At 45.6% G+C, this 72,089-nt stretch overlaps 1 protein-coding gene and 1 long non-coding RNA gene across 3 annotated transcripts; both read right to left on the bottom strand.

The window, feature by feature from the left end:
* Positions 1–29,965: 29,965 nt before the first annotated feature.
* LOC144115252 (heterogeneous nuclear ribonucleoprotein F-like) lies at positions 29,966–70,578 on the bottom strand. Of its 2 annotated transcripts, none has more exons than XM_077649550.1 (11): positions 70,440–70,578; positions 67,816–67,921; positions 65,182–65,337; positions 61,954–62,097; positions 61,128–61,266; positions 47,573–47,748; positions 44,316–44,348; positions 42,762–42,856; positions 42,348–42,483; positions 37,662–37,853; positions 29,966–31,040 (listed from the first exon to the last, which is right to left on the bottom strand). In XM_077649550.1, the coding sequence occupies exons 2-11, from the start codon at positions 67,913–67,915 to the stop codon at positions 30,976–30,978; spliced, it is 1,236 nt and encodes a 411-aa protein (XP_077505676.1). In that variant the 5' UTR covers positions 67,916–67,921; positions 70,440–70,578; the 3' UTR covers positions 29,966–30,975. The 2 variants fall into 2 exon arrangements, with proteins under 2 accessions (XP_077505676.1, XP_077505677.1); XM_077649551.1 differs by lacking the exon at positions 70,440–70,578 and adding an exon at positions 69,979–70,128.
* LOC144115254 (uncharacterized) lies at positions 40,891–41,258 on the bottom strand. The gene is made up of 2 exons (XR_013311322.1): positions 41,120–41,258; positions 40,891–41,046 (listed from the first exon to the last, which is right to left on the bottom strand). It is a non-coding gene; the product is annotated as an uncharacterized LOC144115254 (long non-coding RNA).
* Positions 70,579–72,089: the final 1,511 nt, after the last annotated feature.

Here is a 72,089-nt window from a genome sequence, read left to right as displayed (position 1 = left end):
GCTTAGAGAAACATGTGGAATTTTTCTTCTTATGTAAAGCGCAGCACTTCCTGCTGGAAATGACATTATGCTGCAGTTTTTATGGGCGACATATCCAGTCAAACGTCTCCCGCTTGGCAGGCCAGCTTCTGACAGGGCCAATACTGGAACACAAATCTCTTTCAAGAATAGTTTTAGTTCAGCTAACCGACTTAAAATCCCAGCGCAGTTCCACTGCAATATAAACGGCACTTTTCGGTGCATATGAGATCCACGAGGTTTAGCCCCATCCATTTTAGTTCGCAAGGAAGTTTGCTGCGAAGGTAGAAATTAGGGACTCAAAAGAAAGCACCAGCTGTAGGAAGTTCTTCAGGTTACCAGGCGCCATCGCTGGAACATGTGAACGCAGGGCCCCAAACAAAACATGAAGAAGGTCAGACATACCTTGATTTTTGAGCTCCTTATTTTGCGCAACGCACTCACTTACAACATCGACAAAAGATGCCGACCCGGACACACTCTTGGCCGCAGTAGCTGGTTTTTTTTGTCACTTGTGCATATGAGGGTCCCCCTTGCTGTGGAGTCCGGCTGTGATCCGGCCGCTCAGGAACATGGACACTTTTTGCTGGCGATCGAACAGTCGACACGCGCGCACTGGGCCTTGGCGTCCTTGCCTTGCCTGGACTCAGGTCTCTTAGGGACATTGTTGGGCAACGCAACAACATCAGACTCCAATACTGGGAACTCGTCTAATCCTGGGATAGGCGTCTCAGTCGGTGGGGTTTTTGTACCAGCAATAAAGGACATCCGACGGTGCAGAGCGCTCACACGGAAGGGGCAGCCTCCGAAACTCGCTGGATGATCGCCACCGCAATTGGCGCAAGCAAAATCTGCCCTGCAGGTTTTAAAGTCGTGGTCGCCTCCGCACCGTTTACAGCGTCGATCCTTTGTGCAAACTTTGGCCACATGCCCAAACCGTTGGCATATAAAACACCGTGGAGGAGCTTCAGTGAAATCTGCAACTGCGTGTTTTGTGAATCCCATATCAATTTTTTCGGGGCGCTCTGAGTTGGGAGCGAATGTCAACACGATAGAGTTGGTAGGTTTCGCAGCCCATTCTTTTCCTGGAGACTCCACACGACGCACAAGTCGTTTCACGTGCAGCACACCTTGTGGTTTCAGATAATCAAGTAGGTCGCGTTCTGAATACCACTTTGGTACACCCTTAATAACACAGGTGTTCTTCATGTAGGATTGGGGACACCGCACGTTAACTTTGATGCCAAAAATCTGAGAGCTCTGCAGGAGCTTGTCAACCTGCTCTTCCGTCGAGACATCCAGCTTAAGAGCCCCGTGCATGGTGAACCGACTTCGAATCGGAGCTGATACCAGCAGTGATTGAATGGCCGCGAAAAGTAAGATGGGATTCTTCTCTCTTAAATCAACCCCCTTTTCTGTGGGCTCAACCACTACCGGGATCCCTACCGTTCGTTGCTTGCGATGACTCACCAACTTGAAGCCCTTGTTGTCCACGTCAGCCATATCGGCCACTGACTCGTCACCGTCCACGATCGTTGACTCAGCCCCACTAAGCGATGAGGTCTCGCTGGACGGGTGGTCGAGTCCATGTTCTGGTCGCTCCACAGTCTGGGAAGCCATGGCCGCCTCTTCCGAGCCAGCCTCCTTTGAATGGCGTGGTCCCTTTAGGCTTGCCGGCGCCGGAGCAGCCGTACTCTTCCCGTAGGGACAGTACCGCCTTGAAGATGCTGCCGTCCTCGAATATTGAAATAAAACTAGGTAAATTAGGAAAAAATTAGCTAAATAAACAGAGCTGAGGCGACAGACGATCGAACAACGTCTTCGTCTTCCTCTTCCCTAGGGTGCACAGTCTGCGCGCCTCTGTGTGTGTACACGAATCCCCAGTGCTGCCGTCCGACCTCAGGGTACTGGGCAAGCCTCTAAGGGCGCCTCGCCGCTCGCGTCCTTTTCTTTGGAGCTGTTGCAGCTTCGACGTCTCAACAGATTTCGCTTCTTCTGCGCCTTGCTGCTAACCAAGGCGGAGGTGACTCTGGTGGTGGCTCGCGCTTACTGGACTGGACGCAACGACTCTTATCTCTCCGCTGCACCAGGCTGAGGCCGCCAGCCAACCGCAGCAGTCCCCACAGGGTGTAGACATGGGGGTCCCTCTGCTCATGTGTGTGTCGTATGGACTTATCTGCCACCGCACTTACCGTCGCTCATTGTTGTAGTCCTGTGCAAGCTGCAGTCTGCAGTGCCCACTGTGGCATTCGACCCATACCTCCCATGTGCCCCTGTATTACCACACTTAGGAACCTCATTCCTTCCTGCCCCGATCGGCCCTTTCCACGTCCTCCTCTGCCCCTGTACCCTTGCGCACCATTTCGCAGTATTGATAACTCTTATCCTTAAGTGTATAAATATCGTAAATACGCGTCATCAGGGCAGAGCTTCGAAGAATTGATCCCTACTATATCAGGGCCATCGGCGTAAGATAACGTAAACACATAACGTCCATGATAAGGGTGAAAAGGATTCAGTGTGAGCGGTCTTTTCTGCGATTGTTCTGAGAACTATCAACAATGGAGAGTGACATTCACAGCTACGTGTTCTGTTTCGAAGGGCATGCCTGTCAGGTTCTTTCGAGGCTCCGAAACACATTTTATCGACGTTGGAAGATATGCGAACACACACACACACACACACACACACACACACACACACACACACACACACACACACACACACACACACACACACACACACACACACACACACACACACACACACACACACACACACACACACACACACACACACACACACGCACGCACGCACGCACACACCTGTTAGTGTGCATGGGAGTGAAGGTAAATATGCGCGCGTGGAGAATTGCAGATCTACCGCAGTTACGGCTCAGATGTCCTTTGCTCAACTAAAAGTTTCAGGGTTCCTTCAGAAGAGTGCATATTGCAACCGCGCAAAACGACGAGGGACGAAGAGAAGAAAGCACAGTACAAAACGCGGACTTCAACTGAGGTTTACTGCAAGGAAAACCACATTTATACAATATTCGTAATCCCACCTGATAGAGAGCAGACACCATCACCTCACACTGGCACGCGGGCGCGCGTGGCACAAGTTAACATCTAGATAGTTGAATTCCTGCTTGGATAAGGATACTGAAGTGGTGCTTATGCAATGGTTATTTTCTTTTTTATGCAGTAGGCTTCAAAAATTTCCCTCCTAAGCTGTGTCGGTAATTTTTTCAGGACAATTGTGTCGCGGAACCTGGGAGTGCAGTGACGGCAATGACGACAATGTTTCGCCAGTTCACCACCCCCCGCATTTTGTACTGTTTTCTTCTCTTAATGCGTCCCTCGTCGTTTTTTGCTCGGTTGCAATATGCACTCCATTGTTAACCACCAACTAGCCCGCCTTTGGCCGTTACATGTTCCTTCAGAGAAGTCCAGCAAAGCTATTGTTATCTGATATTTCTTGACCATTAACAATGACTGCACTTCACTGAGTGGCGATGTGGCCCGAGACCGGCCCCTACAGCGACCTCACATGGGTGTCGTCGAAGTTTACAGCCTGTGGCGGGCCTCGTCGTTCTGGTGCGCACTCCCCGCCAGGTTTTTCTGCGCCGAATCTGAACGTGCGCCCCGTGGTACCTGCTACGCAGCAACAAGACTCGCAGAAACAAATGAAATAAAACTATCGAGATTGCGCGAACGCTTCTCAAGGCTTGCGTATTATCAACGCCTAAACTGGCCGCGTTACCGTTGAATGGCATGGATAATTTGGCCGAAGTAAATAAGCAGACAAAAAGAAAGCGTCAAATAAAACCATAATCACTGCCCCCAGCTTTAATCAGTGTCCCGTAGATTGCAGTCATTCTTATCTTCTTACCCATTGTTTAAAACGGCTCGCCGCCTGAAGGACTAGCTATACGCCGACCTATAGTTAGTGTACAGGCTTCACCGATGACTTCTGCACCTTGTAGCTAACTGCAGAAAACTGCCTATGGTAGTCGAAAACGTCTGAGGAAGAAATGTATTTGCCGAGCACATGTTGAAATGGTAAAGCATACGTTACATCGATTCTTCTCCCATCTCGATCGTTTGCACCACAGTTACCGCTAGGCTCGACAGCAAGAAATGTTAGCCATTAGTCCTAGTTTGAAAGGCGCGGCAGGCCAATGACAAAAAGACAAAAAGAATGCGTCGGGATTAGAATCTCCACAATGTACGGTCTTATGGTGCTTCCAGTATGGGCTGCATCACGCAATGAGCGAGTGAACGCGACACTCCAAAGTAGAGCTGTGAAGCCCCTTCACTGAGAACAGGAACAAACAACATAAACGCCAAAGGAAAATCCTCTTGGCTTATATAGTTAGAGCTCGCGTCAGGATATGTGAGGGATCAAGATAATGGTGGTTGGGTGGTAATCGATGTGAAATATTTACTATCCCCACTCAATAGTGACGGCTAGAAAAGCTCTTGATTCGGACACGCATCGTGTAACCAGGAGCGCACTCACGGCCAAAGCCTCGTCCAGAATGTCATCACATACAATTCACGAACAAACAAACAAACAAATCTATGCTTCATACTTCATAAAATTCCAGAGCCCTTCACTGCGGCGTCTCTCATAGCCTGAGTTGCTTTGGGACGTTAGACCCCGTTAAACTAAACTAAACTAAACTAAGCCATACTTCTTAAAAATGCTCCAGTGCAGCGCGTTGACGAGGTAAAATACCTAGGCGTCACATTCACTGCGACATTGGACTGGACATCCCACATCGAGTTAACAAGTGCTAAAGCTTATCGCCTTTTACAACTATTCCAGGGAAGCTTCAAGTCAGCACCCAAAGCTTTAAAAGAAACTTTGCACCTTGCTAATACTATGCCAGTGTTAGAATACGCGCGCGTAGCGTGGGACTCGTTCACAAATGTTCTTGAAGACAAGCTAGAGCGCTTAAGAAAAAAAAAAGGCTGCAAGATTCGTTACAGGCGTCTACAACTATGGCATCAGAGGTTCGAAAATCAGAGAAAGTCTAGGGTGGAAGCTGCTTGGCGCACGCAGAATGATGTTTAGATTTAACACAGGAATCGACAAAAAACATTATTTAAAACAACCTCATTATCAGTCCAAGAGACGAGACAATACCGAAACAATCAGGACATAAATTAATGTCGAATAAATATATTTAAGTTTTCATGCTTTCCACGAACAATAGAAGAATGGAATTCGCTCCTGGATGAAAAGTATCTGCATCCAATTTTTCATCTGCCACAGAAAGCATCACATCAATCTGATCTATTTCATACTTCCAGCGTTCTGCTTTTTAGTTGTGTAACAGCTTTGTAATTGGAAACTTTACTCCCTGCTAAATATATTGTCTTCCGCTTTTAGTTAATAGTTGTATTTTTGATACAGAACTGATTTGTTGCTTTTGTTCGTGCTCTTCTTTTTACCTTTGTGTTCGCAAGTAACCCCCAACGATAGCGCCCAACGGGCGCGGCAGGTATTTGCAATAAATAAATAAATAAATAAATAAATAAATAAATAAATAAATAAATAAATAAATAAATAAATAATAAATAAATAAATAAATAAATAAATAAATAAATAAATGTCAAAAATGCTCGAATAGTCTTTCGCGCAGCGCCAGGAGTCATGCAGTGCGCATATAGCCCCTTTCCGTTAGGAGAGCCATGTGTTATTAAGGCCGGATAGAGCTGTGGCAATGAAAGACTGTTCGCCGGAAGGCCGCAGTGGATGTTTGCAAGCAGTCTGGATGTATTCAGGTAGACGGCAAATCATCCCTTGATGACGGCTTCTAGATAAAAATGACAGGAAGTGCAAATAAGATTGGTGGCATGGTCTCCATTGCCTTCCAGCAGGACAATGAAGACAAGACAGCCGTGAGTCTGCCGGTCGCGCGCAAGACCTGATGGCGCTTGCTATCTTCGGCAGGAGCCGAAAAACCGTTAAGAAACGCCACTGTGGCTATTTCATAGATTAGACGAGAGGGCCACCGGCGCGCTTCGAAGGACAGAATAAAGCAAGCCGTACCACGACGCAGGAGCTGGGAAGTCACTGTTGTGCAGCAACCTCCTCTCTTACTATCTCCACTTTTGCATAACCATCAGTATTCATCAGTGACTACAGGAACACATAACCAAGTGCTCTCAGTATGGTCCCTCCGGAAATGGCCAGTTTTCCCTACGTCGCGCAACTCACAGATTCCCCTTTTCAGGAAGCTGTACGCCTATCATACATTATCGCATTGCCGGCCATAAGAAATAGATCAGTCGCAGTGTGCGCCATTGAATAAGGGGCGCAGACTTCGAAGCAGCTGCGCGTCCTTAAATATACATGCAGGAACTCATACTTGTCCCTCCCCTTCATCATTCAGACAGAGCCAGCAGGAGCTAACGTTCAGCATATCTGCCTTTTCGACAAGAGCGTATGCGACGCACGGCGTTAATTGGCTGATTCAAGTTTCCTGGCCTCATCGACACGGCGAACGCCGCAAAAATCTCTGCTGAGGAAAGTATCACGCAAGTGGGGCAGTTTGCATAAGCACACATGAGCACTAGACCCGGCTCGGCTGTGCCACCATCCGCAAGACAATCAACGGGCTAATGCAGCTTCGCGGGAGGCTCAAGAATTTAGTCCCGCTCATGACACCAATTTTGGTTCAACCGTCCTCTGTCCATGCATGCCCACAAAATTCTGGACAAAGCTTTTAGTGTGCGCGGCTGCCACCACATGCCATATAAACACTCAAAATTACCGCGAGAATTTGGAATCTTCGGCTACAGCACTTTGATTTCATATGGCCATCGAGACTGGTTGCGAGCGCAGACGCCATTTAATAAGTCATTTTGCAGAGCGTAGGAAGAATCAGCCATGCTTATCAGCATGTCCGACCAGCATGCTACCAGCATTCTTTAGTTTACAAATGAGAATATCCCCATTCAGTCTATCCTAAAAAGTTATAACCCCAGAAGTTAGCGAAAAGATATTGGAAGATTTGTGGCCCAAAAGCAGGGAGGTGACGTAAGGTAATAAGTGCAGGATTTCAATTCTATTTAAAGAAAATGGCAAACTTATAGACCAATTTATTACCCCGATTATAAAGCCTAACGTGGTGGCAACTGCCAACACCCCGCCCGTCCGTCCGTCCGTCCGTCCGTCCGTCCGTCCGTCCGTTCCGTCCGTCCGTCCATCCATCCATCCATCCATCCATCCATCCATCCATCCATCCATCCATCCATCCATCCATCCATCCATCCATCCATCCATCCATCCATCCCTCCGTCCATCCATCCATCCATCCATCCATCCATCCATCCATCCATCCATCCATCCACCCACCCATCCATTCACCCACCCACCCATCCACCCATCCGCCCACCCACCCATCCATCCATCCATCCATCCATCCATCCATCCATCCATCCATCCATCCATCCATCCATCCATCCATCCATCCATCCATCCATCCATCCATCCATCCATCCATCCATCCACCCATCCATCCATCCATCCATCCATCCATCCATCCATCCATCCATCCATCCATCCATCCATCCATCCATCCATGGAAGCTGCAGTGTACTTGTCCAGGTCGGACGCAGAATTCGACTGCCAAGAATCCAACTATCTATAAAAAAGCACTGAACACTGGAAACTACGACGCCTCCTCTCGGAGGGCTAGGACCCTACCAGCAGTGGTACGGGCGCTGGGCAAGCACAAGCCTAAGGAGAATAGTAAATTGTTAATTGTTAGGTTTAAAGTACCGAACCGACACAAGAGCTGTAAGGCACGTCGTAGTAGAGGGCTCTGAACAGGAAAATCGTTTCGAGGATAGACGTTTTCCACAAAATATCCTGCAGTAAGAGCATCACCCTTACAGTACGAGAGAAATAAACTGACACTAATGATAAAAAGAAAAGTGTTGCGGTTAAGTGCAATGCCGCTGAGTATAAATATGAACCAATGAATACCTTCCAAATGTTGCACAGAGTAGCCTGAGATTCCTTCGACAAGCCGCAAATTCTTGACATCTTTCTGCTAGTCTAACTTTCCCTGAACTCTACGGGATCGAAGAAGCGCATCACGTTATGCGAAAACTCCACGCCTAGTCCAAACCCAAGACAAAGAAAGCAGCTTGAGTTCGGCACACGCATATGAAGACGACCCAAACTCCTTAGGGGAACAGAGTTCTCCAAACTAAACCAATATCACTCAGAAACAGATGTGAATTCAAATGTACTGTAATTGTTTTTGGATTTGAAAAAAGCATTTGACACTGTTGATAGAGATCTGCTAGAGTATAAGCTAGAAAAGTGGGATCTCGAGAGTCATTTGCGTCTGCGCTGAAAAACTAATTTGAGAGTCATGAACAAGCCGGCAAAATTGGCTACAGTTATAGCGATCTAAGGGTAACAAAATATTGAGTGCCACAATGTTCTTCACTGGGCTTTTTATTGTTTAATTTATATGTGAATGACCTTCATTTATGCCACATGTCATCTGCAGACTGACATTTACAAAATTATGAGCTGGCTTGAGAAAAACTTCACATCTGTCCGCGAGTCAGAAACGAAGCTTCCAGAATCCCCACAGGAGGAGGAGGAGGAGAAAAAACTTTATTTATATTTGATATTAAAATGTGTTATTAGCGGTGTTATTAGGAAGCTGGATGTCCCAAGATCAATGATCCGGCACACTGAAACATCTACAAACTGCATGTGCATCCCTATTCCATACAGCACCCGAGAAAAATATCTGAGAATTGAGTTTGGCGATGTGCTGTCTGGGAATAAGTAGGTCGAGACCATATGTCGAAAGCTAACCAGCACAGTTATACCACATTAGAAGCTGCACAACCCTTAAGTTAAGAAAATTAGTGTTTAATTCCCTTGGTGAGAATGCATTGCGTTATGAAATTTGGATTGTGTTGGGACACCTTGAAGAATCAAATGAATCAAACAATTTTAAAAGGTGTGAGAAATATTGCATGTATATGGTGTTTCAACGGATGGCATGAATAAAAATGACATAACCAATGATCCATAACAGCGCGACAGACGGGACAGAGAAGAGAGGACACAACACAGAGCGCTGACTCACAACTAAAACGTTTATTGGCCGCCAGCCAGTATAAATACTGCCCTGCCCTGGACAGCCAGTATAAATACAACCAGTATAAATGCTGGCTGGCGGCCAATAAATACTGCCCTGCCCTGGACAGCCAGTATAAATACAGCCAGTATAAATGCTGGCTGGCGGCCAATAAACGTTTTAGTTGTGAGTCAGCGCTCTGTGTTCTGTCCTCTCTTCTCTGTTCCGTCTGTCGAGCTGTTATGGATCATCGTAAGCACCAACTCGCCCAACAAATGGTATTGACATAACCGAGCTTGCAGACGTCTTACCTATAGATGAGTTACGTGATATATACAGAACAATATTTCCATCCTGCGTTTAAAACTAAAACGTGAAAGTACAGGCTCCCACAGACTTCGTACATACGCCGGAAAGGGTGCACGCTGGGACTGCCGCCAGCGCCACGGAGCGATAGCCGTCGGGTGCGAGGTAATGCTCCCGGTAGGTTTACGGCCGCTGACGATAACTGACGGGCAGCACGCATTGCCCGCTTTTTCGCCTGTGGCCGATCGCCGCGTAGAGGGCGCGCTCATTACGGGGGGCGTTTCTCGATGGTGGACCCGGCGTACGCAGACATCCTAAATCACTACAGAGGCTGCAGGTTCAAGTACCCCCCGCCCCACAAACTCCTCACACAGCAAGAAGCGGTCAGCTGGAGGAGGCTGCAGACTGGCACCTTCTTTAACTTACACGTCCTAAGCAAAATGTTCCCACCCAGTACAGCGACAGCTGCCCCTGGTGCGGGGACGTCCCGACACTTTACCACGTCACATGGGAGTGTAAACACAATTACACCTTCCACAAACAGACTAACCCGAGTGCGGAGCAATGGGAGGGCCTGCTCACCAGCAGCGAGCTCACCGCCCAAAGGGCATTGGTGCAGCACGCGTGCGAGGTGGCCAGGACCAGTGGAGCCCTGGAATGAGGGACCACCCTTGCTAAGGAGCCCCCGACGGCGGCGGCGGCTGCGGCAAGCGCCAAGACGCAGCTGCAAGGAGACTCTCCGGAACTGACCAAAAGAATTCAATAAAGTTTTTCATTCATTCATTCATTCCCTTTCTGCTCGCGGATGCGGCCTCGCGCGCCCCGGTAACGCGTTGCAGTTTTCTTATCGCGGGAACCCGAAATTGCGCGCCAAGCTGCCTCAGCCCGCGTGCCTTGCGAGTTTGGCCCGAAAGCTGTCAATTTAACAAAATAAATTTTATTGGCTGTGCAGTGCGCTTCGAAGCTAACCCGTATATGCCGAAACTTCAGGCAATGGTAAAATTGAGATATTTGCGACAGAAAATGTTTATTACGCATTATAACTCAGAGTCACCTTTCAATGAGGGAAATATTTTTGTCAACGTCGCGTTTTTGAGCCTTTCTCCCCGAATGACTACATGGCCATTGCACTACAGGCCATTGCTGTAGTGCGCGGCAATGCCTCAAGCATTTACCCTGGACGTCAATGTCGAATTTCTGACAACTGTCTGTAGTTTTCTCATCAAAATATCCGCACCCTGTCTGGCCCTTTTTCGGAATCACGATGCGGTCTATGTAGCCGATTCTACTTCCGCCTTCCAGAAAAGCCTGGGGAAAGCTAGACGCAGAACCACGCAGCGAAAACCAAACGCACGCAATTCAAGGCTTACATGGGAAAATTTAAGACCTTATTTATTCGAAAACAGCTTAACCGGTGGCTCTTTACAGAAACAGAGTCAATAGCAAAGGAAGTAAAGTGCGGCATATGGCCGACATCAAACCAAAGAGTCAGGTAGTCTGTTGAGATTAGGAAATTTAAGGGAATAAGTTCGGCCGCAGCTGGCACAGGACAGGGTTAATTTGCTGAGCATGGGAGTGTCCTGGAGTGTACGTGGTAAAGGTGTTGTTGATGAAAGAAATGCGACTTCCAGACATGCAGAATTTCTCATCGACTTTGACTAAAAAGCTAAGCAGAATATTCCAGTCTGCAATAGCAGATAGCATAGGGCAGCTGGATCCTTCGGCATTTACCTCTCGACACTTTCCATCGATAACAACAGTGTTCCTAGTTAGCTTAAACAGCATGTTTATTTTTTTGCCATAAGTTAGCGCTTTTAGCTTTATTCTTCATTCAGTTTTTACCCCTCTTAGCCCGAAGGCGCTACAGCAGGGGGGATACAAAGATGAAAAAACCACATCTTCATTCATACAGCACATTTGCTGACCTGAAAGCGATTCCATTCACTGATAGAACGTACAAAAAATGAATTTGCATACATATTAGTTCTGGTACGGTATTCCAAAATCTTAAAGCAGTGATCAATACGAGAAGGGACATAATGGGGCCTGTGTAAATATTTTTCCTTTTGAATGCCGGTTTTATCATGAAATATGTGATACAGCAGTTAAAGGCGCAATTTTCTTCTTCGAGCAGAAAGACTTTCCCACTCTAATTAGTTTTTCATGTAGGTATAGCTATCATCTCTGGGGTATCGACGTAGGACGAACCTTGCAGCCCTGTTCTGGATTTTTTCAAGCTTATTGCTCAGTGTTGTTCGCCATGGATCCCACACCACACGTGCGTATTCGAGCATGGGTCGAACGCATGTTACAAAAGCAGTTGGTTTTAGGCGAAGCGGCGCATGACCCAGATTTCGTTCTAAAAAGTTTAGGGTCTTTGCCGCCTTCGTAACCACCGTGTCAGTATGAGTAATCCAAGAACAATCGGCCGAGAATGTCACACCCAAAAATTTATACTGTGATTTTTGCGTCAGTGTATTGTTGCTGATGGTGTACTCAGATATGAACTTCGTTTTTTTTTTACGTGTGAAGGTAACATGGACACACTTTTTGGCGTTTAACTTCATTCTCCATCTCAAGCACCATTCGAGAACACATGATAAATCACTTTGTGACTCGGCAACATCACATTCATTTCTACTTCTTCCGTATAAAACACCATCATCGGCAAACAACCGTATATTAGAACCTATCCCTGAACAGATGTCATTTATGTAAACTAAAAACAGAAGTGGCCCCAGAACTGAGCCCTGTGGGACACCCGATGTAACGTCTACAAAACTGGATTGCTTGCCATTCAATAACACGCACTGTCGGCGAGACGATATATAGTTTTCGATCCCGCAAAGACTGTACGGTCAATATTTAGTGCGACAAGTTTACTTAAAAGCAAAGAGTGGGAAACAGTATCAAACGCTTTGCGAAAGTCCAGGAAAAGGCAATCTATTTGTCCGCCGTTGTCCATATCAGATGCGAGGTCGTGATAAAATTCAATCAGTTGTGTTGTGCAAGACAAACCCTTACGGAAACCGTGTTGTTGTGAAGCTAGCAAGTTGTTTGTTACTGAGTGTGTAATTATCTTTTTGTATATAATGTGTTCCAAAATTTTACACGGTATGGACGTAAGCGAAATTGGTCTATAGTTAACTACATCCTTTTTTGAATAACCTTTAAGAATGGGAACAACGTGCAGATTTCCACTCGTCTGGAAGGGTACCGGAACAGAGAGACTTGGTGTAGATTACATAGAGATAAAGGAAAATCGGTTCAGCACCTCTCTTTAGAAATGTAGGGAAAATGCCGTCAGGTCTAACTGCCTTACCCTCACTAATTGCGTTTAGTAATGCTCTGATTCTATTCACATTTAGCTCTACTGAATTCATAGTCGGGACTGAAGTTACCTATGATAATGGACTATTGCTTTGTTTTGGTAAATATACTGAACGAAAGTAGTTATTTATACAAGTAGGCTTTTCAGTGTCGTCTAATAATGACTCATTATTAAATACAATTTCGGTGATGCCAGCTGGCTCAGCTCCGCAGCCTTTCATATATTGCCAGAACACCTTAGCATTCGTTTTTATTTTACTGCAGAGTTTTTCAAAATAGCGCCCCTTAGGTTCCTTTATATTTTACTTGTATACGCGGATTATAGCACGCAGATTATCAAAGTGACAATTACTCTTAGTTCTCTGGTATTTCAAAAATATATGCCTTCTTTTCCGAACTATTCTTAAAATAAGCGCTGTCATCTACAGTTTGTTACACTTTTTAAGTTTACTGTGCTCGATGCTAGGAATGTAGGCATTAGTAAGCTCCCTGAGTTTTTCTTTAAAATTATTCCACAATTCCTGAACGTTAAAATCATCAGAAAGGTATTCAAAAACTGGCAGATGATCGAAAAGTTTCGTTGATATGCCGGCATAATCCCCTCGCTCATATAGGTACATTTTTCTGGTTTCTTTTTTTCCTTGGCCTGCTACTTCTTGCTTTAATACTTGCGACCACAGCATGATGGTCGCTTATTCCTGGAATGACACGTACAAAATTCACTAAATTTGGTGAGTTACAAAAAAAACAACAAATCTAATATGATAGTTTCACGAGTTGGTTCAACGATATACTGCGTTAGTCCAAAAGATTCAGTAGTACTTTTCATCTCCAAGTTTAAGCTTCCACCAGCTGTGTGCTCACAAGTGCCGTCGCGCCACTTTAGGTCAGGCAATTTAAAGTCACCCGCCAGTAAAAAAGTATGAAAGGAGGCCTCGGAGACGATATCATGTAAAATCTGAATCGTGTCGACGGTCGAGTTTGGTGGCCGATAAAAGGCACCCGCTGCAAATGAAGAACTGTCTGGCAAGGTAAATTTGCACCATACTGATTCCACAGCGTCATGACTTATATCTAGTTCACAGGAGTTTAAACAGCGGCGAACTAGAAGAAAGACGCCGCCACCCACACGTGATCTGTCTTTCCGATCCGCAATGAAGTCATCGGGAAACACTTCGCTATCGCTAATGGAAGGGTCCAGCCAAGATTCAGTACCAAATACTATATCGGCCTTCATAGAGTCGATAAGAGCAGCAAGGTACTCAACTTTATTAACGACGCTTCTGCAATTCACTGTTACTGTAGCCAGATCAAAATTTTCGCACCCTTTTTTCCCATGGGCCATTTATTTTTCAATTTCAACGACTACTTCTTTTTCTTTGTCCCACCTAAACGTCTTGCCGTTAACAACCACTTTATCAATGATTAGTTCGACTCGAGTTTTTCCATCCACCTTAACCTTCGCATACTCCCACAGTCGTTTAGGAATATTTCTTGTTTCAGGTGAGTAATCTTGGTCGATGCTGTATGAAGTTCCCTTTAACTTCTTGGCATTAGAGAGAACGTTCGATTTTTCTTTGTAGGAAGCAAAATTGACGATGATCGGCCGTTTGTTCATTTCGTCATTGCGACCTATACGGTGCGCTCTTTCCACTGACTGCAAGTCAGTGCCTAAGTTATTTTTACAAATGTTTTTGAGCAATTGTTCAGACTGCTCACACGTTTCCGATTCGCTATCCTTGACGCCATAAAACACTAGGTTATTTCTGCGGCTTCGGTTTTCTGAGTCAACACTCATGTCGTCCAGTTCCTTAACCGTTCTGGTTATGCTCCTAATCGTGCTGTCTTGCTCATTTACTGTATCATTGAGCACTGCAATCTGTCCTTCTTTCACGCATAGTTTGGAATTAATTTCTGCCATCATTGCTTCATGCCTTACTAGTCTAGTGTCGATGGCTTCTAATTTGCTCAAAATTGCAGTTTGGCCTTGTAAGCTTTGAAGTAATTCAAGCTCATCGGTATTCAACGGTCCGGGGTTCAATTCAACACCGCCCGAAAGCAGTAATAAGAGAACAAGGTACAAAACCCTATGCGCAAAAAAATGAAAACGTTTGTTACATAGCTCAGTCGACATCTGCCTTCGGCAGACAGGTGCAGCACTTGTGGGATATGCTGCCGGCAGGGTACACAGTAATCTACAAACCAGAATTGGATAATTATGACTAACCTTCAGCAACAGAAGAGGCGTAAGTTGCATGTCGGCAAGCGTGCCGGCTTCAAATCCCACGTAGCACATGTGTTGTTCGCTTATATATGATCGGTCAGGGTCACGTGGCTCTCGATGGATCTTGTTGATTGGACGACGAGATCGCATACTTAGTTAAAATCAACTGCATCCAAATGTTTTCGTGCTCAGACAAGGGGCAACCCTTCTGCCACGCCTCGTCAGAATGCATGTACATGAGCTCCAGAGCAGCGTAGAAGATGACGGACGCCGAGATAATGTTCTGCAAAAGCGAACCGACGCCCAATGCCGAAGAGTGAGGAAGTGAGGACGAGCGTCACATAATTTCGCGTGGAACATTTTTTTTTTGCCATCAGACCTTACGGGCTGCACTACTTCGTTTTTGCCCCGCCTGCTTGGTTCTTTTTTCCTTCGTTGCGTACGACACAAAACCTATGACCTCCAGGGGAATATAACTTGGGAGCGCACCACACACTGCCCATAATATTTATTTTGTTAGTTCGGCGGTCTTTGGACTAAACTTGCAAGGCGCGAGAGCTGAGGCAGCTTGAAAATTTTTGGGGGGGAAAGGAATGGCGCAGTATCTCTCTCACATATCGGCTGACACCTGAACCGCACCGTAAGGGAAGGATAAAGGAAGGACTAAGAGAAGAAAGGAAGAAGGAGTGCCGTAGTGGAGAGCTCCGGAATAATTTAGACCACCTGGGGATCCTTAACGTGCACTGACATCGCACAGCACACGGGCGCCTTAGCGTTTCGCCTCCATCGAAACACAGCCGCCGCGGTGAAAACTGGTTTTAACGCGACAGCGTTAAGGAGCTCGTGACGCAGAAAAGCCGATGTCGTCGGTGCCTTTGGGAGTGAGGAAAAATGGCGCATCTCGGTGGACACCTGAACCGCGCCGTAAGGGAAGGGATTTTCCTTTCCTTACGGCGCGGGTGTGCAGCGAGAATTGTGAGACAGGCGTCATTTCCTTCTTGGGGAAAGGAAATGGCGCAGTATGTCTCACATATCGGCGGACACCTGAACTGCGCCGTAATAGAAGGGATAAAGGAGGGAGTGAAAGAAGAAAAGAGGCGCCGTAGTGGAGAGCTCCGGAATAATTTCGACCACCTGAGGATCGTTAACGTGCACTGATATCGCACAGCACACGGGCGCCTTAACATTTCGCCTCCATCGAAACGCTGCCGCCACGGTGAAAACTAGTTTTTGGTGGAAGGAAATGGCGAAGTATCTGTCTCACATATCGTCGGACACCTGAACTGCGCCGTAATGGAAGGAATAAAGGAGGGACTAAGAGAAGAAAGGAAGAAGGACGTGCGTAGTGGATGGCTCCGGAATAATTTCGACCCCCCGGGGATCTTTAACGTGTACTGACATCGCACAGCACACGGGCGCCTTAGCGTTTCGCCTCCATTGAAACGCAGCCGCCGTGGTGAAAACTGGTTTTTGGGGGAAGTAAATGACGCAGTATCTGTCTCACATATCGGCGGACACCTGAACCGCGCCGTAATGGAAGGGATAAAGTAGGGAGTGAAAGATGAAAGGAAGAGGTGCCGTAGTGGATGGCTCCGGAATAATTTCGACCACCTGGGGATCTTTAACGTGCACTGACATCGCACAGCACACAGGCGCCTTAGGGTTTCGCCTCCATCGAAACGCGGCCGCCGCGGTTGGGTTCGAACCCGGGTACTCCAACTTAGCGCACAATTTCGGGTTTCCACGGTAAGAAAACTGCAACGCGTTACCAGGGCATGCGAGGCCGCATCCGCGAGCAAAAAATTGGCTGATGTTCAACCCGGCTGAACCAAGTAGATGAGCGAAAGCAGAGCCGGTGGCATTTATAGTGAAGAATGGTGTGACGTCATTGCTACGTCATCGCATGACGTCATATCGGGTGATTCGAATCTCAGCTATAAAGATAAAGTAACCACTGGTCATCGTTCACTAGTCATTAGCTACGACCACACGATACAGGCATATCATGGCTATGCGTAGCAAGACACATTGCCATACATTGTTAGTCTTGGGAGTGTGTGCTTGGTTGGACCTTGGTCGGGTTTCAAGGTCAAACGTGCAAAGCTAAAGGAAACTGAGTTGTACCTAGAGTAATAGCTTTCGCTCTAAAAAGCGGAGAAATGCCCCGTAGGGAGTGCGCTGTCTACACGGCGAACGGGCAGATGGGAAAAAGCGGTCAAAGCGAGCTGCGCGCCAGCTGTCGTTAACCGCTGCCGTAAACATCGAACATTATATCGCACCCGATGACTGTCGCTTCGTGACGCTGGCGGCAGTCCAAGCCACGCTTTCCATCATTCGTGTTAAGTTTGTGGGTGCCTGTAACTTCAACCTACGGAAAACTGATTTTTACGCTTCACAAATGGCCCCGCCGCGGTGGCTCAGTGGTTGGGGCGCCCGACTACTGATCCGGAGTTCCCGCGTTCGAACCCGACCGCGGCGGCTGCGTTTTTATGGAGGAAAAACGCTAAGGCGCCCGTGTGCTGTGCGATGTCAGTGCACGTTAAAGATCCCCAGGTGGTCGAAATTATTCCGGCGCCCTCCACTACGGCACCTCTCTCTTCCTTTCTCCTTTCACTCCCTCTTTACCCTTCCCTTACGGCGCGGTTCAGGTGTCCAACGATATATGAGACAGATACTGCGCCATTTCCTTTCCCCAAAAAAACCAATTATTATTATTATTATTCACAAATGTATACACCTGATATGGAAAAAGGACGCTCGAAACTATTTCCCATGTTCATCATCTGAGCAGGAATTATGCTTTAGTTCGGATACAAGTGCGAAGCGAGCACTAAGGAACACCTGTTTTTTACGATTGTTGTAAATTCTGTTCGTGACAAAGTTGACGTCATTGCAACAATTTTTGTACATATTTTTGTATGATGCGTGTGAAAATATTGGAACTTGCAGTATTACGTGTGTCCATAGCTGTGTGATTCCGTGCTGTTGAAGAGGTATTATGAGCGTTGCATACGCACATTTTGTTCCACTTCCGTTTCATAGTCATCTCTGAATCGCGCGTCGAGGAAAATTTTCTACTGCACGGATACTATTTTCACCATTAACAACGACTAGATGACGTCAGCAGATTGCTAATAGGCTTTCGCAAGAATATCCCGGCCTCCTTGGTTGATGTTCCGCCTCACAGTGACAAGGAATACGTGTGCGCCGTAATAGTAATTGGCGGACAAGAGTGCACTCTGATTGGAGTATACCTCGAGCCAGGCAGGCCATTCGACGCTCCAAGGCTGGAAAACTTGGCAGCAAGGACGCCCTCTCCGCATATTATTTGTGGAGACTTCAATGCTCACAATGAAATTTGGGGCAGCTCACATACATGTGCCCGAGGTGCCGAGCTTGCAGAACTTCTCTCAACACATTCAATTGAGCCGCTAAATGATGGCAGTATAACTTACCTCCGAGGCCTGACGATTGCCAGCAGCATCGACGTGACCTTTGTGACAAGTTCAGCTGCCCACAACTTTGGCTGGTGCACCTATTTGGAAACACGTGCAAGTGACCATTACCCAGCCCTCATATCAGCTGTCCGTGCGCAGACGGCGCCAAAAAAATTACTTATAAAATCTACAGACTGGGATGCGTACAAGGACGCTGCAAGCAGAGGAATTACTGCCGCCACCCGGAATGAGGAATTAGTATCGACAATGACTCATCCCTGAAAGAAAGTACATGAATTACAGCTAAAAATTATAGGCAGCCTTCAAATGATGAGGCATTTCAAAGGTTATGCGCTATTCGCAGGCGAGCTGAAAGGAAAGCTCTGCGCACAAAAAACCTTGAAGACCTTCGTGCCTGCCGACGGGCACAACGTCACATTCGGCGCTACCTGGATAAACTCAGTCGGCAAAGATGGCGTGATTTCTGTTCCACGCTGGATGTACGCCAACCAGTAACCAAAATTTGGCGGATCATGAGAGGTATGTGCACTCCACTCCAACAGCTTCACCTCTTCGCTGCACTCTTTCTGCATGAACGAAAACCCCTAAAAGAAGTATCAGAAGACTACTGTCAGCGCGGTCAGGGGCTTCGACACTCTCCGCAGATGGTCAATCAGGTGGCAGTGCCAGTGTTGGACCTGCCTTTCACAGCTGAAAAGCTATCCGCAGCTATCGCGGAATCAAACAGACGCACGTATCCGGGCCACGATGAAGTGACCTAAGACGCCATCGCAAAGCTACCTCAGAACTCCCGTCTTCGACTCCTGGAATATTACAATTGTTCCAGGATGACTGGGGTCCCCACGGAATGGAAGCTGGCGAAAATTGTGCCTGTTCTGAAACCTTGTAACGAGCCAACCAGCTACGCATCATTCCGGCTCATCGCCCTACTGAGCTGCGTAGGTAAGCTTATTGAGCGAATATCTACAAGCGCATCATTTGGTTGCTCGAAAGCCGCAATGAGTACCCCCAAGAAATGGACGGGTTCCGTCAAAATAGGTCTGCGACCGATAATCTCATAGCCCTCGTCTTATCACTTAAAGAATACATTTATACTGGGCGCATCCCAATAGTTGTTTTCTTTGACATCAAGGCCGCTTTTGACTGTTTTTCACCATGAAATTCTCGCAGCCATGGCCAGTCTAGGCCTCGGAGGAAAGCTGTACAAGTGGATTGGACACTATTTAAAAGAACGGACAATTTTTACGAGCACGCCAAACGGTCCAACAAACTTTCACGCAGTGGAGATGGACGTACCTCAGGGAGCGGTGCGCAGCCCTCTCCTGTTCAATATTACACTTATACACATAACAAGAAACCTTCCGCGTGGAATACACATGATTTATGCAGACGATATCTGCTTCTGGAATGCGTCACGTTCGCCCTGTATTACTCAGCAACGTATTCAGATAGCGTTAGTGCACATCTAGATGTATGTACCTGGCTCCGCGAGGTCTTCGTCTCTCGCCAGAAAAGTGTTGCCATGGCTTTTACAAGAAAAACGATGACTCGATATCCGCTCATCCTAGGTGGACGATCACAACCTTATGTACGATCTCAGCGATTCCTAGGTGTTGTCATAGACAGTAATCTCTCGTGGTCGCATCAGATTAAAAAAAAAAAAATACGCGGGAGGATCACTGCAGCATTGCAAGTTTTCAGATTCATGGCGAGAACACGGTGGGGCAGCAACTGCCGTCCGGTCATTAGTTCTGCTTAAAAAAGCCTACTTTCAAGGAACCTAGCGCTACTGTCTACCGGTGGTTCAAAGATTGTTTAACGGCGCAAAAAACAGACGAAACACATGTGGTTTTTCTTCAGCTATCTTATCAATTATCTTTAAAAATAATTGCCCTATTAAGCGCCCATTACCACAAACTGTTTCAAAAATATACATCCCTTCTCCTCCTCGGTTTCGGTGGCTGTTGGCTTCCATCACGCAATCCTTGGGATAGGTATTCGATTACTTTCGTGGTTGACGAAACAGATGGGTCACAGACACACGGAGCATTGTGCATCATGATGTGATAAACTTCTATAATCTCCCTTGTGCGGAAATACGTGGAGGGGGAACTGCCCCCCCCCCCGCGCACTCCCACTCCGCGGATGCAGCGTTCCGGCTCGCTAACCGCGGATGGGGTTCGTGCTTCGAGGGAAACAAAGGGACGGGACGACAAAGCGTTAACACTCATATGCTATTTATTACACTTGCAATTAATAGACAAAGCGGGCCAGCTAGCTACAAAACATCAACGAAGCATTCCCCGGAAATAGAAGGCTACTAAGGACTTCCGACTTAAAGAGACTATTCAATGAACAAATAGTCGCTTGTAAATGTTTTCGATGCTTAGGAATGATGCTAAGAAAGATTCACATCAAGCATGAGTCTTCGGAACTGAGCCGGCAATTTATTATGAATTTTAAAAACCGTGTTTTATAAAATTCGCGGGCCGATTGGTGTGCTTGTAGTGACCGATTTTGAAACTAAAACCGTGAAAAAAGACGTCACTGTACCCATGACGCCGCCAGGCCACCACGCGCCGTCGTTCGCTGGAGCCACGACGTCACGGGCACACTTCCGGTAGCCGTGAAAATCGTCTGCTCGTGCCGCCACGCGACCCTCTCGGGCAAGCGCGAGCCAGGGCATTGCCTTCGCGCATATGATTTCAATTTTCCTCTGCCGCCTCCTTCTGTCGGGAGTTCCGGAGCCACTCGCCGAGTCGCTACTGTCGTCGCTGGCGTTCAGCCGGTACGGCGTGAACGCATAGGGCTCGATGCCCATCGCGAGCAGTCGCGCCTCGAGGTCCGGGTCCATTACTGCTAACTACAACAGACAATCAAAGAAGCGCGACGCGCGCCGCAACCACGCCGCCGACGCTGCTGCTGGGGTGCTAGGAGCGACAACCGGAAGTTGCAAAAGGAACGTCAGCGGATGACGAATTCATGGGCGGGGCCCAGTCCCAGAGCTGTTTTCTTTATTTTGTCTGGTGCCCCACGTGTACGAGTGGAGGGGGGAGGAGGAGCGTAATTTTTAATCTATCTTCGTTATTTATGTCAGCTTAAAAATTCTTGCGTTGGGGTGACGAGTGATGAAATGCCTATATCTCGTCTGCTTTAGTAATCTCAATTAATTTATTGCATAGTCCCTTTAACGGCTGGGGCAGGGTCGCGACTTCGGAAGTATCGGCGGCGAACATTTGTATGCGCCGACAATGGCGGCCGGGTTTGATATTCCCTCCTCCAGACAAAGCCTTTAATAAGGAGCAGGAGACCACTTGGAGGCGACTCCAGACGCGATCCTTCATGACGCCTTACCTGTTGTCAAAATTCTACCCAGGTGAATACGACCCTGCATGTACATTATGTGGTGATTTAGCCACTTATGATCACCTATTGTGGAATTGTAAAGAGGAGCCGCCCCCGAAATCTCTAATACAGGTTCCTACTCTCGAGCAGTGGGAGGCCGTGTTGGTCAGCTCAGACTTGGGAGTTCAAACCCGGGTCATTGAGTGGGCTACCCAGGTCGCTGTCAGCCGTGGACTGATAGCCACCTAGCACGGATGGTCTGCATTCTGCCTTTTCTGACGAATTAAATGTTTTCTAATCCCGTGCGCGCCGCATTCTTGGGGCAAAGCCATTCCCTAGCATTTGCTGGGGAAGGCGACCAGAGCACGCGTTTGCTGCGCTCGCTTCGCTGCCTGGAACTACAAGTACAGCGGCAAGGCACAACGGATCCCCGTGCGCCTGCCGTGGAAGGCGACGAGAGCGTGCGACTGCAACCGCTCACAACGCTGATCGGATCTCGAAGAGACCCTCTCCGGTTCCGCAGAATTCCGCGTCACCTACGAGGTGGCGTTCACGTCGCTGTTTCCGCTTCCCCCATGAGGGAGACTTCCCTCCTCGCCCAACCGGTGCTGTCCTGACGGCCGACGATGAAGATGGGCCGCGGGGAAATGGAGGGGGGAATCGGGTTTCCACACTTGTTAGCCAAGATCTGCCTTTGGCCAAAATTTGGCAGGCTCCGTATCTCGGCCGAAATTTTCCTTTGCTGAAGGCTCGACACTGGCCCAAGGAAGGGACCGAAAGGTCAGAGTGGTAGCTGAGGGTTCTCGCACAGCTGCTGCAGGAAGTACACAGACGGATTCTCGAGCTAGTGTGAGAAGCACCTTGGTGGCTTTCCTATTGAGGACGGTTGGGGCCAAGGTCCCAGAACGTTGGCCTCCTTTAAGGGAGATGAATCCAAGCAGTGCAGTGTTTTCGGGGGCACTCATCAGGTCGGAGCACATGTAGACAATCTGGCAAACCATGCCTTTAGTGAACATCTAGAAGCTCTGGATCGAGCACGTCCAGCATCTGGAGTACGCATCGAGCACTTGAAAATTGCAGTCTGCATTAATGTACGACTGGCGTCCACCACCTCTTTTCAGCATCATGAGGGCTAGTCGGTCTTACTCTGAAAGCCAATCCATAACGCAGCTCGAATTTGATGATGAGAGTTCACAATGCGATTCCTCAGCAGTACGTAGTTTTAAGTGCTGGCCATGCTTCTCCCCACGACAAGTTCTGATCGGCCTTTTACACTGAGCATGGAGTCGGACATGGCGGCAAGGGAGGAGGTATTGAAGGGGGAACCCGCATGGTTGATGTTTGCAGTAACCTTCCTCGACAAACTTCTGCAGCGAGAGTGCCGTCTACGAACTGTTGCAGTGGCTTCGCGGTGCGAATTGTACCTGACCATTTGCCTAGGAACAGCGCGCTGTTTTTATCCATGTGCAATCTTTCGACAAGGCATCACAATGCTGGGAATAACAGCGCTGAGACAAAGAAAGAAGACACCAGGATTGGCGCTGTCTACTAACAACTGAACGTTTATTAGAAAAAACATGCAAAATATATAGGAGAGCAGAAAGTTGGGCTAGTTGGTTGATATGCATACTGAAGTTGGCGCGGAACAACGAGGACAAGCGAGACAAAGACGAGCGCTACTCACAACTGAAGGTTTATTCCAGACAATGCTCGAATAAATAGTGAAACCAACAAGAACAAAAACAAACAAACGTCATGAACACCACAAGTTACCCCGTGAACCCCAATGATTTGGTTAAGAACAGATACTCCCTATCAGAGAAGCGGACGGAAGTCTGACTAATGCACTTATCGCCACTGATGCGCATATGAAAGGCTTCCAAAGGCTTCCCCCTAGCTTATCCGCACAAAGTACTCGCAACCCGGCAGATGTCAAGAAGTCGACAACCCCAGCAGTGCTCGAACGGTTTTCTTTCTTCTTCTCATGGGTTCTTGCCACCACGTCGGCGCATTCCTCGGAACATCTTGCCTAGACTTCACTGCGTGATAGCCGCGAAATTGTCCGGGCAACTGCTATCTTTTCAACAGGTTTTAGCACCAAAGGCAAGCCGAACTTCGGACCAAGCTTGAGGACTTCCAGGTGCTGGGCAGGACTTGTACTATTCAATGCCAAATAACGAGATGATAAAGTGTCCAGGAACGCATTACGGAGCACAACGACGAGGCCGCATTCGTGTCCCGATGTGGTGTATCTGTTGGGTCTTTTTTGGAGATACGTTTTATCTCAAATCAACAGTTTTAGGGTGGAAGGGAAATTTTTCGTACAGCGAAATGGTGTTTGTATCGGGTCTCACGTAGCCCCCATCCTTAGCAACATTTTTCTGGCTAATGTCGACAGAGCCATAGAAAAGAAATCAGGAGGGATAATTTGGAAGGCATGTAGGTATGTTGACGACTACTTAGTGTTCTCTTCTGAACCCAACCAGCAACACACCATCGTCAATGTGCTAAAACCTTTTAAGGAGTGCGGCCCTGGTCTCAATTTCACAGTAGAAGTACCAAGAGATTGAAGGCTCCAGTTCCTAGATCTGTCTTTGCATTTTCGCCCCAAGCATGTTTGTTGAGCATACCACCCTAGGGCCAAAAAAGCGTTGCTTGATTATTCATCCGGTCATTCCAAAGTCAAAGAATGGGATAGTCACTTCCTGTCTGAAAGCGGCCATCACCAAGTCTTGCTCACATGCTATCAAGGAAAGCATCGAGTCCCTGGTGAAGAGGCTGAAAGAAAGCGGGTACCCTCAGCATATAATAGTGGAAGCTTGTGGAAGAATGGTAAGGTGGATCAAGGATGGGTCGCGACCTAAACTCCGGGAAACAGAGCGTCGAAATTTTGCAGTCATACCATATGTGCACAGATTGGCGCATGGACTGAAAAATGTTGCTGGGCGTTATCAAATTCCGATTGTGTTTTCCGCCCCTCGGCAGTTGGGAGCAATCTGTTCACAGGTGCACAACCGGATGGAAGAAGGAGGCGAAAGAACGGTACGAAAAACAAGAAATGAATACAGCATCAAACACAAAGCCCCGTTCGTTACCTGTGCTAGGGGGGTTGTGTACAGATTGCCGTTGTCGTGTGGCGCACTATACATCGGCAAAACTGGACGATGTGTCAACGAGAGATTAGGAGAACACCGAAGATTGCTCGGGGGAGATTCTTTTGATAACCTCTTAAAACATTGCCGCACGTGGAGTACAAATGACAAGGAAAAATCCAGTGTAAACCGCTTTTTGAGAAAACGACCATCCTATTCAGGCACAGTGAGCAACTCACGCGTGAGCTCATGGAAGCCTTTCATATGCGCATCAGTGGCGATAAGTGCATTAGTCAGACTTCCGTCCGCTTCTCTGATAGGGAGTATGTTTTTAACCAAATCATTGGGATTCACGGGGTAACTTGTGGTGTTCATGACGTTTGTTTGTTTTTGTTCTTGTTGGTTTCACTATTTATTCGAGCATTGTCTGGAATAAACTTTCAGTTGTGAGTAGCGCTCGTCTTTGTCTCGCTTGTCCTCGTTGTTCCGCGCAAACTTCTTCAGTATGCAAAATATACTCCTTTGACAACCACGGGCGCGTGCGGAACACCAAAAGCCACAGTGATAAATCAATCACTTGAATCCAGATACATTAGTTCACAGTCATGACCTGTTACAGAGGGGATGCTCACGCATGAGTCAATGTTTTTATGAAACGCTTCACTGATTTCCCTTGTTAGTTTATCTTTGTGTTTGTACAGGAATCGTTTTATTAAAAATGGGTGTACATGATTTTTCAGAAGAATCAGGTTGGTTATTCCGGGGACAGTTCCTGTAATGTAAAGCCAGATTTGAGGACGGGGCCCCTTTCAAAGAAGTGTTGTGGTCTCGTAGGCGGGTATTCAAGCACCTTCCTGTTTGACCTATATAGGTCTTCCTGCACGTGAATGGCACTTCATACACAACCCCTTCAGCACAAGGGACAAACCTCAGGCACCCTCTTTTAGTTTTTCTTCGTTTCTTTTCCTCTTCCCTGGCCTTTCTATCTACAATGGCACATAATTTGCCGAGCTTTTTTGGTGCAGAAAATAAAACATCATATCTGCAGCCCACTTGCTTCAAACGGTGTGACATTTGGTGAATGTACGGTAGAACAGCAATTTTATTTTTATCTTTTTGTGAAGGTTCCCGAAATACCCCCCTTTTGACCTTTTTAACTATCTTACTGCAAGCAAGTACTAAAACATCGTCTGGAAAGCCGGCAATTGTTAGCCTCTGAACCTGATGATTAAAGCTTGTGCTGATACCATGCACGCATGACTTGGCAATGGCAGCGCAGCACCAAGGCAAGAAACTGCTATGCCACATTTCACTACCTTCGAATGCGCCGAACGAAAACTGAGCAAAGGCTTTTCTGATTTCTGTAGGAAGGACCAGCACACGTGATCTGGCTTGGTTGCCAATCTAATATCTAAAAATTGTAGCTCATTCCCTTGAGGTTTTTCAAAGGTGAAAGTTAGGCTATGTCAGCTTTCGTCAAAAATCTTTTAACACCTTATCGACCTGCCTATTGAAGTCATCGTATTCCAGAAAAACAAGATAATCATCCACATATCTGAAGATGCGTTTTGTATTGACACCCAAGTTACTCTTATAGCTTTGTCTACACAACTTCTTCCTTCTTTGTCCCTCGTCTCAGCGCTGTTATTCCCAGCAGTATGTACCAACTCACTCAACTCTCCGTTTTATTGAAGGCATCATAAGTTGCGTGGCAGTTGGAACGTTTGAGCCCCCTTGCATTGCAGACTGTGCAGCTGTGAGGCTCGCCACACAGACTGTCGCGTTGCCGCAGACAGCACCCATGTAGAACATTTCATTGATTTGTGGCACTGCAGAGTCGTAATTCCGTTCTCTCAACAGTACAGTACTCTACAGCTCGCAGCTCACCTCACAGCATTTTAAACGGTGAATTTAACTACAAAGGATCAAGGATTGCAACCTAAAAGGTAACACACCCACGGAAGATGCTAAATCGTTTACCCGCTCTTTTTTTTAATAAAAAGGTAAGAAATTACTCCCAATGTGATTTGAACTGCTGTCTTTCGTATGAAAAATGTGGTGCTAATCTATTGTGGCATACACAACCTTTTTTTCTCATTTTTACTTCACAAAACAAAATACACACTGGACAAATCGGCCACGGGAGTCAGTTTACAGGCAACTGGCAAAAAATTGGTGCGGACATTTAAGCTCCGCCTTAAGAGCATGACGCGATGTGTAGTTGGTTAGGCTCCCGTTTTGAGCAGTTTGGCACCTTTGTTTGAACACATTCATTTTTTGTTTAACATAATTGATCAATTACACACTAAGCTTTCTCGAAGAGCATCAAGCACTGGAATTTGATTCTGAGCATTATTACACCTTTGAACCTTCATTTTTCCAGTTCTTTAATTAATCAGTTAATTATGATTTCATTAACTCTCCAGCACCTATCACACACCAATCAATCATCCCTAGAACCACAAATTACCATGATAAGATTTTTTACGCAGCACCCTATTATTTCTGACACGTGGTGCAGACTACTACTACGCAGACGGCTTTTCGACCAAACGAGCTGTGTACGCCATCGCCTAAAATGGTTCAAGTTTGTCACTTTCCGCGGTACACTAATACACCCAGGTACACAAGGTTCAGTTTTCAAAACACCTATGATTTGGCGAATAGAATCATCAAAATACTCGTGAATATCTCCAACATGAACATCAGCATTGAAAACATCCATTCGGGGTTCCCACGTTATGTAAACCAAACAGTATTAGCATAAAATATAGAACATCACTTTCAAATGCCAAAAACCGAATACCATGGAAATCTAAGGGAAAATCATTCTGCAAAGTTCGCTGCAAAACGTCTAAAAAAAACCCCATCCCAACAGTCCATACATAAATGTTCAACAGTCTCTGGCTTTCTGCATACAACACAATTAACATCCCACGGTACAAAAATTTTTTTACCCCATTCATGCATTTACGGGTAGAACCTCAACATGTAGGTTAAAGAAGAATGTTTTCACAGGAGGCTGTACAGGCATTCGTTTTACGCGTTTCAATACATTTTTTCCGGTCCAAAAGAGAATAATGACTGGTACGCGGGAACGGGCGAGGCTACTTCAACAAAACCTCTGTAAAGCGTTGTCTCATGAAAGTGGTTAATTATTTCACTGAGAATCAGGCACATAAAAAATGGGTTGCTTGGACAACTTCACGAAAATATCCATACAACAGCTCGGCTGCGGGCTCCCTGGTTGGTGGCTGACTCGCATGGCGTAGCCCTCGCTTCAGGCTTCAAAAAAAGGTGATGTAAGGGCCTAGCTCTGCTAAATTACTTTCCATCAACATTGCAATCCTTAAAGTTATGTGTACATATGTCTAGATGGCCGGCGCCGCAACGCTATAGCAGCAAGGACCTTGCGCAACCTTCAGCTCACAAGTTGTTTGCAGCACCGTGAAAGGTTGAGCTCTCTCGTCCAACCAGGGCCAAGGAAAATCACAAATAGTCCCTCAAATATCTGACCAGTGTAGTGGCTACTTTTCGAACAATTATTGCAATAACTGAACAGTTAGTTCAGCACGGTGTAGTGAAAGTACAGCGAGCGTTTCATTCACTGATTAAATTAGCAGAGAAAGCATGCACGAACACAGCATTGCAGAGGGTTGCTGTAGGGTGCCTCGATGGGCGGGCATCCAGCCACCCTAGCTTGCTGGGAAGTGGTGCACCACCATTCGCTAACATGGCGTCCACCGAGTTGGCCGAATCTCCTGCGCGCAGCTGCTCAGCACTGGTGCTATTTTCTTTTCAGGGATCGGCAGCGGAAGAACGTTTTGCAGCGCACGGAATTCTGATGGGCTCAGATCGCCGCAGCGGTGCAAACAACTTGCGAAAACAAAACGAACGCACCGCTGCGCTTGTCCCGTGTTGTGGTTTGGTCCCAAAGCAACTCGGGCTATGAGGGACGCCGTAGTGAAGGGCTCCGGATAATTTCAACCACGTGGGGTTCTTTAACGTGCACTAACATCGCACAGTACACGGGCCTCTAGAATTTCGCCTCTATCGAAATTCGACCACTGCAGCCGGGATCGAACCTATGTCTTCGGGTCGGCAGCCGAGCGTCATAACCACCGAGCCACCGCGGCAGCTCGTCCAGTGTTGTTTAGTTTGCACAGATCATGGCTTTAAAAAAAAAATCCTTTTGGAAGGCATCTAGGTTGTTGTGTAGTTCGAATTTCACATGACGGTCATTACAGACGCATGCAAGCAGTTTTCTTCTTACACTAGAACACCTCAACCTCTAACGGGAACAAGACAGAAGACAGGAAAAGGCAGGGCGGTTAACCATGCAGGAAATGCCCAGTTGACTACTCTAAGCATGAGGAGGGGAAAAGGGAACAGAAGAGAGAAGAAAGTTCAGTCCGCTGTGTGAATGGAGTGTGTCCGAGATACATAAAACCAAAGGACGCTCACAGTCTGGCGCACAAGCCAGTGGCTCTTAAATATTTAAGGAGTTTCTTGATGGCATTCCTGCCACGGTCCCAGAATTTTGGCCTCCGTTAGGGGACGAGAGTGCAAGTGGGGGAGTGCTGCCTTCTTTCTGCACTACACAGCACAAGCTCTCGATGGCCAAATCTGTAGCACGATTCCTCTAATTGGTGCAAAAAAAAGAGCATGCTCCGTAGCATCAAAATGGAGCAAAACCATGTCCCAAACAGGACTGGAACACCTGGTTCTGGTGCAGACGGTAAGCGGCAAAAAATAAATGTGCTCGGTTGACAGCATAGACTAACAGCAACCTGTGCATGTGTGCTGTATACATCATTCTCACACTGGACTAAACTGCAGCATCATGGTATGAATTGCAACTTTCCATGATCAAAGCAGTCTCAAAAATAAGTATTATTTTGGTCTTACCCTGACATAACCTTTAAGTACCACATATTACTCTATATTACCACCAATAATGCAACTCTTGCCAAGGATTTCCTCAGGAGTTTGACTACAGTGTACAAGGAACCTATTTTTGCTTTAGATAACCTGAAACCATTACCCCCTCAGAAAATGACAAACACTGCAGCACTTTTTTTAGATTTATTTACGCATGCACGGAGGTTAATCAGTTTGACACAACTGGCAGTTTACAGTAGAACCCCGATTATGCGTCCCCCATTCATGTGACAATCCACATTTTATGATGAATTGGCGCGGGCCCAGCGAATCTCCCATAGTATTAATGCATTAAAAGCCTCGATTATATGACAGAAAAATATGCCCGCCCCGCTTCGTATGACAGCTGGCAGGAACCACCCGGAATGAGAGATGCTGGCGGAGCACTTTACTGGCAGACGTGACATGAACCAAGCTGGCTCCAGATTGGAATCAAGACAAAGATGCGCGCACAATGATGCCATCGAGCGCACGATAGCATGTAATGACTGTTCTGCCGACGGCTCGGAGTCAGGACTCCGCACGTGTGACCCGTGGCTCACCTGGCTCGTTTTTCGCATGCTTCGGTGACGAAATCGTTAGGGAAAAAATTGTATGTTCATACCAGCATGAAATTATTGTACAGGCAACAACATTAGACACTTCTACGATCATCGGCGGCTAGTTCGAAAGCACTTCCTGCTGCGGCTTCGGTGTGGAGCACGTCAGGCCTAGTGACACTGAGCGAGCAGTGGGCTGTCACCCAGCAAGTCGCACATCGCTGCAGAAAGCATGCTGCCTGTGCATTCACTTTGCGGGCGAATATTATATAGAGCACAGGAGCGCACGCATACCTCATCTAAAGCCTCCTCTTCGACATCGAAAAAAGCCTGGCTTCGCACGGTCTCTAATTCTTGCAGAACGAAAACGGATGCTTTTATAAGGCATGAAGTAAAGAACTTATATTAATTTTTGAAAGCCACAGTAGCGGACGTGTTTATTAGAGTCACTTGTACAAGATTTTCGATTATACGACGCCCGAATTATACGACAGTATCGTGCGGTCCCCTGAAAGTAGTATAATCGAGGTTCTACTGTATCTGATACACTTTTATACAGTACAAAATGAAAATGATCGATGTCATCAGTCAGTGAAACAGTTCAGAATGAAGTGTAGTTGTTTCCACCCATCATATTTCCTCCCATGGAACCACCATAACTTCCTCCTGGAAAAGAATAGAATTGCGCATCAACTAAAGCAACTGCTATGAAACATGCATGCTTTGGCAACACTCGCAATGCACACAAATACACTAGGAAATGAATTTTCTTGAAAAATTGAACTGCTTAATCCAAGGACATTTCTTGAACTTTACTCTACCACTTGTGAGCAAAAAGAATTCATACACTAACAATGACAAATGGCCACACTTTGCCATTTCTACCGAGACATCGCAGAACTGCCTCAACCCACAACACTGCACTTCAAACCTGCAGGGTGAACACAAGTAATGTATCAGCTGTGACTGCAACAGGAGTAGCAGTTTTCTTATTTAGCAAGTAAAAATACAGTAAAACCTTGATCATTCAAAAACCTGGATAATTTGAAGAATTTCTGACTGGACATTTTGAAGCGACGAACTGCACCAGCCCAGTTAATTTGTAGATCAGGGGTGTTATGTGGGAATGCCCACTTCCAACTTCACCGCAAAATGGTGAAGCGACAGCCACCCGGAGCCGCAAGGCAGTGCTGCAGAGCAATGTCGATGCTTAATATGTTAAGTGCCCCAGCCCCAGTAGTCCCAGCACGAAAACCGGTGTATGCTACAGCTTGCGGACTGCCGAAATGCGCACTTGCATTTGCCCCGCTGGCGCAGGCCTGAATACGTACTTCAAGTACCGTTGCATATAAGTCGACCTGTACTCAGAGAAATGACCATCCAAAGTTGGGGGTCGACCTATATGCAGAGCCAACATATTTGTGGAGTCTAAGGTGGTTTGGGCGAGCGGCGGGTAGTATGCGCCCTGTGCTTCTGACTGCTGTCCTTGTGATCGCATTGTTACGAGTCTGTGCCTTTTAGCTGCGTGCTCGCCACAATGGCCGATCAACATCTCTCATTGTACCGTGACTCAAGTAGTGCAACTGCCCACATCCTGCACTTTGTTTTACCTCTTACGTTTTTAACCCTGACCCTCATAAAGACCTCGAGAAGTCAAAGGTGACATGTGGCAGCGCAATACGTGCCTGGCCCATCTATTTGCTAGAACTCGAAACGCACCAAAATACAGTCGATCCCGGATATATCAAACTCGAGGGGGATCGCGAAATAGTTCGATATATTGATAATTCGAAATATAAAATATGCACGTCAAACGCTTCTCTAACAACTCCACACACCTCAAGGCAGTTTCCCGATGTCGTGACTAACGGGAACTTACCCATCTGTGCCTCAAAGGCGTGCAAAGAAACAAAAACACAGCACGATGACCAGAACACTTTATTTCGGAAGAAAAAAACCTGACCTTTGCTTGCTTTTTCTTCTGCACCATCAAGTTCACTAAGCTGTCCTCAAGCTTGTTGACAGTGTCAAAATGAGAAAGGCCAGCTCCCTTCCATTGTGCCACAACTGCTGCGAATGACGCTGAAAGCTGATGCAAGTTCAGCTGCAGTGCATGGTGGTTGGTCCTCTTCGTCAGAACCTTCGCCGCTGCTCGAGCCTGCATCCTCGTCACCCATGACGTCAGCCACAATCTCCGCATCAGTGCGATCCGCTACAGCTTGCACGCCGTCGTCAGCGCTGACGAAATCGTGTGCTGTAACGCCACCTGGGATGGCGCCCGGGAATGCCGAGCTCACGAAATTCGCTGTCCAGGCATCCAGCGTCATCGTCTTCACTGTCAAGACATCCATCGTCTGCAGCTACCACAAAGCCTGCTTTGCGGAAGCAGTTCACAATTGTGCTTTTCTTCACGTCGTTCCAAGCATTAGCCAGCATATATAGCAAGCATTAGCAAGGTGGCTCCGAGGAGGTCCACCTTGAGTTTGATTCCTAATTGAAGGTTGATTAGGAGCCTCTGCACCAGTCGTCGTCTGTACCCAACCTTAAACGCTTTCACAATGCCTTGGTCGAGAGGCTGAAGTTTTGCCGTTGTGTTTGGCGGCAGAAACTTGAGAGTGATCTGCTTTAAAGGGACTATGCAATGAATAAAAAGTCGCTTGTAAATGTTTTCAATGCTTAGAAATGATGCTAAGAAGCATTCACACCATGTATGAGTTTTCGGAACTGAGCCGGAAATTTATTGTGAATTTTTAAAAACCGTGTTTTTTAAAATTCGCGGGCCGATTCGTGTGCTCGTAGTGACCGATTTTGGAACTAAAATCGTGAAAAAAGACCACTGTAGCCATGACGTCGCCAGGACACCACACGCTCTCATTCGCTGGAGCCACGACGTCACGGGCACACTTCTGGTAGCAGTGAAAATCGTCTGCTCATGCCGCCGCGCAACCCTCTCGGGCAAGTGCGAGCCAGGGCATTGCCTTCACACATGTGGTTTCAATTTTCCTCTGCCGCCTCCTTCTGTTGGGAGTTCCGGAGCCACTCGCCGTGGTTCGCCGAGTCGCTAGTGTCGTCGCTGGCGTTCAGCTGGTACGGCGTGAACGCATAGGGCTTGATGCCCATCGCGGCCAGAGCGAGCAGTCGCGCCTCGAGGTCCGGGTCCGTTGCTGCTAACTATAACAGACGACAAGCAAAGAAGCCCGATGCGCGCCGCAATCACGCCGACGCTGCTGCTGGGGTGCTAGGAGCGACAACCGGAAGTTGCAAAAGGAACGTCAGCGGATGACGAATTCATGGGCGGGGCCCAGTCCCAGAGCAGTTTTCTTTATTTTGTCTGGTGCCCCACGTGTACGAGTGGAGGGGGGAGAGGAGGAGCGTAATTTTTAATCGTATATTTCTTTGGTGTTATTGATGTTAGCTTAAAAATTCTTGCGTTGGGGTGACGAGTGATGAAATGCCTATCTCTCGTCTGCTTTACGTAATCTCAATTAATTTCTTGCATAATCCCTTTAATGGGCAGACGACATGATGGGCCGAACAATTGTCAAGAAGAAGACAAACTTTGCGGCCGGACGTCTCCAGTTTGGCATCCCAGGCCTGTAGCCACTCAACGAAAAAATCGCGTGCCATCCAAGCTTTCTTATTGCAGGCGTATCGAACTGGGAGGCCTTTCGCGTTCTTAAAGCAGCATGGCGACCTGCTCTTTCCGATAACAAACGGCCATAGTTTGCATGACCCATCCATATTTGCAGCAAGCAAAATCGATACACGCACTTTGCTGTTCTTTCCACCATGGAATGCAGTGCCCTTCAGATGCAGAGTTTTGTTTGGCAGCATTTGCCAAAACAGTGCCGTCTCATCTGCGTTGAATATTTGCGATGGCGAAAAGCTGTCAGAAATATTTGGCCACTCTTCAGACAACCACTTCTTTATGTGACTTGTGCTAGTTGCCTCGCTTTCGCCTGAAAGGGTCTTTCCGACGATGCTGTAGCGACTCTTGAGCACTGGGCCGTCAACAGGTACCGTATTTACTCGAATCTAACGCGCACCTTTTGTCCGATATATCGGGTCCAAAAATTGGGTGCCTGTTAGAATCGAGTACGACACTAAATCTCCGATATCATATCGCCATCGGCATTTCAAAATGGCTGCCTCGTACGCACTTCGAGCCTAGCTGTCTACGCCTAGCCAGCCTAGCTGCAGTAGCGTCCTCCTCGTGCTTAGTCTACCCGTTTTCTGCGTTTGATCTACCAGCATGGACGTGCCGACAGCGAAGATACGTCGAGTTCATCATGATGCCGCATTTAAAAGGAAAGTCATCATGCGTGCAGAGACGGACGGAAATCGGGCCGCATCACGTGCATTCGGAGTTCCAGAAACATGCGTGCGGGACTGGTGCAAGCAGAAGGAAAAGATTTTCGCCAGCAAGGCTACACGAAAGGGTTTCAGTGGACTGAAGCAGGGCCGGTTCGCCGAAATAGAAGAGCGGCTCGCAGAATACGTGCAAGAGCAGCGAGCGGCCAGTGACGACTGATCTGCTCAAAGTCCGGGCGATGCAGTTAGCCCTACAAACGGGGCTCACGCGGAGAGACTTCAAAGCGAGCAGGTGCTGGCTGTCAAATTTTATGAAGAGAAAAGGGTTTTCTCTTCGAAGGCGGACGGGGATATGCCAGAAGTTGCCCAAGGAGTATGAAGAAAAGCTGCACAGTTTTCAGCGGTACGTTTTGAATTTGCGCCGCAGGAACGGCTACCATCGCAGCCAGATTGGAAATGCCGATCAGACACCGCTCTACTTCGACATGCCTGCCACCACAACTGTTGAAAAGAAGGGGGCGAAGCAAGTGCGCGTGTTGTCTTCCGGCCACGAAAAAACACGCGTCACCGCATTGCTTTGTTGCACCACGGATGGACACAAGCTGCCCCCGTATCTTATATTCAGACGCAAGACGCTCCCGAAAGGAATCGTGTTTCCAAGTGGCATGATTGTGCGCGCAAATGAAAAAGGTTGGATGACGACGGACTTGGTTGCCGAATGGATCGATCACGTCTGGTGCAAGAGACCCGGCGGCAGTTTGGGCCTGCGTGCGATGCTTGTGCTTGACGCGTTCAGGTGCCATCTCGACGAACGCGGCGGCATGACATCGCAGCTCCAGCCACTCGATGTTTGTTTAAACAAGCCGGTTAAAGACAGGATTCGGGCACTCTACACCGAATGGCTTGTGAATGGCAGCCATGAATTCACTCCCAGCAACAGAATTAAGCGTCCCTCGCTGCAAGACTTCACTGGATGGGCGAAAGATGCGTGGTGCACGATACCGTCTGCAATGGTCAGCAAGGCCTTTAAAAAATGTGGCATATCGAATGCCATGGACGGCACCGAGGAAGAAATGCTTTGGTCCGTCGACAGTGATAAGGAGTTGTCTGACAGCGACGACGAGTGAAAACAATCTTGGCAAGATAAGCCGTTTCCTTCTGTGTGTGTGTGTTTTATTATCGCAACTTTAGCGCATCGAGATTAAACCTTTGTTTTTCCAAACGAGACAAAGTTGTATTAGTGTATGAAAGCGTGAGGTGCGTGGTACATTTTTTTTTTTCGAAGGAAAACGGGTGCGCGTTACAATCAAGGAGCTGTTTTTTTTTCGGGGGGGGGGGGGGGTCACGAAAAACGGGTGCGCGTTACAATCGAGGGCGCATTAGATTCGAGTAAATACGGTATGTTCTTGGCACGTGTCACCAAAAACCATGTGTACAATGCCTTCTCGACCTTGTCAAAGGTTGGAACGTGCACACGACACGCTCCAGGGCGACTGGACTGCACTGCCTTCAGCTTAACATCGGCTTTGTTCTTAAGGATCGTACTCGGAGTGTTGCGAGGAATTCCGAACGCCGCGGCGACCGAAGACTTTTTCTCGCCAGCCTCCACCCGTCGAATGATGTCCGCCTTTGTTGAAAAATCCAAATTCTTGAGTTTTTTTGCGGCCATGGCTCTGGAACACGTGCCAAACGCACCACACCACATGAGTCTCAAGCCTTCGCGTTGACCTCGTGAATAAAAGGAACAAAGCGAGTCGAAAGACGCACCGCTCCACGTCTCCGCACTACCACAAGCCCAAGCTGCACTGAACTCGTTCGTCTTGGTGCGCCAGCGGTGTCAGCCAACCAAAACACAGAAAACTGGCGCCTGCGGTCAGCGTGGTTTCTCCCTCCTGCTTCCCTTTCACACCCAATCGCACTCCAAGTGCTCCTCGTCACGTGCCTTTTACCCACGCGCCCCTTTCTCAGAGTGCGGGGCGGTGCACGTGAGGTCGCGGGAACATCGCGAGAGCTTCGTGTGGAGAAGCGCACTTGCGGGAATGGGAGGTGATGGGAGAAGCGCACTTGCTGGGGTGCAGCTCAGCACAGAGTTCGATACATCAATATGTCGGTGCATGAGAGTTCTATATACGTGAACAATAGCGCTATACTTTTACATGGGATTCCCAAGAGAATTTTTCAACTGTTTCGATATAGGCAATAATTCGATATATCCGGGATCGACTGCAGTAGTACACCATCAGCTAAATTTATAATATGAAGGCTCAGTAACCGAAGAAACGACAGCCTTGACAGTGATTTGGAATGCCAAGCATGCCGTTTTATACTGCTCCATGTTTTCGTCAAAACCCTCACCAAGGCTTCAAGAAGAATGAGCAATATGTGGCAGAGTGATATGGTTCTCCAGGCACACTACTTGCGCAGCTTCCACAACACTGCATGCTATGTATGTAACTGTCTCTAAGCTTATCATAAATGAAACAAGCTGCCTTCCTTCCTACTGTCTCATGATTAATTTTACTGGTGCAAGGGCAGCTTGACCAAACAATGCCATCGCACAAGGTGGGTTCAAAGACCCACGTTCCAAACATTTCACCCCAGAGAAGCAGAGCACAAGGGCAGGAAAAAGCTTGTACCCACTGAAAACCAGCATGTACCTGGAAGCACTGGCTATCAAGCCCTAATCTCCTGTATACTCTTCATGCCATTTCAGAATCTTATTACTGTTCAAAATTTGACACCGGCTGGTTGTTTATTGTATCTTACATATAAGTCAGTGGCTAAACACCTGTTGCGGAGAGTAAACTCCTTTAAGCTTTTGTTACGTCGGAGATGACAGAGTTGAACTATTCTCAGGCAGCACTAGGGGCACGCTGTCTTCTACCCTTTGATCACTAGGCTATAAGTGGGCTTAAGTGACACATGATCATGTATGGCGTGCAGCAAATGCCATTGTGGGATGAATAATGAACTTGCCTCCAAAGCGACCACTACCAAAACTGCTGGAGCCAAATCCAGACCCTCCACTTGACATGGTCCCTGCAAAAGCGGGGGTTCCGGAGGCAGATCCAATGGGACCCACTCCGTTGCCAAAGCCACCAGCATTGCCGCCTCCGGCATTCAGGCCACTTGGTGTCGAGTTTAAGAACAGTTCAATGTAACGATGCTCTGAAATGAGACAGAAAATACCAATGACCAAGCTGTCCCAATTAACATCGGTACGGAAGGCCTAAGTACTGAGTGAGACATACTACCAAAAGACCAAGCCAGTGTCAATTCCATAATTACCAAGGCATAATTAAAAGCGGCCTTTGATTGCGTGATGCACTAAAACCTAAAAGCACGGTGCTGATCCCCCGTTAATCATGATCCTCGCTTCGTTTCCTAACAGAAGTAGCAACAGACAGCATTGCAAAAACTTTAAAACCAGCGTCACAACTTGGCAAGACCAATGCCAACTCGCGGATACCAAATAGACAGCACACCATGAAAGTGCATCTTGTGGTCGTGATCATATTATGACCAGTCCACTTACTGCCAATATCTGGATATAACGAAGGGCATGTGAAGGTCATGTTCATTATAAGTAGGCTTGACTGGTTTGGTTTATGGGGGTTTAACGTCCCAAAGCAGTGAAGAGCTCCGGAAATTTCGACCACCTGGGGTTCTTCAACACTGACATCGTACAGTACACGGGCAGCCTCTAGAACTTTGCTTCCATCGGAATTCGCCTGCCGCAGCCGGGATCGCACCCGCGTCTTTCGGGTCAGCAGCCGAGCGCCAAACTACTGAGCCACCGCGGCGGCCAGGTTTGACCCTATAATTTAGCACCCAGCCTGTCTCAATCCGTCTCGTCATAAGAGCTCATTCAGGCTTCTAAAGCACAAGCTCAAACAAGCTCTCTGACCTTTTCACGAAATATACATACAAAAATTATCTGTGTACATATTTTCTGAAGTATCAAGCAATTACAGCCGATTTGTTAGTCACTATCTAAATAGAGATACTGGTCACAATTTGCGTGGGACTTTCATTGTCACAGAAAAACCAAGGACAAATTGTGCTAAACAGACAATTGATCATCAAATCATGAAATTATGTAATATTTACCCAGACATTCTAGAAATCGCAAAAGCATGTAGATGTATGAGAACTTTCAAACGGAGAATACAACTTCTGTTCACTTCAAATAGTAGGCCAAACACGTACGATTAATGATTTATAATTGCGAAGTTATGGTGTTCTGATTTCTATATTTGTGTACAAAGTGTCAGCAATAATGTTTCTTTTTTTTTTCCTAATTTGTCACATGCTTCATGCGCATTTTTGTACGGTGATGATTGTTATGTCCAATTGTATTTGTACTGTCTACAAGAATTTTGCAACCGCTGCTGTTGCGCCCAGTGGGGCCAGGGCCTCGTCAGGAGACTAATTACCTCCTTTTGTCCTGCCCCACGGGTAGTACCATGTATGGCCCATCCAATAAGTAAATAAAAATAAATAATCAATGATGTTACGAGTTGTTCCGTGTGCCCACTGAGACTGCATCGTCTTTCTCTTACTGCTAGCCACTTCATCATGTCTATCATGCCTAGCACCTTCAGGGTGACAGGGACGACGCATCTGCCCCGAATCTTGGTTTTGCTGCCATCGTCATGCTTCTGCGAGTGCTCGAGTCTACTGCTGACATGATGATGCACTCCATCAATGCACATTACTTCCTACTTCATCTTTTAATCCTTTCCACCAAGCAAAATTAAACACATTAAGGCTGACGCACATGGGACGAACTTGCACAGCGAACCTCGCATGGTGGCATGCCAGCATACCATCACCGGGCCACCCCATACGTGATAAGGGGATGTTGCCAACATGGTAACGCGGTCTCAGGCGGGGCCCTCACTTGGGATTGAATTTGTCATTTTATTGCATTTTTCGGTATGGCCATTGCATGTAAATGGCTCACAGGGCTTTTGATTCGTCTGATGTTGCCTATAACGAAATAGATGGCCAATAAATTCTCCCCACTTTTTATTTCGTCTGACGATTCAGGAGCTCCTAGACTAAACAATTGATGTTGGGGTCTATCGACTAAAATGGTTCACTTTATAAAAACCCGAGAGCACTGCAATGACTTGGAGTTATCTCCATATTTGCCTCCTTTGAACTAAATGTGCAGATGTGACATACAGCACAACGTCCCTTAAAAATGCTTGCATTCAGCAAACATAAAAGTGCATACAAAGTACTCTACTGCACACTGTCATTTATCCTGCGCACTAGAACTGACTGGAATCCTTTAATATACCGCAGAATTTGCCGTTGGCAATCAAGAAGATCACCATTTGTTTTTTGCCCGCATCACAGATTTACTCCATTTTGCACTTCTCCAAGCTGCTTTTCTAGTTCATAGCTCACAGATTTAATTTACTCCCTATCGTTCTGAACTAACAGCAGGTTTTCATAAATATTTAGAATTTCTAATTTTACCAGATTGCTGTTGTAGACTTAATTCAGTGTTCCATTGTTACATCACTGTTTTAACACTTTCCTGCCCGCGGGAAAAGTGGTGCTGTTTGGGTGGTGTCATTAATATATTTTTCTATTTAACAAAACTTGCTTCATACAGGAGTGCATAGTATCAAATTATAGAGGATGAAATTGTCTTCGCAATGGTATAAGTTTCAATCAACCGGCTTATTAAATATGTGATAAAAAAAAAATTATTATGAAAAAATTTGCATTCACAAAGAGAAAACGCACAAAAACATCAAAGTTTCTTCACACAAACAAAACATAAAAAAATTTCAGGATATAAGTTTTTTACAACAGGGACTGATGTAACACTGCAGCAAATTTCAGCTTTCCATGTACAGTATTCGCTGAGGTAGGCAAGGACACAGTAGCCCACCGACTATCGTGCCACCGCGCGATACAGTTCCTCGTTGCCGTGAAAGAGAGGTTTGCCACGCATGTCTCGCAAAGAACATTTTTCTTTTGTTCGACCTTTATTTCTTTGTAGCACAATTTGCAGTTTCGGTGTTTTTCCATTTTTGGGGCTTGTGCTGCAGCACTTGAGGTTTGTCATCTCTTCTGGAGTGACCTCTCGCCAAGATCCATCTTTTTCGCTGTAGGACGATTTCTACAAGATATGCATCCACGCATACTTGTTCGTGTTCCTGCATATCTCACTGATGATTTTGTGGGGAAAAATAGGAGGAAGAAATCGACGGCTCTGAAGAAGCGCCGTGCAGCACTCCGGCGCGCAACGCCGAGGTCGACGCCTGGCTGTCTTCTAGCCGAAAACACGACTCTCTGCGCTGCCGGCGAAGAGCAATCCCGCCTGAAACACGGTGACACCCTGCAGATAAGAGTTGTGACCTTCAAAACAACCTGATCTCTTCCGACCAGCGCGCAGCAAAAGCGGAACTTACCAGGCATGGCTGTTGACGTTCCGGGTCGGTTTGACGGAATTTCACTGTCCGTGCTAAAGTCTTATGAACCAAAGTCGCCTTCTTAGTCATCACTGCTGCTGTTCCCGTGGCAAAAACGAGCTCACAGATGTATCACTTCCCGTGGAAACGCGCAGTTTCCGTGCAGCTGCGGCGCGCGGCGTCGCCGCCATGATGTAAACAAGGAGCGCCAGTCACGTGACTCCGAAGGGGCTTTAAAAATAGTCGCGTGACGGAAAAAACAAAATGCAAAGCAAAACTGAACGGAAGGTTCTCTTTTTACCCACTGGATGGCGCTAGCTGTCCAAGAACACTTCCAAAGCGGGAAAATACGAATTTGAAACCATCGATAGCGGGCTGTCGATGGGAATAGGCGCGGGCAGGAAAGTGTTAACCATTGCGACACCCTATCCTTTCCATTGTTTTGGTGACTAACCTGATGCTTTTTTTTTTCAGAGTCATTTTACACATACATGTGCGCTAGCACAGAGAGAGGAAGTCTAGGGTAACTTGAGCAAAGGTATGAATGACAACGCAATGCAGCACCATACAAAGACACCACATTAAACATGTTGCTGTCCCCGCTAAGGAGCAAAGTTTTTAATTTGCGATTAGGTCAATGCTTTAGTTCGCCAAATTTTGAAAATCCAAATGAGAGTTGCAGACCATCCAAAATCACGATTAATTCAACAACCTTGCTGTTCATTAGAGACCCAACCACTGGTTCCATTCACGAGTTTTTAGGAGTTCTCATTTTCTGTCTGACCATTGCTGCAGTGAACAGCCAAGCCTGCTACATGACCGTGAGTGAGCAAAAATAGTGGCTGGCACTGAAAGCATGTCACTGCCCTATCATATTTTCAATGACAGCAGAGTGGGCAGGATCAGAATTCATTTGGTATGTGCTTGAGAGCAACGATGACCACAGCACAGAAGTCTGTGGCCAGGCGAGCGTTTTTAGCATATTGCACACAGATCATGCAACCTTTTGTGAGATTAAAATCTGCCAAAGGTGAACTACACAACGGCATTGTAACCATGCCATGTTTTTAACAATGGAGTTAAGCAGTTGGATGCCACTGGAACTGAGTCACACCAGCAGGCATTTTCAGAATGATTAATAAGAAAAATAACCACCTGAAGCAAGATGGATGCAAGGTCAGCTAAAATTAAACAAATGCCAACATGAGCCAAACAAAAGAATGCTTACGCATGTGGGCCTTATCTTTGCTCATGGCTTTGACAGCTTCCTCATGTGTGCCAAACTCAACATCACATTCGCCTGATGGGCGACCGCTGTCTTCATATATCAAATGTACATTTACGGGGTTCATGGGCTGGAAAAACTGAAAAAAGAAAAACAGGAAACAAGTTACCCTGTTTCACATTGAAAGCACTATCTATTTATACTGCGTCAACAGTCTGCTGTGCTGAAGAATGGTAAATAAGAAAACTTCAGTCAACCAAGAAGCTTTAACTGAAATTTAAAAAAGCACTGGACTTCTGTTGCACCTGTAGCGAATCACTCATGCCTACAAACAACATGAGGAGTGTCTGAAGGTGCAATAATTTGAGCTTGACCAAATACAGGAAAACAGCATACACCATTCACTATAACACTCACCTCAAAAATGTCCCGCTCAGTAGCTCGGAATGGCAGACCTCGCATGTGCACAAAGTGACCAGTAGCGGAAAAACGAGCACCGCCACCAGAACCTCCTGGAAAACACAAATTTCATTCTGGAAAACGCAGCACTCAACCTTGATATGCGCTCACAGCCTTCACAGAAAACACCTGTACATCAGCAACCCCTGTGATGAATGAACGCACGCACGCACACGCGCGCGCACACACACACACACACACACACACACACACACACACACACACACACACACACACACACACACACACACACACACACACACACACACACACACACACACCAATTCAGCCTGAGCTTTACATGAGTCTCCACCTCAAAAGGAAGTCCTTATTGCAACAAGGATTGCAAAGCTAATTCTGAAACCCTTTATAACGCGGCCTCCTTATTGGGGGGCATCCTTTGTTCTTTCATGTTTACCCTCACCCCATTGTATGCTCTGTTATAAACCAACAAGTGTGGCCCCAAGGTCTTAGCAGCATGAAATTTAACAGTGTGAAATGAGAAGTTTCACTCAGCATTCTGTTCAACAAGCAGTGGGTTGGCAGAAATATGAAAATGGCTCGTACTATGCTTTTATCAGTTCAACCACATACATGGTAGTTAACAAGAGAATAGAGAGTATATGTATGGCTCATTTACAAAACAAAGTGTAATGCACTTATTGCAATCATCACACAAGCACAAAATAAAAATCAACAAAGCAATGAGCAAATTGGTGGACAGTGACCGCTCAGCTACTGCCCAATTTTCGGAGGTTTATTGTGGCTACTGTGGCTAGGAAATGCCTTCGATATGTACGTGCACAGGAGCTTAAAGGTGACGCCCATGGATCGCGATTGAGGCCGCGGGTTATCATCACCATCGTCAACTTTTTCCTCCTCTGTGAGTTCCCGCTATTCATATCGCTATCAACACCAGCTCCAGCTTTCTATGGCTGTCAAAGGCACGGGGATAGTGGTAGCAGGGTAGTTCACTGTAGTCCTGGCTTTCGTGTGCTGCCGCGAAGCGTTGCAATTTTAGCATGATGGGCAAGCACCTTAACAGCTACACGGCTGGTAGTTTGCTCGTGGCAAGTGTGCAGCGGGCAGGAAATTTGACACGGACAAGAAGTGTGTCTGACAATGGTGCAACCAACAAATGCATTGAGGAACACAAGCTGCAAAAAGTGCACTTTCCCAGGCAAGCCATGCAAGTTTCCCGAACTGGAAGAAGAGCTGCTCTGCTATGTGATGGAAGTGCGGAACAACGGCTACGTGTTGACAACGGACACGCTGTGCAACTTCTTATGGGAGGAGCACGCACCAGAGCACAGCACCAGCTTGGAGTCAGAAGACTCCAAGCAAACATGTGTAGCCAGGCAAACATGCCACCTTACGTTCATTACTATGTGACTTCAAGTACACAGGTCAAAAGCAGTCTCACCGCAAAGACCATTCACCAAAAAAAAAAAAAAGAAAAAGAAAAGAAAATGTAGGTAGACATGGGTCCACAGCGTGCAATAGGACACTCACCAAATTCTCCATAGCCATCCTCTTCCACAAAACCTGCCAAGAATGAATAAGGTAAAAAATCAGTCAACAAAATAACTGGGCATGCACACTTCTACAATACCAAGTGGAAGAAAACAAAATTTCACCATAAAGACAAGCCCTGAAAAGGAGTCATCTAATGTCTGGATCGCCATACTACCATATTTACACGATTGCAAGTTGACCCCCCCTCCCTCCAATAACGCATGTCGGGGGTGGGGGTGGGGGGGGGGATTAGGAGAAAGGAGGGGCATGCCTGTGGGTACATTCCAGAACGAAAATGTATTAAATGCTGGAATACTCGACCACACTTGCGTCATCGTCCTAACTAGCACTGCCATCGCCCTTGTTGCTACAGTCCCACAGCATGTCGTTCTAACATCGTCATCCAGCGAAATCCGCCACTTCGCAAACCATAGCACGTTTGTGATGGAAGACTGGTTTATGGGGGTTTATTGTCCCAAAGCGACTCGGGCTATGAGGGATGCTGTAGTGAAGGTCTCTGGAAATTTGGACCAGCTGGGGTTCTTTAATGTGCACTGACATCGCACAGTACACGGGCCTCTAGAATTTCGCCTCCATCAAAATTCGACCGCCGCGGCCGGAATCAAACCTGCGTCTTTCGGGCCAGCAGCCGAGCGCCATAGCCCCTCAGTCACCGCGGCGGCTCCATTTGTGATGGAAGAGTGCAGAACGAAGAGACAGGACAGGAGACAGGCACTGTATGAATAACTAACATGCCCAAGTTGCTGCCCTGGCACAGAACGTTGCCATCCTGTGAAATCCTGCACTTTGCAAACAACCACACCAAGAGATTGCGTGGAACAGCTGAAAATTTTGCCTCGCTGCAGCCGCCACACCTGTATCACCCGTTCCGTGACGTCGAAATTGCGGCTCGACACAGTTGTTCATTTCTTCGGCTTAAAGAATGACAGTACTCCTGAATATATACTATTGCAACACTAAGTGTGTCCACCGTAAAATGCTCCTCTGGGCTAAATCACTCGCTTTATCGAACTGGAAATGGCTGGAGAGATAGCATACAACAGTCTTTTTCAATACCAAGTTTGGATCATGTACTTTCCTGATTTGATCAGAATTGTAAATCTTTGTCGTCTACAGCATAGTGACCTCCCAATAACAAGCAGCTTTCGCATAGTGCACATTTAGCATTGCAACAGTCTGTAGCCGTGAACGAGCGCCGGAAGCTTATCGGACCCAGAGCATAAAGACGATTGACAAAGCCATACATTAAAAACTGGTAAAATGTGGCCAGCGGTCGTCTAATGCGTTAAACGGAGCCAAAGAGAAACTGCGCATGAGTGGCATCAGCTCTTCCATCAGCTACTGACACTTCCCGGAAGCACTGCCCTCACGAGTGGCCGTGCTACCATGATTGGAACAGCGGCCGTTCCATCAACTACTGATACTCCCTTAAGCGCTGAGTGCGGGTTGGAATTTTAAAAAATTCTTCCGAAAAAGTGCACAGAATAGCCGAACGCTACTGGGTAGACCCCAAGAGAAAACAAAATTGCAACTATGCTGTAGCATCCCTGATATCTCGTTTGTCTCGCCTTTATATATAGTGCCATGCTTTGGTTTCTATTTTAAGTCAATACCCCCACTTTGCATTATCAAATTAAAAAAAAAAAAATAATGGTCGATTTGCGTAGCTAGGCCAAATGCAAATTAGGTGCGGTAGCAGTTCGGCTGTCCCTTCGGTTCCAAAGTTCAGATCCAGTGTTTACAGATGGCAGTTGTTCGGATAGCGATAATGATTTCACTCCATTCACTGATCCCTGGGAGTCTGCCTACCACTGCCCTTCTATGGCAGGTGCTGCCATCGGTGGGACTTCGGTTGCTTTGGTTGGGTTGTGACCCAGGTTGGCCTTCCTGAGCAGCCTCTCACAATTTATTGAGCTGCTGACTTACACGGTGGGCAGGTTGCACATATATATATATACCTGGGCAGGTTTCCCATCACACGGTGGGCAGCTGAGCAGCCTGCCACAAAGCTGGCTTTGGACAGAGACAGACAAACACACAACGGCTAAATGCGGGGAATGGCCATTGTAAGTGCTAGCACACTAAATATAGGTCTTCTTACAATCATGTAAATACGGTAATTTTTGAATGAACCCACCCTACAAACATGACACAGTAGAACCCTGCTATAGTAAACTCAGATATAATAAAGTGAAACTGCAGTCCGATTTGACCTTCCATAGATGACTGCACAATTTTTTTTTCGTCTATAGTAAAGAAATCTTTGTAAATAAATGGCTCTTAGTAAAGAGCGTCTGGCCACGGCGACGAACTTCCCGCAGAACGATGACATTGTGAAACACTCGCAGTCTAAGGCATCTCAGAGTGAAAGACGTAATGGCGTAAATGCGAGGCCTACGTTCGGAGGCAAATGGATACTGAAGACAATAAAACTGCACTCTGATGTCTTGACCACCATGGTCGTGAGGTAGAGAAGAAAGCCAACATTAGGAAGGTCGCCGGGATGTGAGGCAAAGTGCCGGGCACACAGCAAAAAAAAAAAAGTTAAGCTGGCTATGAACGTGGAAAGAAGGAGTAGGCCGCTAAGAAAAGAAAGACGGCAAAAGTGCAGTGAGGAGCAGGGAAGGGAACAAAAGGGAAAACAGTCACAGCACTGGGCAGCACTAAGTATAAGACAGTGGCAGCAAGAAGCGAAGGCGCAGTGGCACCGAGTGGATGGTTTTACAGCACTTGATTTTGTGGCCGGAATTTTTTAATTACTGCCTCCTAAATGACACTGAAGCCAAGGAAGATGACTGCGTGTTCACGCAAAGCTTTGGTACTCATACGAGATTAAAACCTCATTAAATTGTGTAAATGCGGTACTTTGAAAATAAATAATTATCGCACAAACGGAAGATAGGGGAGATATGAGCATGATGGAAGGCATTTCCAAGTGTTTCTTTTCTAAATAACACCGTGTTTAGCAATCAGCCAGGTGGTTACCAGACAGCATTTTCAGAGCCACGCCATCACCAACAAATGGTATAGTAAAGACACTGATATATAAAAAATTTGCTGGTCCAAGTGACTTTACTATTGAGGGGTTCTACACTATTGGCATTCTTGCACAAAAAGCATCAAAAGATAAAGAATGCACAGTGTTTCTCATTTTTCCCTAATACATAACTACAAAAGCCACGCACAACACCCGTCTCAGAAAGAGGCCATCCAGTGGTTACAGAAGCACTCACCACGAAAGTTGCGACTCCCGCGGCCAATGCCATAGCGTGAGGGACCACCTCCAAATCGATCAGCTCGGTCATAGGGGCCGGGCCTGGCAGTGCCCATTGGGCGCATCATCTTGGGCATACCCATGCCAACTGCTGCACGAATTTCCTGCAGGCTGCTTTTGAAGATTTCTATGTACCTACAGGAGGACAAATATGGGTTGGCCACAAAACCAAGCCAAGGCACTGGCATGAGCAGCCATTCCAGCTCTTCATAACTCCTTTAGAGAAGCTCAAAGACCACAAGTCCAAAAGATCACAACTGCGTTAAATGCAATGAAAAAAAAAAAAAAAAGACACTGATGTAAGAATATGAAGCAAGACTGCTAGCAAAGTACACTTCATTGCTGTTACGTCAGAAAAAAACAGGTAGGCACAAAGGATGTGGCTGACATTGCACCTCTGTAGTAAAAGTATACAATGGAGCAGATCAATAAATTAGGGACCTCCTCCACTAAGCTGAACCGAAATATCGCATGATGCATTTCAGCAAGACTGTCACCACGAAACTGAACAGACACCAATGGCCCAGGCATGGCAGAGGTATGCCAATGTACAGACAAAGGTCAAACAAAGTGACCATAATATCTTATGTCTCCAAGACCACCACCTCCTCGAGCTCATTCAAGTTAAAGGTCAAGCTATGCAAAGTTTTTCTTTCTTACAAACAAAAAAACTGAGAAGACTGGTGGATGGAGCAACTTTGCAGGTTTTCAGACTAAGAAATGTTCCTTCCTCTACTTGCTCACACAATTCAGCTTAAAGGCAATGTATGCCCATTTTGATAACCAAGCAATAATTTTATGCAGCAATTTCCAAAAAAGAAAATTACAAAGCATAACTGTATCCAAACCTTTCTCAATATTTATACTGCTGTAACAAAAATGCATAAAACTGGAGACCGATGGGCCAGGCACCTGCCAAGCACCTGTCTCTAGAAACTTACTCCAACTCGAAACAAAACTAGGGTATATTTAGTGGTTTCAACTAACCATGAAATTCACCATTTAAGCTTTTTGTGCCCCTGATGTACAGCAGATGTGTTATTGGCACTTTCAGAGTGCATTTCAAGCTTTTCACCACATGACCTCGCAAAGCATGACAATAATAAATGTTTCAATTCTATTATTTAAATTGCCAATTTACTTCTTACAGTCAACACCATTAAGCAATTGCTCTGCTAGCTGCACTGATTCTATAGACAATGTACAGAGCTAGTAAAAACCAAAGAAGCTGCCTTAGCTTGAGGACTTAAGTTTTTTGGGTGCCATGCCATAAATTTGGATACCTAGTTTTGTATTTGCATATCCATAGGCCCTTCTGTATACCAACCAGAAGAGCCATGTTTCCAGTTGTGAAAAATAGGAAACAGCAAGAAATGATGCCAGGTTGTTCTTTAATACATGACTGATGGTTGCCATCTTACTGAATGCCCAGTTGAAGTGCCACTTGTTACATTTTCAAACTGCGATTAAAGGAAACTATTCCCAACATATAAAAAGTTGGAAGAGTGCCCATGTAATAGGTGCATAACAGAAATGAATGTATGACCATAACATAAGGTTCTGAAGGAAAAATAATTAAGCATAGATCATTAATGATGCCCAGCCAGACAGTTTAAGTAGAATGCACAGAGCATGACTATATTTTCTAAGTCACTCCTGCTGCCTATTCGCTTCCTTGACAAAAGTTTTGGACAAGTGCGCTGGAGCACCGACATCATTAAAGGAAAAACGCTGAAGCCAAATAAGGTGCAACTAATGCAATGAACTGCCAGAGCAAGAAAAACTGACCACAGTGCCTAGTGTATTAGCGATTTTGCAAGGAGGAAAACCAAAAAGAAACAAATGACACTGCATAGAAAATTACTACCCTACTTTTCTTAGATTTACAACAGCAAACAGCAACTACTACCTTGGTTTAAAAATCAACAACAGATCTCAAAAGCATTAAAGAGATACTGTGCTGTAATGAAGTAAAGTAAGCATCACCATTTATGGACAGCAACCGCATTAGACAATATACACAGTTAAGCTATGATGCAGTTAGTGGGCCTATCTCTACAATCAGTGGCATGAAAAAAACTATCAACAATTACAGCACTCCCTAATGTGACATTTGAGTGCAGCTTGACTTTGCAATATACTGAGACAGAAAACCCAGATAACACCCAAGCTGCCAGTAAGAGTACAAGCGTTGTTGCTTTGTTGCATAAAGCCTGTAAACTATAACTAACGAATGCTCCTCAGTGGTGTACAGCGGCACAGTGCAACCCTTGTCTGGTTGTGGCGTCCTCTCCCGTACTTGCTGCTCCTTGCGAGAACGCACTGCAACGTGCTTGTCTTATCGCTTTAAGGAGGTAGGAGGGTCTTAAAAATTGTTTTTTATTTGTCAACACATCTTGCTGAAACTTAGCATGCAGGTATGTCACACAATGTTGGTTTAGAATACACATTTAGATTTCAAACATGTCACCTAGAAGGAGATATATGGCAAAACAAGATATCTTAATTAGGCCATTTCTTAGGGCCTTCATGGTGATTTCTCAATTAAAAAAAGCCTTTTCAACAATAAGGAGACATTATTAGCAAAGGCCCACCACACAGCCTAAAGCTAACAAAATGCCTATACAGTCAGTGTGATGATAAAATGTTGGAAAGGAAAAAAAAAACAATGTGGCAGTAATTAGCCCCCACTTTACATAATTGCTAATATGACATGTTGAAACAAAAAGGAAAGCTTTAAGATGTGCGGTGGACCTTTGGAAATGAATAATTTTTAACGAAAAGTATGACAAAGCAAGAATTGGCCCAATGGGGATGTTATTTTGCCATACATTTCTTTACAGGTGAGATATTTGAAATCTGAGTGCATATTTGAAATCAGCATTCTATGATACACCTGGACGTCAAGTTTCAGCAAGTTATGTTGACAATTTAAATCAAATTTTTAAGACCCTCATCCCCCCTTAAGGAGGAAAGCTGAAGCCACAAAGGATGCGTCTTTGTTCGGAACAGGCAGAGAGGCACGTGGACTGCACATTCAGAGCAGCGAGTGCCTGTTACCATGGTAAACAGTGGGGACTACACAAATGGTTCCCATAGGTGCCGATGTATGTGCTGGTTGATGGGTCGACTGATTTATGGCTGGCTCAAGTTGCGACTAGCAGTTTTGTGGTAGGTCTTACACTGATTCGAACACAATCAGCCATGCAACACAGTCACTTATGCGCAGGTGGTTGCAGCACACGTTCTAAACATGACGGCGATCTGTACACGCATTTAGGAAGCCATTACGCGACAGCCAGCGCAAACTGAGCGTGACCCTTCTCACCTGACCCGACCCCCCCCCCCCCCCCCCCTTCCGTACCCTCCTCCTTCACTCTCCACCCTAAGCTTTTGCCATTCTCTCTTCCAACGCTACCTTCTCCTCTGCCTTTTCATTCTCACCCTCGCTTCATTATCGCTCCTTTCATCCTTCGCCGTGCTCTTCCCCTTGTTACAGCTGCGCCGTTACGTCACCACAGACGATGCAGAAGCCAGGAATGGGTACCCAAGAGCTGTATTCTAAAACTGTGCTCAAGGTGCAAAGCTCCCAAGGTGTTCAATACATATGCACAATTCTTAATGTGCATGCAACAGTAATTTTTAGTACACTGCACTAAAAATGCCTGCCACTCCGCTGCAGTGAACTTAAATATAAGCAAACGATGAGAGAACTACACAGCTCATAAACCAGACTGCTTGCCAAACCATGCAATGATAAGAAGAAAGCCATAGGATTCTGGAAGAGTATTTGTTGAGTCTGACAGAGTTCAAAAGACGGTGATATAATTCCTGTGGTGACGCCTCAGCTAACAAGCTTTGATCTAGCTCTGGCCAGACATCAGGGAGAAGCACGGCATTGTTTATGTCCAACATGTTTGAAATGAGCATGTCAGCACTATCAAAGAAAACGCTGAGATCAATGCCTTGCTAACCTAGGAATATTTCTAGTCTATATATATTTCTACAAGTGGACAACTGCAGTGCAGATCAATACTAATTTGGATGAAATTTACGGGATCTAAGCACTAGTGCTGAAGACCATTCTCAGATTAATGAATTCATATGGGGGCAGAAATGCGCTCAAGGTGAAGCACTCACTGGATGCTTTGGCTACAGTTAAAGGCACTTCTTTTGACATTATGGGAAAAATCCATGGTACTGAAGTACCACCAAATGAAGGTGGGCAAGACTAGTGATGCTGTAGGCATCTCAAATGAAGGAGTACATTGTGTACGAGATCGGCGCCGTAAATGCTGAGTCAACCAAAACTGCATATGAACGAACAATTCTGTGCATTACTTGGCAGTGTCTGGCAGAAAAACTAGTTCAAATACTAAAGAAAGTTTGGCGTCACCTTCAGGCCCCAGTGACAGGTTAAGTGGAGGAATGCTGCTTCAAATCAATGACAAGTTTCCTTTTCTATCCACTTCTGCTATTGCTGCAATGCTGTAGTGGTATCCCTGCTGCTCACTCAAAGCAAAGCATATGAGGCACACAGACAACACATGACAATCAATTGCAGAGGTTTGCTCACACAACATTTTCCAATGCCATCATTAAGGCTAGAATAAAAATCTGCAAATTGCTAGACAGAAGCTTGCCTCTGCTAAGTTCAATGATCACCCATTTTTTAAAAATTATTTTCACTCTATTTCCATGGCTCTTTGGTTCGCCGCGAACGCCTGTTAGGCCTTCGAGTAAGAACTACTATTTATTTATAGTTGTCCTTGAACTTATTTGTATGAGTGGGAGTCCGCATCTTACGTTTTGCTTAAAACGTCACTGTGTGGCAGCAGGGGACCCAAACTAAGCATGATATCTACAGCAGAACTGCGCTGTTATTTTCCACACTACTGCGTTTTCATAAGCCAGTCCCGTCCAAGCTCCCATAGAAACCCATGCAATACAGACTCTGCTGTCGCAACTGTGGCAGTTTTTCCTCATGCTACATTGCGAATGGCACTTCACGATAGCGGTTCACCCTGTACTGGCATTATGACAGTTTACTTTAAGTGCGCACGAAACTGTGACGACACACCGTCCAAAGCAGGACTTTGGACTCCATCGGCGTGTTGCATCCACACCAGTGACAATCACAGTTATGGACGGCTGTGAATCTTGTTGTGGCTGTTGGTGCACTTCCGCCACACCACTATGGTGTGAGTGTGAATGACTGATGGGTGCAAAAACGAAACTATGCCATGAGAGGCTCCACGTAGGCAGCGCCTATAAGATGCAGTTGCGTGTATACTCAGAAGCATGTTGCCATAACTCCTTGTCGCCTGCAGCTTAAAAATGCAACCGCTGTGTTCCTAATAGACAAGGATTGTGCAGGATTAAAGCAGCTGCCGCGAAAACAGCACAGATGCACGCATAGTGCCGGAACTTTGTCCACTTAGCGCGCTTGCCCTCTTCGCCGCTGCCTTCCTTCCACAGAGGCACCGTAGGGCATTTAGCACATTCTGTGCATGCGAACAACCGCAAGAACCATTAAGGCCTTGCAAATTCCAGAGAAGCATGTTGCCCTTACTAGAAGTTATAAAACAAAAAGAGAAAAAAAGAAATTGCAGACAACTGTGTAAATTTCTTTCACATGCACTTCCTGGCTGGTACGTTTTTTTTTCCCCGCGGTACTGCAAAAACCTAACAGCGGCATTCTACTGTATTAGCTTGATCAGTGTTGAGATTGCTCATATGCAAAGCATTTCATGCAGGTTATTTCTTGCTTTGGCATTCACAAAAATAATTTACTTCTGTGTGCAGATATCTCTTTACTCAACAGTCATTGAAAAGACTTTACTGAGCATTTTGTAAGTGGAACGCAGACATCCCTGGCATTTTAATTCCACTGTTTTCATGAATGTTGTGCTTTACACTGTATAACACCCAACATTGAGGAAGCACCCCAAGCCACAAAATAGCATGTTCTATAATGCCCCAAGTGTTGCCTTTGCAAACACTAATAGCCACAAATCAGAAAAGCATTATCACTCAGAGTACAGTAAAAGCTCGTTAATTCGAACTCGGAGGGGACCGGAAAATTGTTTGAATCAAAGTTCGAATTATCCAATTGGCGCTAGAATGAGCGGTTACAGTGCCCCGCCCCGTGGGCAGAACCCGAAGCAGTCACATCTATACTCGTTATTGCGAGCTAGGCGCTACTACACGTTTGTGGTGGGCATATTCTGAGAATTAAATTCATCTGGTCCTAATGGCAAATGAAATAAACTGATCGGTCAGTTATGCGCCAGAAACAAGTACTGGAATGCATTCGCGTAAGCAGTGAGCTTTAGTGCTATTTATGCTCCAAAACGTTTATTTACGGGGAAGGGTTTCTTCTGCCGATACTCCATCAGCATCGTCTGCTGCTTGCCCAAAGCTCCTGCCCAATGTCAGAGTTCTCACTGACAGAGAAGTGGCGTGCTGCAACATCGAGCGCCGACGCTACTACATGTGCACTTGGCGGTGGCACAGTCTCGTCGCCGCCGTCAGACTCATCACTGTCGGCTATTCTCACTGCACATGAGCCCTGCGACGTCTGCTGGGAGCATGCAGCCTCAATTATATCGGCGTCACTCAAGCGCTCCGTCTCCACGCTGCTGTCTACGTAGCTCACGCTCGCGGCACCAATAAAAGCAGTCATCGCCCGAACCGGCATACTACTTTGTTCACACCACATGTTCGCAGTCTAGCGACCGCGGCACAACGAAAACCTGGAACGGCTCGCGCCAAAGCATCAGCGGCGTGGGCGAGTGCTCCAGCAGCGAAAACCTGCCACGACATGCACCGGAACGCAGGCTCCGTGAGCCTCGTGCACTCGGCCTTTTCTTTTTTTTCCATTGTCTTACATCCCTGGTAAATTTGCAGCGTGTTTTACTCGCTATAGGTGAACTTCTATCTACGGGGAGTGGTGTCAGCCAGTGGCTCTTAGTTCGAACTAACCATAGCAGATGCCGACTCGTTCGAATTATCGGGAGTTTTCCCCCACTGAAATACACAGGGCTGTGCCGGGACCCAGGCGTCAGTTCGAATTAACCGTAAGTTCGAATTAACGAATTTTTCCTGTATACAACCAGTTCTCATGGGTACTTGATTTAAAACATTTTCTCTCTTAAACCCCCACTTTTTTTTAGGCAAAATTTGCACATTTCTGACCCTTGAAAGCCAACTCAATGTGGGATCAGATCACACTAGATCTGCTGCCTTTTTACCAGCAAAACCTGGCCAAGCATACTAAGGAATGGCACACTACTTTCTTGTGCAAACTTTTAAAGGTGATTCAGAGACATCAATGATTCATAGAGATTGCTTCATTTACTTTCAAGACTGTTTTACAGCCGACTACCAAGTCTTTCTTAAAACTGCACGCTGCCATAGATATGTACAAGAGAATCCCAAAATGCAAATTGTAAAAAGTAGCATTTCTCCATTGCAACACTTACTCATAACTTATATTTTCAACAAATAAGAGCTCAGCAATAACAAACTGTTGTCTACACGATGGGATTCTCTTGTATCTGTTACAAATGCCAGTGGTATATGAAAACGCAGCTTTGAGCAAAACACTTCGCATATCTGATAACATGTCATGCAAAGACACCAAGAAAGCTGTGCAGCACTGACAGTGCCAGAATTGGAAAACTCGGCAACCAAAGCAACAGCATCACTCAGCACATAATTCCATCATCTTTTGCAATAAATGTTTTTTACTGTTGAAAGCTGAAATGTTTGCATTAGACTTCGAAGATATTTGCTTAGATTATGCTGCTCTAGTTGAGATGCGAAGCATTTGGTAACACACAGTACACCAGTCTGCTAACAACAAAGAATATGGACTTGAAAATGGTGAAGTCAGACAATGATAACGCATAAAAAAGAATTTCTGAAATTGGGTGCAAATTTTCTTGCAATGAGAAACAAATATGCAATTAAGCAGCCAGGCAATAGACAGCCATGAGAAGAAATCTCCGAGCTGTGTGGTAAGAAATGCTGTCAGATAATCCATCCATGTGTCTACTTGCACACAAAAATAAATAGTATAGCCAAAGGATCTTCCTAAAACAATGCCTTGGAAACCTTGTAAAATCGCTCAATACGTACTTACTGCCAAGCTGCAGGCCACCTAGAATATGTTACTTATATAGAGTAATATAGAGGTGCCTGGAGTGCAAGCATAACAAAAAGGAATTCATAAGCACCATTTGGTAATGTGACCAGAGCACACTTTTGATGTGAAAGCAGTTAAAGCAGCTGTCCCTGCTGGGCCTGAACTGCTTGAGAAATTGGCTCCTACTATACTGCACCATTTCACATATAAAACAGTAACAAGATAAACCTCTAGACTGTTGATGTTATTTTTCAAATAAAGAGGTACCCAAACCAACATAAATGACCACAATGGACCATTACTAATCACGCAAAAACTGCCACAGTAATAGCTTGACAATTCAATCCATGTTAAGAAAGTCGAGCTCCTAGGATCACGTACAGCCATCATAATTGCAGACAAATTTCAGCATGCATCAGTTATTTTGAACTAGCACTGCAGGTTGCCATGATGTGGAGGAATGGTGGCATAAGAGCCTTGGAAGACCTGCTAGGACTATCGCGAAACCAGCATGACAAGAAATGATATAAAGAGCAAAACTAACATATAACTAAGAAAAACTAGCAGAATATGCCATTGCTGTGGCCATCGTCAAAACCACTGCCAGGTTGTCTGAACATGGAGGAAGTAACGCCAGAGGCCCATTGCCCTTGCAACGCCGGTCATCACATGCAAAACAAACAGCTGCACTGTCAATTAGCCAGTATCTTCGCCATTTGTTTCTGTGTGCATTGTGCCATTGCATGCTGCTGTGGCAGCAGCACTGGCAAGGAAGTAAAAAGCGGAAGACTGGCAACAAAAGTGGAGATACCGAACGCCCCCCAAGAACGATGCTTCACATTGAGATGTGATGGACAAATAGATGTGAAAAGCACCTATGCCCCGTAAACAAAGAATGAATACATCACTGAAACATTTGACAACGAAGTTTCACATTAAAGGAAAGAAAATAAAGTACGAACTGCAGCTCGCCCAACCCTTGAAGCACTACAGTGACTACTCCTTCGCATGAAACACAGCTCCCTACGCGTGGATTACCGATGTGTAAACAGGTGGGCAGGTTAACCTTAAGCACCTATTTATTTTACACTTTGGAAAGCTAAAACACAAGATTAGAAAGCAGGCACAATTTGACTCTCAATAGCATACATTGCAAAGAAGCTGCCACTGACGAAAACATGATGGATGGACAGCTGTGAATGCATCACTACGTATGATACAAGCAAATATTCAGCCCATATGAGATGGCACTCTTCAAAGAACTGTTGGATAAGACAACTTCAAAGCCGAGCCTTGAACCAAGCCACCATTCCTCTTACTAACATGGTGGGCACATAGCATTTGCCGCTTCTGGTTACAGGAAAGGGACAAAAGCCAAAGCAAGGCATGGATGTTGAGTAAAGGCTTGTGCAAATAGTGGCTTTTGGTCTGAAGCAAACCATCAGAAATTGGGAAGAGTTGAACTTCACACTAAGCGTGCCTATTTATGGGATGTGGGAACTAAAATAGACTCGTGATAATTCAAACTCCAAAAATTCGCATTTTCGGTTAACTCAAACAAATTTCAAAAATTTGGTGAGCTGGCTATACTTTCCATACCAAGACGAAGCGCAAAACAGACAGCACACTAGGAAGGAAGACGAGACATGCGCAACTTGCAACAGTTGCAAGTTGCGCATGTCTCGTCTTTCTTCCTAGTGTTGACTGTCTTGCACTTCTGTCTTTGCATGAAGCCACGCACCCACTAGCTCCTCAGCATGTATTACTTGACTATATTTTCAATGCATTTTAAAGCCATTTAATTTGTATTGCATTTCACTTAAACTTTTTGTCACGCTCCAATGTTCCCGACATAGTAAAAAGTGGAGGCCTAGGTCAGATACGTCAGGTTTTGCAGCGCCGAGAGAGTTGAAAATTCAGCTCCTCCAATCTGTTAATGTGGACGCAGTCCTAAAGGGGGCCGTATCGAGGTCCGATCAGCACTCCAAGCAATCAGAGGCACCCCCGTTGTGGCGTAGTTTTGTGTTCTGAGCTTCACTACTAGCCCACAGCGGAGACTACTGACTGCGTATCAGCAAGCCCAACCCAGCTGTGAACAGTTTTGGACACCGACTGCTGTGTTGCTGAACTATTTCCTTTTTATAAGGGCAAATGTGCACTCCCCTCGTTTCCGTCAGCAATGTCCTGTGTGCTGAAAATGCGTACTCATCACGAGCTGCCCGCAATTTGTGTGGTTTTGCTGTATTTGGAAACCAGTGCATTATAGATGGAGTTTTTGTACCATAGTAACAGTTGAGAGACTGCTGTTTGAGTAAACATATCAGTGCCTTTCACCCATATTATGAAATTAATGCCATATTTGGAATCGGCAAACAAATATACATGTTCCTCACAGAATAACAATTAAGACTTCCTGAATAAGAACATTCTACAAGGTCTTCTTGCACCATTAAAGGCCGCTGAAGGCAAACTGAAGTTTGCCTGTATTGATAGGTTGACTCATTACAATGACAAAGATGCTAATTTAACAACAACAAAAAGAGCTTTTGTAATCTGGAAAAGGCCAAAACAAAGGTGTCTCCATGACTGGCCTATTTCGCAAGTAAACTGCCAAGCGTGGACAGTTGTAAGGGTACGGATCACTGAGGTTGCACTGGCATTAAATTTACAATGCTCACAGACAGTAGTACCCTGTGGAGTGCGTCCCGTAAGCCATGTGTGGCCAAGGGACTGAGAAGATACCAGACGACTCTTCTACATCGAATTCGCACGGCCTCAGCTCGCACTCCTGCCTGGATGCATAATACCGGCATAGCATCGTCTCCGCTATGTTCTTTATGTGGTGTGTGCAGGGATATCGAACATTATATCATGTACTGCCCAGAGTACAACGCGGAAAGGTATGTGATGTTCGCTTCCTTCAAGAAGACAGGAACCCTTCACAGTACAGTTCAGGACATTGTCTACCCGAGTGGCAAAGAGACATGCAGAAGGGAGGCTGCATGCCTTCTTTTGACAATGATCTTGTTTCTAAATGGTGACAGCAGGAACGGACTATGGCCTACTGTGATTGAATGTGTGCGTAGATGGTGTCTTTTGGAGTGGACTACGTTATACTGCGAGTGAATGTGTGTATGGATTGTGGCACTACAATGGACTATGTTCTACTGTGACTGAATATGTGCACAGATGGTGACTGCGGGAGAAGAATGTGTGCTATTATAAGAGACTGTGCGCATAGCAGGGTAGATGCGACAGGTTTTAGGACATTATTAACATAGAAGGCACGCTACGGTGGAGCAATTGCCGGCAGAATAAGCAAGGCTAACCCCACCTATAGCATTCAACACCTCAACTCAACTCCTTTTTAGTGTAGACGCCACGTGCCTGAACCAGCAAGAAAAGTTCTATATAAAATTTTCCGACTAAACGAGTCTTTTGCCGATGGACAAACACCAACAGCCATCCAATCGATTTTTACTGAGACCAAAATTTGATGAAGTTGTTGTCAGCAGGATAAAACCCCTGCTAATCTCGATAATAAGGCAGCTGTATTTGCAACCACATACTATATTTCCTTCAGATATACGAAAAAAAGAAAAGAAAAACAAACTGCACAGCCAGAATTCGCCTTGGTGAGAAAACCGCATTTGGCATTCAATGTTAAATGTGCCGACTTCAAATACAGTGATGAGCAATATTCAAGCGCAGCCAAAACAAAACTGTACGGATGTCTTATATGTGAAATGTACAGCATTCAAGCCAATAAAGAGCCACGAAAGCAATAAGGCATAGCATCACCATTGTCAGGTCAATATCAGTTGTCAGCTTTATCTAGAACAAAACATTAGGCTAACCCACATCTTACTTCCTCCGACAAGTAACAGGTTAGTACACAGCAGACTTTGTAAATGCTGCGAGTCAGCTTTGTATTAAAACTCGAACAAAAAGTTATCTTATAACTTACAAGATACATATAAGGAGAAGAAATGCAACTGATGCATCCTCATGCTTAAAATGAAAGCAGCTTCAATATGATTAAAACAAAAATGAACACAGATACTCGAGCGCTGCTTGCCCGATACAATCTCAAAAACGAACATAGATACCAGAGTGCTGCTTGCCAAATAGCGAATCAGAAATAGCAGGGGAAGTACAAAGAGTACACTCTACAAGAATTGCACCTTTAGCTTGCAGAAATGCACTCTGAACAGGACAGAGCTATGCAGAAGGGGCACTACAAATAGCTTTTGAAGTCTGCAACAGCTGGCTACAGTGCTGCATTTCAATCAGGCTTCAAATAAAAGTTCAATCTCAGTGCTGAAGCTTAATGGTTATTCAAGGCTTTTACTCATACCTTTTGAGTGACAAGTTCTGCTTCAGAAATGCACTTTTTGTACAGAGACACATGCTAACATAAAATTATATCACACTGCAAGAAAACTAGGCTATATTCTAAGCTGGCAGCTTACAGATGTCATGCGCAATTGCATAACAAGGCGAGGGTTATTTTAACCACATAGATACAAGTATTACAAACACAAGGGTTGGTCAGCGAACCTTTAAAATTAGCAGAGGATATTTTAGCTGCTTATTTAACAGGAATCGCAAGCAGTGTTCCTATTAAATGCTGGAAATATTGCGTTCCTCCAACAAGATTAACCTCCTATCGGACATTTTTTTCTTGGTCTTTCAGAACCAGTGCTGCCTCCTGTCGGGAAAAAAAAAAAATGATTTGGACAACCCATACTCGCCTTAAACCAGACAAAGTGCCAGAAAGCACATAACAAGCTGGACTCGTCAGAAGCCAGATATGATAGCTGGCTTATGAGGACGAGCCTAAATGGTCCAAGCCCGATAGGGGGTTAAGATTAATATAGCACAAAGCCTACCTGCTTATTTCTTACTTTTATTACATGGGATAAAAAATTCTCGAGCCCCAGAAACTGATTACAAATGCAAGATCTACCTCCATGTACATCTGAATGCTGCTTTAGAACAAAAGATGGTTACGAGAAACACGAATATCATTCATGGTCATCAGTGAGGAATACAAGCATTGATATAAATAACACTACAGCACAATGACTCCACATATCTCAACATTCAACAGGACGCCTTAAACAGAAATGCACATAATGCAGAGCTCTGCCATATCCAGTGTACAATCACAGCAAGCAACACTCAGGATGAAAGTCATCAGGAGGAAATCTGCACCTCTACTCTAGCAGGCCACAGCACAGAGGTGAAAAATAACTGGCATGGTATGAGAAACACCACAGAATTCGCACAGGAGACACGACAAAAATGAAGAGAGAAATGGAGGCCCAAACGAGTTGACCGCCTGGTAGCACTCTGCTCCCACCTGTGCCCAATTTTTTCCTTGTGTTTCCCCATCGCCTTTTCAGCTATATCCCGTGTGGCAAACTGCACAAAAGCTTCCCCCGTGCTCCGCCCCTGGTAGTCGGTAGGAAGTGTAATCCCATTGGGGACAATCTCCAACCCTTCAATAAGGCCCAGAATAGGAGAAAAACACAGTCACTCTTTCTGCTTTTGCTGCACAAAGAGGCACACTAACGCATCAACAAAACCAACGCACTCCAAAATGCCTGCAATAACTAGCGAGGCTGCCATGCAATAACCCTAACATACCCTGCCGTGGCTACATTGCAAGCAAAATTTCTCCTTACAACACTGCGCAAAAAAGAACTGCCACGTCATTCTTTACTTGCTCCACGTAAAAGGCAAACAGCACTGCCCTCACAAAATAGCTAATGACTGGCTACAAATGCAGGACTTTTATTAGGCATAAATATTTCTTTAGTACAAACTATCCAGCAACTGAGCAGATAAGCTTTCCACCATAATGCTGCCAAGTTCTGCGGAACATGCAACACATCAAAAAGAACCCTCTCTTATAAACAGCCACATCTATTTACCTAATTCTGTCTGCTCATTGAAAAACACCGCTTCCTTATCTGTCTGCTCATTCGAAAGACCGCCTCCTTAGTAGACACAATTCATGCCTTTGCTCAAAATCATGTCAATGTGCTGAAGCAGCCGTGTATTTTCGAGATCCTGCCTTCTGACCCTTTATTCACTTACTGCTCCAGTGATGATGCAGGCCAATCACAATCACTGCCTCAGTAACATCCTCACAAGCGTAAGTGCTCAATAAAGAAGGAACTTACCTGAAAAGAACTGTGCAATTTCTTCCTTGGAGCACCCAAAGGGTAAACCTCTCAACCTAACGCAGCCATCATTAAGAGAGTCCTGTTGGTGTGCTCCACTGCGCTTCACCACCCAATCCATTTCACTGCGCTTTGATTTAAACACTGTCAAGAAACAAAACAGACTTCAGCCAACCATTCACCAATGTTACTCGCATAAGTGAAACAATGCAACACATATGTTTAGCAGCAGACTGCTGGCAACATGGACCTAACTTTATTATGACAATGGCTTTACTTATAATACCAATGCATGTGCAGGACAAAAACAACAGTAGAACCCAGATTTACCAAAGTCAACAGGAACCACAGAAGTTCGATGGTGAAAATGAAACCTCCACACATTTTTGGCGACTTCTCATGAATGCAGGATAGTTTTATATACAACCCCGGGACCCACAATATCATGTGCGAACTATAATACAATGCCGCAGCTCCAGATGCCCAACAGCAATCTGCACTCATCCTCCCTCCTGCCAACCGTGCAATTTTGTGTGACAATTCAACACAAGCTGATGCATAAACACTTTAGAATGATTCCACCATGAGGGAATATGGTTGACAAATCATGGACTGGTTTTTGCCCGTGGATTAGGCGTCATGTGACGCATTCATATACGTCTACTGATGTTTTTACCATTCATATTAACTACAACAATTCACTGGGAGTTTTCAGTTTAAACAAAGAAAGAAAAATTGAGATTACCGAATGACAAATTCATTTTTCAAAATTCAGTTTTAACCAAAAAAAGGTCAGTATTAGTCAGATGTACGCCATAACTTTATGGCTGTTCAAGTACTACTAACAATCGTTCACAAGAGAGAGAATTAGTGCAGAAGCCAGGAGCACGAGACAACAGGTTAGTTGAATTAAGTAGTGCAGCGGTACATTTTGAGGCCTGCCTCAGTTACTTTGCACAAATGCCACGTACAAACCGAGAGGCTTGTCAAATCTTGTGTACTAGACAGCGCCTTCTGCTCAGACTCATCACCTTATCAGAGCCCCTACTTAGTTAAGGAGTTTCCGCATGGCATGCATGCAAGGTAAATGACGATGTTTGTAATCATAACAAACCACTGCAAAACTTGAAGCCATGTACAAGCGTCACGAAAGTGTCACGTTCCATCTTCTTTGACGACTGAGCGGCAATTCCATCACTGCTTTCATCACGTGGGCTGCACGATTAGATCCGCTCTGGCTCCTTTTGGATTTCGGCCGCGATCACATTTTCTATCCAATCTGAAACTTTGTTCTTGTGAATCATTTGCTGCTTTCACAGTAGGTTCTGTGACTGAAGGAGTTGGCAGCGTGTCGCAAGCAACAAATACACTTGCACCTACCACAATCAGAGAAGGTATTTTGACATGGAGGCGACTAAACAGAAAGGCCTGGTTCCACTTCCCTAAGCGAGGCAAGTCTAATGTGTGACACCCTCTCGCTTTCGCATCCTCATTTTTTTCTCTCTTCTTTATTTTGAGTTTTCATGTCACAGTTTTCAGAAATAAACTTCTAAACATTCACGCTTCTGTGTTGCGTAATGATCACTTAACTTAGAAGCCGTTACTTTTGTTCTATAGCAACAGCATGTCACATTGCAACCACTACTCTAAACACGACTGTGTGAGTAATAACTAACTGTACACAAACTGCACTTCACTTTCTAACAAACAAGCCAAGATAAACTGAGTGAGTGAGGAATTATTAAAATTGTGCCAGCGCAAAGGCCTATTTATTGGACAGGGGAACCAGCATAAACTATACGCGACTTTCGAGTGCACACGGATGCCACATATATGACCGAAAAAAAAAATTGCATTCTGAAACAAACACCAAAAAAGTGCGTTGAATTTTCACAAAATAGAAAGCACCAAAAAGTCCAACCCTTACATACAATTAAGAGTAACCATCACGGAAACAAAAGAAACAATGAGCATGCCCCCCCCCCCCCCCCACCACCCCCCCCCACCCACCCCCCAATTCATAGGTTTTGTTTGTTATCATTTAAAGCACAGATACCAAAGGAGCTACACTTCCGGTATCCCTCTTGTTAATGGCTATTTGAGAGAGATGTAGCCGAGGGTATGCAGCCACAGCATTTGGCTTGCAATTCTCATAGCTGATGTCAGTCACACAAAGGACTTCCAAAGACAGTGTCATGCTGGGTAACATATTGCCTTAAAGAGACTCTGAAATGATTTCGATGGTCATATTCTAGTGCAACAGATCTGTACAGGTGGTCTTTGTGGGCATTCAAATCAAATTTAAAGCTCTTCGTGAAACCTATAATTTACAAATATATATTTTTTTAAATCGCTGCTCGTAGTAGCTCACAACCAAGCAGGGCAACACCTCACAGAGCGGCCCCTACCCCAAAGACATCATCGGGTGCTCTCAGGGAGCATAGGCAAGTGGCAGGATGGAGTATGGAGGGGTGCATCCCGGCCTGTTTTCTTTATTAGGGAAGGGCGAGGAGGAGCACCATTTTTAATTGCGGATATCTTTGGTGTCAACGAAGCTAGCTTAAAAAATTTTGCGGTGCGATGACGAGTGATGGAACATTGATTGTTCATGCGCTTTTCCTAACCCCAGTGTGCACCATTTCATGGTCCCTTTAAAGGACTACAGACACCTAATTTTTGGGGGTGTGCGAATATTGAAATTTTCAAATACGAATATGAAAAAAAAATGGCTTCAAATGTTGAATCGAATCTCTGTTCAGTACAAAAAAAATTTTCAGAAAATGATAAACAAACAAATGCTGTTGCCCTCATTTCTTTCAAAATGGTGTATGGTCTTTGCAACTAAAATAAACAAAACTAGACTGCCTCAGTAAGGTATAAAAAACATGATGTGCACAGAAATGTGTACTACTTGATTAGACAGCATAACAGTATCCAAACTATAATGAGGCCATGCAAAACAAAATCCATAAAATAAGACATTTAGTGACAAAAATTAAATGATGACTAGTAAAACCTCATTCATTAAGAGTTCAAGGGACTGGAAGAAGTGCCCGGTTCAACCGAAGGCTTCGGTTTATAAACCACGGGGTGATCCACGTACAGTAACGCCATTTGAAAGCAGAAAACATGCGAGCAAAACAAGCAAAAATTTGGCGTCTATACTCCTTTAAGTAGCTCTGAGCATGAAGTGACAACGACAAATTACAATAAACCAAAACAGCTCACCTTCAATGTACCTGTGGCCAATATGTTCATTGTGACGTTGCAAGCCAATTTCCACGTCTTGTTCACTCTCGAGCTCAATATATGCTTCACCACTAGGCCTGCCTTCTCTTGAAAGCGTCATGTGCACACCATTAATGCCTCCTTTGATGTGACACTCTGGAGGAAGAGCAATCACCATGCTGAATGAGCGCGATGCAACATCCCCAGAACATAGAACACAAGCAGGAGTACAAGCAATGACCATCTACAGAAATTTTCATACTGAACATAAATAACCACATGGATGGTCAGCATATGAAATGTGATGGGTGCCATGCAACATCACCGCTTTATGTTTACCACTACATCATTCAAATCAGCATGTCAGACAAGTACATGGTTCTTAACTCTTTCCTTACTACACGCACTGAGTACCGTTAGGGCGCTAACGATTTCAGAACCTTCCGCGTCGCTTACGGGCACGCTGTGCGTCTGGCTTCCAGTCAAAGAACCGAAGTTTCGTTTCTGATGTAGTTCTCTTTTTCCCGCAAGATTGCATTTTTTTAGCACGCTGTGAAGACGCGGTACCATGCCCATTGCCCGCAAACGATGACTTCGTCGCTTGACTTTGGAATATTCCATGTTGGATCATGTTGGATACGGGCACGCAAGATCATCTGGCTTGTGATCAGACAAAAAATTTTGTTTTTGATGTTCCTTTTCGTCACCGAAAGGCGGCATTTTTTTAACACTCTAAAGACACGGTAGGATCAAAGTCGCTTGGCAGCCTCCGCATGTGCGATGAGCGCTCTCAAGCGTTGGAAATCTCAGGTCCCTGCTTTGTCTATGATTGATTTTATCAATGACCCAAGCAGCAGCGAGTCTGAAGATACTGTCTTTTTGTTGAGATTTAGTTCTGACATTGGAGAGAATGGAAACCAGCCTGGAATACAGGCAGCCGCGCTGCGGTGCCCTACTATGGTGTTTACAGTTTTTTTTTGCAGCAAGAATACTATTCAAGATAGAGGTTTCGTTTTTTTTCACAGATAGTGGTCAATTGGTCAATAGAATACCAAACATTTTGCATATCTCAGAAAATTCTGGACATTTTTTTCCGGTTTAGATACAAGCATGTCTTTACAAGTTTTGTTCAATTTTTTCCTAAAACCGTGTTTTTGGCAAATAGAATATTCTGTTGCAAAGCCTATTTTGTTATTTAGTCTTATATGCCTAAAAAGCACATTCATTTCACTTTGTTTTCATAAATAGCATTAAATTTTAAATGCAATAGTTTTTGAAGAAAAAAAGCTACTGAAACCCCCCAAAAAAACTAATTTTCCCAACCAGCATGGCAGCCATAATCAACCCAAGACCTGTAACTCATTTATTTTTTTCATTTTGTATACCATAAAAGCTTCATTTTTTGTGCAACTCACACCTTTGTCATCAGAACGTAGCAATCTACTAATATAAAATGACTAATTACTTTCCAGTGTCCATTTAATAATCAAGAATAACTACACTAAACACAAATACTTTGCTTTTAAGGAATGTAGCAATGATACAAAAATGATGCATATTTTTGGCAACAGAGCTCAGTGGTGATAGTTGTCCACTTCCATATCACTAATAAAAATAAAGTGCATGAGGGTACTGATACGAGATAGTTGGTTTAACGAAGTAACAGAACAGTGCAGAGGACTAAGGAAGGAGACGTAAGCTCTCTGAAAATAAATGGTTGGTTGGTTAATGGGGTTTAACGTCCCAAAGCGACTCAGGTTATGAGGGATGCCGTAGTGAAGGGCTCTGGAAATTTCGACCAGAAAATAAAGTGATGCAGAGCCAGCTGTTGATACACACAAGCAAGCTGCAAGTTCTTAAAAGAGTAGATGCTAATCATCAATTACTCCCTTATTACAAATCTACTTCACCTCGGGGGATTCCTCTAAACATTTGACGTTTCCAGTTGGTGATCAATTTGCTCTTGCACTACCATAAGCTGGCATCCTCGTTAGCCCAGCTGGTAGAACAACTGCCCCTGTGAAGCGGTGGTCCTGAGTTTGAACCCCAGACTTCTTCAACTATAAAGTTTCTCTGGAAGCTGTATACCTTTCCCTTGTAGCCATATGGGTGCACTTGGGTGGATAATAATGAGTACTTACTCTCTTATTACAAATCTATGCCACATTGGGGGGGATTCCCCTAAACATTCGACCAAAATTCTCTCCATGCCACGCATTCGTCGCACCGATTCTATTTCATAGTTTGGCGTAGTCCAGGGTAGACATAGCAGCGCTTGGACAATGCTGCATATGTATGATAGAAGAGCTACAGTAAAGCTTAGTGTATTTAGCTGTCTCTCACAAGACCACCACCTCAAGAATATTTATTGCCTAGTTACGTCGCTGCTTACAGTCACGTACAACCGAAGCAACGGTCAAGTTTAATTTGTCCAAGACAATCTGTTACTGCAGCACGGTGCCGGAACCTTCAGAATAGATATTTTGCAGCCCATCAGAGGCGAGTGCCGGCAGAATATCACCACAGCTATTCCCCGGCTAAACAGGCACCGCCTTAAATTTCTGCAGAGTAGAAGGAACAGTCCGACATCTTTAGATGGACTACTAGTTACACAAGCAGAAAGCAGGCACTTACCCTTTGAAGTGAAGAAATTCAAAATTTCCTCTTTGGTAGTTGACCATGGAAGGCCCCGAATGCGCAGCACAAATCCTTCATCATCCACAGGAGCTGCCATATTGTCCTGCAAGAAACAGGTAGGTTCTGCATGTATCCGAGATCCTACTGTCATGGCCACTGTCAATGCCAGACCCTACTGTCATGAAAAGTGGCCGTCAATTCAGAGCTGTTATTGTCTGGCTTTGAACATTAAATTTGTCTAAATTCCCTTTCTCAATCTTAGTTTGATGTACTTGAGGAGCAACTCATTTGTAATTCCCTTGCTCTACTCGATTACATTTTTTTGTAACTGTTTTAACTGGGTTCATTGCCCTCATATATATATATATATATATATATATATATATATATATATATATATACACACACACACACACACCCACACAGTACAATCTCGATAAACCGAAGTCGGTTAAATGGAACCAATGCTTAAATGGAACAAACGCCTCGCAGTTGGTTGGGTTTGTATTAAGGCAATGTAATAAAAATCTCGTTAATCGGAATAAAAATTTTCTGACCACCGTATAAACGGAACCGAAAATAGGCTCGAAACCGCAACTTGAAGTGAACGTGCAACCCCATCGCAGTACGCATCACTGACCCCCTTCCCCCCACTTTTTCGATTTCCATCTTTGGACGTTTCCGGTTTTCTCGCACACTGCAACCGCATTGCTCGCTTTCAGTCACGGTGTGCTTGCAGTTGTGTTCAGCTAGGCTTAAGCCTTACATCCGCTGTTGAGCGTCGTCTGCGACATTTCGTCGCGAAGTCAGCATCCGATGGCAGTGCAGAAGAGACCTCACAATGCCCTTACGTTAGAAAGAAGGTGGAGATAATCAACGACTTCGAGAGTGGTCACTTCACAAAAACAGCACTTGCGACGAACTACGCTGTCCTTAAGAGCAGCCTCACGAGGATACTTCAGGACAAGGATAAGCTGCGGCAGGCTTTAGGGACATCACGCTTTGGCCCTCAAAGAAAACGACTGCGGGCGGCCAACCACGAAGATCTGGAGAAGTGCCTGGTGGTTTGGCTGCGGTGAGCCCGCAGTGAAAACATTCCGATCAGCGGGCCACTCATTCATGCGCGAGCAGAATTTGTTCTGTAGCTCGGCATCGAAGGTTTCTCGAGCAGCGAACGGTGGTTGACGAGATTTAAAGATCGGAATAGCATAGTGTGTCGTGCCGTTTCAGGGGAGCCTGCCACTACAGACACGCCAAATTCTGCAAAAGTGAGCAGTCTGTCTAGTATGAGTGGCGCCATCCAAAGAAAACGGTTGCGAGAGCTAAAACAAGCAAACATAGTCCTTTTTCACAAGCCAATAAACTGCAGTGCCCACTGATTTTCACGGAATAAGTGGACTATTGACATTTTTTTAAAAATTTCAGTAGTGCTTTGAAAAAAAAAAAAACGTTCACTGCTTACTGCTTTTGTGCAATAAAAGTTTGTGCCCATAGTGCACCGTTCTCTTTATTATCTAGATTTTGCATTTGAGATCCGCTTCCGCGGAGACTGCCAACTGCGTGCACACCTGCCTCGTCGGGACCAAGCAGCGCGGAACGGATTGCGAAATCCTGAACCTTCTCTCTCTAAACGAAACTCCTGATAAACGGAACATATTTCCCCGGTCCCTTGAGGTTCCGTTTAACGAGTCCACTATTATTCACACACACACACACACACACACACACACACACACACACATATATATATATATATATATATATATATATATATATATATATATATATATATATACATAACGTAAAGCATATAATCTGCTTTACGTTTTTTTTTTGTTCTATGTATACGTCACCCTCAACTCCCTAAAGACCCTGTAAAGGGTCCTTAGGGGTTCAATAAATGATGAGAACCAATGAAACACGACACAGAAGCACATTCTAGCCGAAAAATGAAAGGCCATCGACCCAAGCTGCTCATCACTTTCCTTCGATGTTACCAAACCCCGAGCAAAGCAGTACCGAACACCTGCACGCCAGGAGAAGCACGATCAATCGCGTGCACAATGTAGCGCGCGCGCACGGCACACACACGAACGCGCGCGCACGCCCAGGCGAACAAATGCGTTTACCGCGCAAAAACTAAACTCTTCAGCGTCTTACCGTGTCCATGGGCACCACGGAACAAGAAAGAGTACGCAGGAGTCTTAAAACAGATTGGTACGCGCTCACCGTCAGCCTAGTCATCGACGCGAACGCCGGCAGAGGCAGTCGACGCTGTCGCCATTTATGCCGATTGTATCGTGAACAAAGACGTGACGCTACAAAGATTACGCAACATACCCAGCCGTGAAATGTCGCAAAACCCTGACACTACGACGGACTACAGAATCCACACTGATAAAAACGCGCCCACACCACCGGCGAACGGATCGAGAATTCAGAGCATGCATTAAGTCAGATGTGGTAGGCCTAACGCACGCCGGCTGGTGCGCAACACTCCAATGCTTGCTACTTGAAGAGAGGAATGACACTTCAAGAAGCATGCACACAATCGAAATCAAGCTCGGATGTCTAGACACAGTGAACGACCAGCAAGCAAAACAACATAAAAAAACACCTACGTTCGACAACGGTGACTACAGCACGCTCAACTAACGCTGCGCTCAACCAACACAGACTACAGCCGCTACAGCCACTGCAACGCAGATACAGATGTGCGGTCCGCTAACGACGGTAACAGCCACTACCCACTGCCACCGCCACCGTCAAGCTTCTCATGCCTACAGAGTGTAGTAGATAAAGGCAGGTTAGTGGAGCAACGGAAGCCCCGCGCAAGAGCGAAAAGCTAAAATCTCGGACTGACGCGCGGCGGCGCTGCTGCCGCCTTGGCGCTTGGCGCTCCCATGGACCGGCCGAATGCGCCGCGGTGGGTGCTGGCCTATGCTGACTTGTTTACGTGGGAAGCGCGCGCATTCTCTCTGTGTCGACTAAGAAAACCAAGTCAAAAATTGTTTCTCCCGTTGTTGTAAACATGAGCAAAATAATATGAATTTTGCTTCAAAACTATTTCTTTCTGGCACCGTTCTTAAAGATGTGCATAATGAATATGGGTCATCAATGCCACACGAAACCTCCTAGACCAACAGCGGCCACCGCCGATTCTCTTGAAAAAAATTGTGCTAGTTAGCGATTAGGTGAATAGACTTCGCATAAAATATTTCTCTCAATTTTGTTTGCTCACATGAGCGCTCTTTGTAGTTTCCGCAAAGAAGCAAAAGTTGGTTGAAGCTAAACATATTAAAATCAAACGTGAAACAGGATACAATAACAAATCTTATTTTAGAGTATTTCACTTGCGCTGTTTTTTTAATTTGATTTTGTTAATGAAGCCATGAAAGAATTTTTCGCGTTTTCTTGGTTCAGTAAAAACGCAAGAAATGTGACGTTTTAAGAATTTTTTTTACATAAACATCGTTACATTTCAGCTTAAAGGGGCCATGACATGGTCGTTCTTCATATTGCAATTTTGTGCTTCAGTAGCTAATACAAGAGCTTATGATTCAGTTTCCGAAATTTGGCTGCCCTGGACGCGCTCTATAAAAAAATTCGATCGAAATTGAGAACGGGAAACTCCTCCCACCGGCAGCGACCGCCATTATTGAATGCTATCGTGACGTCACCAGGGCATATGTGTAGCAACGTCGTCTGCTATCGTTGCTGCGATGTGCGCAGCGAGGTCCCATTCGCCCCTGTACTTCCGCGGGCGATCGAAGTAGCAGTCGTACCCCATATATGAGTGACTGGTGCCACAAAAGCGTTGATAATAGTAACGCAGTTATTCTTCGGTATAGGGATAGGGTCCGGTTACACTAGGCCAATGGGAAGGCGATCGGCGGTCGTTTGGCTGGTCGGTATGCAAATGCAATCGCTGACGCACTGGTCTGTCAAGCTTGACCGACGACGACGCCAGCACGACCAACGACCCCGTATAGCAGTAGTGTAAAGAGTGAACTTAGTGGGAACTGGCAGAGTGGTGGGGGACTAGTTTGTATGACATTAGCCACGGTGACATATACGCGATGCGCGTGTACCAGCGAAGATGTGCTTTCATTCGGTGCCTGCGCATAGAACCTATCGGCGAGACAAGCGACACGGACAGAAAATGCCACACGACGGTGCCGCTCGTCGCCGTCGCCTGGGCTTGTGCGGTCGAGCGAAAGCTTCACGCCCGGTGAATAGAAGGGCCCGAAAAACTGCGCTTGCAATGTACC

The sequence above is a fragment of the Amblyomma americanum genome, chromosome 1, assembly GCF_052857255.1.
Source record: "Amblyomma americanum isolate KBUSLIRL-KWMA chromosome 1, ASM5285725v1, whole genome shotgun sequence".
NCBI lineage: Eukaryota > Metazoa > Arthropoda > Arachnida > Ixodida > Ixodidae > Amblyomma > Amblyomma americanum.
Note: the sequence above shows the minus strand (reverse complement) of the source record. Positions and strands in the feature narration are given on the sequence as shown.

Bases quoted from the DNA above. Each gene is read 5' to 3' on its own strand.
- LOC144115252 (XM_077649551.1), bottom strand. From the start codon at position 70,062: ATGACTAGGCTGACGGTGAGCGCGTACCAATCTGTTTTAAGACTCCTG. The intron at 47,749-61,127 runs GTGGGAGCAGAG...GTCCTCCTGTAG, and splicing joins AAGGAAAAAATTGGGCACAG to GTACATAGAAATCTTCAAAA. The intron at 31,041-37,661 runs GCAAGTTCATTA...ATTCTTTTCCAG, and splicing joins TGGTAGTGGTCGCTTTGGAG to GAGGAAGTTATGGTGGTTCC.